Consider the following 70,894-nt stretch of genomic DNA (forward strand, 5'->3'; position numbering starts at 1 on the left):
ACAAAAAAGTATATTACATTTTTGAATGCTGCTGGACTCTTTAGTTTTAAACATTTAGGGAGGTGGAGGAGATGCTCTTTTGAATATATATATATATCTATGAAGTCACTAAAACTAAAAGTGGTATTTTTCCAATGCACAAAACCCTCCCAAAAACATTTTATTTTGAAGAAAATCAGAAAGACAAATGTTTTGCGTTTTTGGAGAAATCGAGACAGGAACACATGTTTAAACACGCAGAAATGGGGCACGCATTAGACAGGTAAAATGAGCATCTGAATGATGAATAAAGGTAAATAAAGCCACAGCTAAAGTAACATTAACAACTGTCTATTTTCTTTAAATTAACTATATTGTACTTTGGCACCTTTGTGTATACTATAGAACAAATAATTTTGTACAACACCTTTGCCATTCATTTTGAATCGATGTTGCTTAAACTTAAATCAGCAAAAAAAGGAAAGGTAAAATAAATCATTTTGTTGGATATAAAGGGTTTTTTTTGTTAAAAATCCTTCAAACTAAAATCAGCAGAAATTCCGATTTCATACAAAGGAAGCTGCTATAAACTGCATGCAAGAGGAAAAGATTTTAAAAATTGTATGGCCAGACAAGCTGTGGGTCTCTTCTTTAGCCCCCAGCTGGAGGGAGGGGGGAAGTGAAAGTATTTCTATATACATATCTATTATAAATATTTTTATGGCTCCATACAGCAGGCACATGATGCCAGCAGAAAGAAACGTTGCTGGCCGATATGGCTGAAAAATAACTATTATTCAGCATCACTCAGGGGGAAATGATTTGGTGAACTGACTATGAATATTTTCTCCTCCTTACAGTCTCTTTAAGGGAGAAAAAACAACCCAGAATCACTCTAGGATTGGAGAGAGAAAAACAAAAACAATTCCTGTGATGAATGTTTGTCTCCCTGAGTTCCAAGACACAGATGTGCCAGCAAGATGGCTTGCTAACCTATAGGAAGGGTAGACGTTCGTATTTAAAGGTCGCCGTTCTTATGCAGGAAATATTCATTTTCTAGATGACCGGATTAAGGCGGCCATAAAGATCTCAAATTGCACTGGAGGTCTGTGCCAGGAAGGGAGAAGGCAGCTTAAAATCTGAAAAAATTTTCAAACGAGTGTGTTTCTGTATTGGGCGAGTTATGGGAAACCCTGCCAGATCAGCGCGGAAGGGCCACAATTACGATTAACCCTGAATTTAGCTGTTCAGAAAGGAGACACTGTTTTTAAAGAGCCTGGTTAAAAACAGGATTTTGGATGCAGTGCATGCGCGCAGGTAATGAAGCAGGATCTTCTGGCAGCAAAAAAACCAAACTCACGTCTCCCCACAGATTTGGTGTCATGAAAAGCAAGGCAGGTAGGCTACCGAGAGGCTGCCGTGATTCAAAAGCAGCGTTTGGATGCTCTTTCACACCATCCTGAGGGTCTCAGAATTGTTCACACTTGGAAGAAGATCACCGCAGAAACGTGGAAGAGCTGGTGAGCAGCTCTTGGAATTTCCCTGCTGCCGAATGGGGAATTCTGGAACTTAACAGCCCTACACTAACAGGAAGTTACCAGGTGAGGAATCAATTATGTTGGGAATCAATCCAGCCTCTCTAGGAATGCCCCCCCCTCCTTCCCCCTCCCCAGAATCCAGCATGACTCAAATGAAGAGAGAGCAGAGGAATTACTCAGGCCGGTGTTTTTCAAACTCGGCAACTTTAAGATGTTGGACTCAACTTCCAGAATTCCAGAGTCAGCAAGGTCCACACACTTTAAAAGCTGCCAAGTTTGAGAAACGCTGCTTTCGGCTGCAACTCTCTCCCTATTTGTAGCTAGATGGGTTGTAGAGTGCTGCTTTATAAATACCTGTTCAATTCTTTAGTCTAATAATAAAACATGTGCAGTTTGGCAGAAGTATAAAACCTCTAATTTTGCAAAGGGGGGGGTTAGGAAGAAATAAAACATCCAAGGCAGCAATCACATTACACCCTGACGTTCATTAATTAAAGTTTCCTTCTCTGAAATAACCAGCCTCTAAAAATTTCCCCCCTCCGCAATTAACTCTGATACCATGAATTGTTTTATTTTTAAAAGTACTTACATTTGAGGATGAAGGGAGTAAGAGCAGTAGCAGCCTAGCACCCTTCAGCTTTTCACAGTAATATTTGCACCGCAAATCCAAGCCTTTGAGGCAGGCCTTTTTCTCAACCTTAGAAAAATCCAGAGGTGTGCTTTTCTTTCTAACACCTACAGAGCAATTTATTATGTTTAGGAATACGAGAGCGGCTTTTGATTCTGAAGACTGCCAATCCACACAGGCTTTGAGGTCCGATAAAACCCAATATTTTTCGTATAGTACTTGGAAAATTTGCATGCAGTTTAAGCCTCGTTTTTTTTTTTTTAAAAAGGTTGTAACTTGGGGCGTTTGGTTAATAAAATCGCTACGCATTTTAAGTTTTTTTCAAAATGGGAGGAGAGCGATGTGCTAAAGAGACTGTCCCTTTAGACCTGAAGGAACGGGTGGAATTACAGACCAGATACTTGCTTACAATCTTCTGCAGTTCATACCAAAAATCATGCAAAGAGTTCAACAGCATTCTTTGTAAAAATGTAAATACTACTCTTTAAACAGGCATGTAAAGCCACTGAAAAAAAAGACCACTCGACTATATTTCTTCCCCCTTGCCCGTCATCCCGTTAGGCTGCTTTCATTCAGTCACTGGTAGTAGAAAAAGGTTAATTTAATGGGATCAACAGGCTTGTTTATCCATCAGTAACCAAGAACATCAGTGTGCAGAAAAGGAAAAAAAAGGCTCATTGTGTGTTTATGCAATGTAGTTGTACTGATTGGGGTTCTCCTTGTCTCTTTCCATGTAGTCTCTGTCAATTAAAGATTCTATTCTCTTCTTAAGGTCAGCGGGCTGAAAAGCAATACGAGAAGTTAGAAACAATGTCTGCGTAAGGGGAAAAAAAACAGATTTAAAAGAACTGATGAAGCACGTTTAAAAAGACACATTTCACATCAGCATGCTGGTTTTATCTGGTGCGTCTGGATTGACAGGACTGAAATGTATTCGTACTTTTGAGGTCTACAGAATGCGGACGTGTATTTAGCTTTACCTAGCTAAAGGTGGCTCAGTGGGTTAGGACGCTGAGCTTGTCGATCAGAAGATCGGCAGTTTGGCGGGTCAAATCCTGAGTGCCGCGTAGCAGAGTGAGCGCCTGTTACTCGTCCCAGCTTCTGCCAACCTAGCAGTTCAAAAGCACGTAAAAATGCAAGCAGAAAAATAGGGACCACTGCAGTGGGAAGGTAACAGCGTTCCGTGCGCCTTTGGCGTCTAGTCATGCCGACTACATGACCACGGAGACGTCCTCGGACAAGCGCTGGCTCTTCGGCTTTGAAACGGAGATGAGCACCGGCCCCTAGAGTCGGAAACGACTAGCACGCATGTGCGGGGGAACCTTTACCTTTACCTAGGTAAAGAACTACTTTTGACTTTATTTGAAATGGAAAGTTATTATCTTGAGAAAAGCCCCTGCCACCCTAAAAGAAGGAAATCGTTTAGCTAACCTGGATGCCAAAGTAAATGGATGGTTTGATTTTCAAGGAAGCACTACCAGAAGCAAAGGACGGTTACATTTGCCCAGAATTCTGGCTTATTAGTGAGTTATTTTTGTTCCATCACTTATAAAGAGGAGCCAACGGACAGAGTAAAGCCAGTTTGGCCCAATGGTGAAGGCTACAAGGTGGAAGAGGTAAGTTCTAGTCCTGACTAAGGCATGAAAGCCGGCTGGCTGACTTTGTGCTGGTCCCACCTCACAGTCACAGGGTGTTGTTGTGAAGAAAATAGGAAGAGGAAGGAGTACTAGGTATCTTCACTGCCTTGAGATATTTATAAAAATAATCAAGGCTGGGTAAAAATAAATAAAACAAGGGGAACAGCATGCAACATGATGATGTTTATTTGCTGATAAGCCAAAATTAGGAAGAGCTGTGTCTCAAACATACCCTCTACTTAAGAATTAAGCCCAGACATATATTAAGAGATCTACCTTTACTGGGAATTTCAGCTGGTTGTACACTTCAGAGACAAGCAGGTTGTGGGTAAGTGTCTTGCGCATTTTCATGATTCTCACGATTGCGGCATCAATTTGGTACTGGCGATCCTGAAAAACTCTCTCCGTAGTGCTCGCTTGTTCTTCTACCTGTGGAAGTCAAGAAAAAAAACACAAAACAAAAGTTTGGCCTATGAAAAGCGAACAGGAGGTGAATGCAGCCTTTCCCAGCCTGGCACCAGGAGATACAATTCAAAAATCTCAGAAGGCGTCAGGTTGGAAAAGAGCAAATTAATTTAAATTATACTTCATTTATGTTTGGGATGTTTAATAGTATCAGGGTTTGGGTTTTTAGGGTATCTATTTCTATACAGAAAGGCCGAGCGCCAAAGAAATGAGGCCTTTGAACTACGGTGCTGGAGAAGACTCCTGTGAGTCCCTTGGACTGCAAGGTGATCAAACCGGTCAGTCCTAGAGGAGATCAACCCTGACTTGCTCTTTAGAAGGCCAGATCCTGAAGCTAAAACTCAAATACTTTGGCCACCTAATGAGAAGGAAGGACTCACTGGAGAAGAGCCTAATGCTGGGAAAGATTGAGGGCAAGAGAAGAAGGGGACGACAGAGAACGAGGTGGCTGGATGGAGTCACTGAAGCAGGAGGCGTGAGCTTAAATGGACTCCAGAAGATGGTAGAGGACAGGAAGGCCTGGAGGAACGTTGTCCATAGGGTCGCGATGGGTAGGACACGACTTCGCAGCTAACAACAACAATTTCTTTTAGACCAGTGCCCAAGGGATATTTCTGAAGGAAGTCTGAAAGGAAAACAAATTACCGTTTCCTTCATCTGGATCTGATTGATTTTTATCCGGAACAGCTTATGCCTGAAGTCATCGTTGCAAGTGAATTTGTCTCCATCTTCCACGTCTTTGCCTTTGGGACTTTTCGCCAGCACTCGGGCCTTGCCGCAGGCTAACGACTGGAGGGTCCGCCTTAGCTCTCCGTCCTCTGTAACACAGAGAGAAGACAAACACAGAGAGAGAGAGAGAGAGGGAGAGGCGTGCACACGTCAGCATCTGAGCTGCGCCTGCTCAGACGTCACAAGCAGCCACCGACACTGACCTATTCCAGTTGCTTGTTTTATTTCTTCTAAGCTGAATTCTTCGCCTTCGTTAAACATGAGTAGCACTAAAGTCTGGAACAAAGACACCTGGAGCTCTTTCTTGCCCTGCCGGAAAGAAAACAAGAATTGAACAAAGCCACGTCGAGTGCCTTTCGTGGTGTGAAATACTTGCTTCCAGATGATCTGTGCCAGAGTACTTGCAGAGATAACATCTGTAATTATCGCTGTCATTATCACAACACAAAAGGTCTTATAATCTATGTCGGCATTTCTCAACCTTGCTTGCGTGAATATGAATAGAATAGGAATAGAATAGAATAGAGATGGAAGGGACCTTGGAGGTCTTCTAGTCCAACCCCCTACTCAGGCAGGAAACCCTATACCATTTCAGACAAATGGCTGCCCGATCTCTTCCTAAAAGCTTCCAGTATTGGAGCCTTCATAACTTCTGGAGGCAAGGAGTTCCACTGGTTCTGTGTGGACTTCAATTCCCAGAATTCCCCAACCAGCCATGACAGTAATATTGGTACTGAAAAAGTGACTTACATCCGGTCTTCACACTTATAACCACAGCAACTGCCTTGCTTAGCAACATAAATTCTAGTCCCAAATATGGTCGAGGACTATCTGTGAAGCATTTCGAATTCAAGGCAGCTGAATAGTTTAGGGACCCAAGTAAGATTTGCTTTAAAAAAAAATTCTGGTACGTCTTTCAAAGCTGCAAAATGATTTCCACGTATGGGAAAAATTACCCCAAAGCAAACGTTACCTCTTTAAATTCAGCTTTCAGCACACAGTGTCCTAATGTTGATTGCCACTGAAGTTTCCTGCCGCTGTGTTTTCCCAGATAAAAAGTCTTAAATATTTCCTGCAGCTTCACCATCTAAACAGAATGGAAATACAGACTTTAAAGATAAAACAAACCTATTACTTTTTATTTATTTATTTTCTTTCTCTACTTCCTTGCTGTTTTGACTCAAGCTGAACCTATAATTGCACTTTTTAATCCGAGTGCCGCCTTCGCTAAATGATTTTCATACCGGCAGTTTATAAGAAAACCAATTAGATTTATGTGTTCACCTCCAGTTCTGAATTGTTAGTTTCACTGATTGAAAAAGGGGAATCATAACCACACTGATAAAGTTTAATTATTAACTATGGCATTCCTCTCATCTGATCCTTGAAGAATTAAGAGAATTCTTCCATTTCAAAACTACTGTACAATTGTCTTACCTCTGACGGTAGGTGGACCTCCATAGGCACGTACGTAGGCCAGTAGCCCATAGTCAAGATATTCACGGTGAGTTCAATGTTACCGGGTACATTCTGATTTTGCATATACTACGGCAGAATCCAAGACATAAAAAAGGACCGTTCAGAATTACAAGCACATTTGCATTATTTTCCCCAAACTACTTAGAAAGGACTTCTTTGGGGTTTGCCTCATTTGATTCTCGCAGCACTTTTAAGGGTCCTGGGAAACTGGCAAGGTCACCAGAGTTACATAATGAATCAGGGACCCAGTTCTTTTATCCAGGACTTCCCCACAGTAACTCCATAGTAAAATATGAAGGGTATTACAAAGAAGAAGAAGAAGAAGAAGAAGAAGAAGAAGAAGACTAGGAGAATAAAAAGAGAAGGTGCAGGGAGGAGATGTTAGCAAAAGGGAAACGTGGCAGACTCTGTGTCCTTACTTGCTTAAACTGTATCATAATATCTTTAGAGAGCTCCATGTCTTTAAACATTCCTTCAAGTTTGCTGGTGAAAGCTGCGCCACATTCTGTAAGAAAGGAGTTAAGTTAAAAGCATTATTAAAAAGCATTTTATCCTCATCACTTGACACCTGCTTAGTGACTTTCTTTCTTTCTTTCTTTCTTTCTTTCTTTCTTTCTTTCTTTCTTTCTTTCTTTTTTATTTATTTTTGGGACTTATATGCCGCCCTATCTCCCGAAGGACTCAGGGCGGCTAACAACAATAATACAAATGTTAAAAAAAAGATTAAACTAACAAGCCGCAGTGATAAAATATTAAAAACATTTAATATTTAAAGGTCTTCCTGCAACTGGATGCTTTTTTTTACAAGTATTCTGTTTTGGAACTGCTGAAGATTGTGGTAGCATTGTTAGCCCAATTGTGGCGGCAGATACACGATGCAGGCAGTCCTCGACTTACAGCAGTTCATTTAGTGACCATTCAAAGTTACAACAGCACTGGGAAAAAGTGATTTAGGACCATTCTTTTCAGACTTAACTACCATTGCAGAATCCCTGATCACAGGATCCAAATTAATAACACCTGGCAACTGGCTCGTATTTAGGGCGGTCGCAGTGTTCCTGGGCTCACGGGACCCCCTTTTTGCCCCCTTCTGACAAGCAAAATCAATGGGGAAGCCAAATTCACTTAACAACCGGGTTACAAACTTAACAACCGGAGTCATTCGCTGAACAACTGTGGCAAGAAAAGTTGTCAAGTGGGGCGAAACTCCCTCAACAAATCTCTCCGTTAGCAACATAAATTTGGGGGGTCTATTGTGATCGTAAGTTGAGGACTTCCTGTGGCAGACCAAACTGCAGAAGTATAGGATAGCACCTTATAAGCATCCTAAGACAGAGATGGGCAACTTGTCCACCTGTAGGGTCAGAAGGGCTGGGCATAATTTGACTTTATCGTAGCAAATTAGCTGCAAACTTTCCTCTAGTCTGAGGCAGAAGGCACAAAAACCTATAGTATAACCCAGGGGTAGGCAACCTCGGCTTTTATGACTCATGGACTTCAACTCCCAGAATTCCTGAGTCAGCATAGCTGACTCAGGAATTCTGGGAGTTGAAGTCCATGAGTCATAAAAGAGCCGAGGTTGCCTACCCCTGGTATAACCACTCAGTTGCCATTACGAACAATTCTCCCAAACTCCCAAGGGGGGGGGAGGGGGAACAAAATACCATCCTGGTTTTACTAGACTGACATTGCATTACTGCATTACAAGGTATGGCAGGCAACAGCTGTACTTAGTTTTATAAACAAAATGCAATATATTTGTAAGCATTTCACTCATTCTGCGCTTCGGTTACAGGCTAGGAAAACCAACTGCACAGGAGTCTTGATTTAAGGCTGTAAAACAGCTTCAGGAGATTCGATCTTAGATTTAAAATGCAGAATGTGACACAAATTAGCATGCCAGGATTAGACAGGAAACACCCAGAAAAGAAATAACATTTATGAATGCCTGTAACCATTTTTGCAAGCAGAAAAGCTTCATCAGTTCTGTTTTGTTTGCTTGTTTTTACGTAGGTTTAACTTTGTATCGGAAAAGACTCCTTATTAAAATGGGTAAATTGTCAGGTTACAAGTGATATGAGCAACATTTGTGTAAGGTGCATTAAAAAAAACGCTTACCATGTTTGAGTTTTGACAGCATGGATTTTTCAGCATCTACAGATGCACTTTTGCCTACCAAGAGTCGCTTGGCGAGATCTTTTTTGTAAAAGGCCTCAAAAACATCCTTTCCTGTAGAAACAGAAAGTTGGTTTAGACCAGGGTGGGGAACCTGGACCCTTTTATGACTTGTGGACTTCAACTCCCAGAATTCCTGAGCCAGCATGGCTAGCTCAGGAATTCTGAGAATTGAAGTCCACAAGTCATAAAAGTGCCATGGTTCTCCACCCTTGGTTTAGACCCATCATTAAAGCAGAGATATCCAACCTTGGCAACTTTTAAGACTTATGAACTTCAACTCCCAGAATTCCGGGAGTTGAAGTTCACAAGTCTTAAAGTAGCCAATGCTGGATACCCCTGGTCTAAAGCTGTCATGTAATAGACCTCTAGGCATCAGCAACTTGTTGGTTTGGGATTTTTCTTTTGTTCTGGGCATCACCAATTTGCACTTCCCCAACTCAATTTGTTTTGAGAAAAGGGGAAGGATGGGCTTACTAGCTAATTTTATTTTATTTTTAACTTGTCCAATGAAAATTACAAATTTGAATGAACAAACTTAAAAAAAACCCACCAAAATATGATGGGGTGATAGGCAAGTTAGTGCACTTATGCAGGTCCCCTTAGGAGCCTCTTAAAATATGGTCCACAGAAGTTCAGTTGGAATTAAAACGGTGAAAGTTAATACCTGAGAGAACTGAATCGGTTAGGATATTCCAGACTTTGACAACTCTTACAAAAATCAATACAATCAAGTTTAAAGCGGTTTACATGAAGTTTAAAGCGCTTGTTTGCAGACGTTATGTTATGATTAAAACAAAGAAAAAAACCCCATTTACAGGTAAGACATTAATAGGCACAATGTTGTATGCAACACCTAAATCTGTTCACAAGCAATGGCTGATCAATATTAAAAACAAAGCCCAGCTCTTACCATAAATGAATCTAAATATGATCATTATTTTATCCAGCATTTTTTCAAGCTCTTCATCAGTAGCTTCTTTGTTGCCCGCCCGAAGTTTTGAATCCACATATTTAGCTAGAGATGAAAAGGGGGGAGAGAGAAACACACCAGGGGTGCAGAATTGAATAATGGATCCAAATATTTATTCAAGATCATAGATAGGGAACAGTCCCTTTGTTCATCTAACCGACAATCATTTATCCTAAATTAACCCCGCTTCTTTTAGGCTTAGGCCAGGAGTGTCTGAAGCAGGGAGTGAAACCTGCAGCCTGAAATTTTTTATTTTTATTTTTTTAAAATCCCATTTATATCCCACCCTTCTCCGAAGACTCAGGGCGGCTTACAATCTAAAGCACAAATCAATGTGCTTAGCAATAGCCTTCATTCTATGTATATGCCTGCTTGTTAGGGCTTTCACACACGCCCCAAGCGGCATTATTACAAAGTCAGCTTATTGCCCCCAACAATCTGGGTCCTCATTTTACCTACCTCGGAAGGATGGAAGGCTGAGTTAACCTTGAGCCTGGTGGGACTCGAACCTGCACTAATTGCAGGCAGCTGGTGTTACCTAAGGAGGCATTAGCCCACTGCTCCACCAAGGCTCTATTTTGACTTATGACTTGTTTTTCGGGTACCACCGTTGCAGCCTCCCTGCGGTCACTTGATCAAAACTCCAAGACACTTGGCAAGGGATTCATATTTATGATGGTTGCCGCGTCCCGGGGTCATGTGATCTCCTTTTTGTGACCTTCTGACAAGCAAACTCAACGGGAGGAACCCGATTCACTTAACAGGCGTGTTGCTAACTTTTAACAAGCTTGCCTCCAGAAATCGTGGGTGCTCCATCATCACTGGAGGTTTTTAAGAGGAGGAAACTGGACAATCACCTGTCTGAGATGGTATAGGTTCTTCTACTTGAGCAGGGGACTGGACTAGAAGACCTCCAAGGTCCCTCTATTCTATTCTAGGACTACCTGAATTTTTTTTTTACATCTCTTTTTGAAGATACAGGCATCAAGAGGCTGAATCCCAAAACTGGGACATCCTCCAGCCCTGAACACAAACAACCTCGGGGATTTTGAGTTATAATCCCTTTTAACATCCTATCTGGCAACTCCTGGAGGAGGAACGATGCTGCTGTACCTATGAGTTCAGCGGGTTTATTGGGTCGCTTGTTGATGAACGTTTCAAAAGCTTCTTTCATGGCGTTGACAAACTTCTCGTTTTTCAAAAAACAGATGTCGATGATGTGATCCACTTTATCCTTGAAATCTAGCAGCTCCTGGACCATCGTTTTGTCCTTTTCGGGATTAATGACAATGGTGCTACCAAATGCCTAAAGAAACATGAAAAAGGGTGTTTGTTCTTAATATTGTTGTTGTTGTTAGTTGCGAAGTCGTGTCCGACCCATCGCGACCCTATGGACAATGTTCCTCCAGGCCTTCCTGTCCTCTACCAGTTCTTAATATAACTGATAGCAAGTTAATAAAAACAAAAACAAAAAACCCAAATCCCTGAAGATTCCAAGGAAATTAGCAACAAAACCAAGTTAGAATGCCTATTTATATGCTAGTCTTGCCACGCTGTTTTAGAGAGAACCATTTTGTACTTGGGTAGAAATGCTTCCCAAATACAAGAATTTCCTGAAAACATAAGCCATGAAAATGCTCCATTTGGGAGCAAAATCCCATTGATTCAACAAAGATAAAACCTTCCCACTGAAGTTGCAAATTCCTTGGAGGAATCAATACAGGTCAGATTATTTTAACAGACCACCCAACTTCAAAATGCCACGATTTATGCAAGTGAGGTGTCTATGTGGGAGAAAAAAATACACGTAATTTTCTTTGACCTCTACGTTCATTACCATGAAATTATTTTTGTTTATTTTAACAAATCTAAATTTATCCCTACAACTTAATTTAAGAAAATTAGCCAGGCACAGTTACCTTTATGTATTCAATCCACTGCTGTAAGAGAGCCTGTACTCCATTTTTGACCCTGCTAAACAACTGATAGAGTAGTGACAAATCTTGAATTCGATTTTCATCCAGGAGATGATTTAAACCTGCAAAAATTAAGGTAACACGATTCTAAGTTCATGCAGGCTGACTGAGACAAAACATTTCAAACTTAAATTTGAAATGGGAGAACAAGAAAATATATGCTTTTTTTCCCTTCCAAAGTCACTTTGGAATCCAAGCATTTGTCAACAAAAACACTGAATTACGCATTATAAAAACCCATACAGCCGAATATATATATATAGAATTTTCTTGGTGGAAGAATATTTAAAGCATAGTGTTTCAAAAAATATAACACCGTGGTTAGACAGAGCACATTCAAGATTTTTAATAGTCTGCAATGTTAGGAAGGATTAAAAAAAATAACCCACTTTACTTTCAGAAGCATTTCTGAATTTTCATAAGAGATCCCTTGACAGGATTTCCATCTGTAATAATAACCATAATTCCAGCAAAAGCTGGCTAGGGTTGTCTGATAAACCTCTATTAACAACTCTTTATGAGAGCCCCTCTTAAATTTTGGTCTGGGGTAAAGCAGTGGGCCAGGCGATGCTTTCCACATTTTCTCTGCCCTGGTAAGATAAATAACTAAGGCTTGGCCAACGTTGTGCTTTCAAACCCTAGAGCTGGCAGTTGAGTCTGATCCAGCCACCACTGTCCTTTTGAAATAGCTGCATCCGTATTTCCCTTGGCTATTCTTAGCAGAAGTCGGTGTTGCAAAGCACAACCAACGGCATTCTTTTGTTTCCTTTCTTCCCATAAGGGGAATGTGACCTGCAGGTCCCGCTGGAATACAGTGTGTGTGTGTGGGTTTGTCAGAATAAGCACCTGACTGGGTCATTTCCACCCATCTTAGGGAACCAAAAGCCCCGAAGAAGCAGTAAGCAAAGATTTCTATAAAGATAGATGGATTTACCTTTCTGTAGAATGGATGTTAAATGTTCACCTAGCAACTGTTTTTCTACAGTGGCAATTAGAGGTTTCCTACACGTAAAAAAAAGCATTTAGAATTACAAACCTATTATTAACCAATTAATCAGAATAGAGCTGGGAGGGACCTTGGAGGTCTTCTAGTCCAGCCCTCTGCTCAAGCAAGAGACCCTATAGCGTTCAAATTATCCATTTAATCCAAACACCAGGAATTGTCACAGTTTAAGCACCGACATTTTCCAACCACATTACCGTGGTCTATCCTATTTTATGTATTTTTTTTAAAAAAGCTATTTTGCATTTTCTTTTATCTTTCTTGCCTTCTTTAGAGGGGCAGAAAACGAGCAGAAACAAAAAGCCACTGAACAGGTACGCCAAGATTCACGCTCTTTGGGCTCTGCAAGTGGACATCTATAATTTCTTGTAACAGAATTGACAAGAAGAGGTCAATTTCAAACAAAGCAGCCCCTGATAATTAAGATTACTGATATTACAGGGTGCTGTAGGGTTGGGGAGAGAAGCAAAAATAAATAGGGTTTTGCCACCAGGAACCTAAGAGGCCCCATAAAGAAAGCCACAAACACTTACTGAGTGCTTTGATCCAGGTAAGTTATAATCCTGTCTGCCTCTTCTTCCAAGCGTTTATTGACATGATGGAGATATTCTGGGACCTGGAAGATTTGAGTAAGTTATGGAGAAAAATCGCAACAGACGGTAACGGGGATTTCTCTGGAAGGGTGGGGAAGAGGGAAAGACATTTGCTCGCAAGAGGAGGATTTAGAACGTGCTTTGGAGTTAATAATAATAAAAGTACCTCTCTTTCTTGCATGAGCCGCTGTCCTTCTGCGGCGTAGAGACGGTTGGTTTCTTCCAAGAATCTGTGCTCAAAAGAATCCTGATAAATCTGAAGGGAGCAGAAACAGATCGTTCCTTTCAGCATGCTCCCACAGCTCAAGTCTCAATACGTTTTTTAGGCAAATTTTACCACGACGGACGGCTCTTACTTGCAAATCTGAAAGCATGCTTAGCAGGCTGCGAAGCAGACTCCTGCCGATAGCCTCGCCGTTTCTTTCTCTCTCGATCAAGAGAAGAATGCCATCGATGGTTTTGTTCTGCACTTTCTGGTCGCTAATTATATGAGTCCTAAACAATTCGAGACCCATATCCCTGAAAGGGTGGAAGGAAAAAAGAAGAAAAAAAAAAGAACAAAAGAGTCGGCTGTTGTGTTTGCTGGTTTTACTAAGTCATGATTTAAGCCAATTACAGGTGGTTCTTGACTTACAACAGTTCATTTAGTGACCATTCAGAGTTACAACATCACTAGAAAAAGGGGCTTAGGACCATTTTTCACACTACTTATAAAACCACTGCAGCATCTCCAAAAAATATATATCACGTGATCAAAATTCAGGTTCTTTTGACAAATGGTGCAAATTTATGACGGGCGCAGTTGTCTCCCGGGGTCACGTGATCCCCTTTTGCGACCTTCTGACAAGCAAAGTCCATGGGGAAGCCAGATTCACTTAACAACCGTGGTTAACTGATTCACTTAACCACTGTGGCAAGAAAGGTCATGAAAATGGGGCAAAACCCACTTAACGACTGTCTTGTTTAGTGACAGAAATTTTGGGCTCACTTGTGGTCGTGAGGACGACCTGTAATGAAGAAGTTGTTGCTTTGGGAGAACGTGCTGATTTATACCCCGCAGCTTACAACCACAAAGGTGTGTAACTTGAGGAACCAGGTAAGCCACTTCAGACATTACAAGTGAGACCCAGGTAACATTCTAGTCATCATGTTGGCCTCACATTGATTATGACATCAAAGAGTTTGCTACTTATTTGAACCGGCTTTTGAATACAACCCAAACCCAGACATTTTAATGAAGGTCTTGGCAGGAGGGAATACACGAACGAAAGGGAGCACATTTTCTTGTTTTGTTAAGGTTCTCTACTCACTGTGGACGTGCCGTCACTCCACCCGGATAGAAAAACTACTAATCAATAGCTTGACAAAGTGTTCGGAAGTGGAAAGTCAATACTACTTTTTTTGCACTCACCAAATTGATGGCAGCATTGAATTTTGGAGAACGTAGGTTCGATCCAGGAACAAAAAGATACTTCTAATCATTATCTGTAAGAAAGAAAGAAAGAAAAAAACCCGTCACATGTTGACCAATTTTAAAGTCTATATTTATTGGATGAATAGAACATAAGATCATTTAACTGCCTTCGTCCAGATACATCAATTTGGAAGGGAGAGCCACTTAATTGAAGGGAATTTACTTCCAGATATCCATGCTTATTGACTGCCAGTGTGAAAAGTCAAATACTTCACAAAGAACTTATGGACAGCAGCACAGATCTTTTTAATGACCCTCACAGGTAAATATTTCAGGGTGTGTGTGTGAAAGGTATTCTCAACAGGTCTCCCATTTCCTGTTGAGAAAAAAAATATTTCTAGAAGTTTCTGCTATTCACTAACCTTCAACAGAAAGAGCTGATACAGTTGAGATAAACCCGAATCCAATTCTTAAATTCCCCTCAGTATGACTCCCCTCCAATCCTTTTTTTTTTGGACATAGTTAACAATACAAAAAGATTAGTTAAACTGTCCATGAATGCTCAATCCTCTTTTTCTGAGGAGCCATCTAATCCAGCCATGTCCAACCTCAGCTGCTTTGAGAGTTGTAGACTTCGGCTCCCAGAATTCCCGTGTCAGCCATTCTTAAAGTTGCCCCCTTCATCTAACCCTTCATGCAGTCTCAGATAGACCCAGTTCTTCCAGGGAAAGTTTTCAAATGCCATAGAACAGGGGTGTCAAACTCAATTTCATTGAGGGCTGCATCAGCATTGCGATTGCCCTCAGCGGGCCGGGTGGGTATGGTCTGGGTGGGCGTGGCCTACTGGGTGGGCGTGGCTAGAGTGCATATGGCCCACTGGGTGGGCGTGGCCAGCTCTACATCGTTCCCATCAAGGGTGCCTATGGGAGCCTGGTCAGGAGTGGGACAGATCTGAGGGTCTCTGGCAGAAGGAGGGTCTCTGGGCCAGGGCCAAGGCAGTGGGGGATGTTCCCTCACTTTTTCCAGGATGGCTTCGCGGGCCACATGAAACCACTTTGCGGGCCGGATCTGGCCCCCGGGCCTTGTGTTTGACATGTCTGCCATAGAAGATACCCATCTTTAGTTCCAAGCTTTTAGAAACTTTTAGCAAACAAAGAAGACTTACCATCTGTCTACAGTGGTCTTGCCAACATTTGTCTATTTTCTTAAGAAAAAGAACGCTGTCCAATGAATCCTTGAGGAAGCAGTTAAGAATATTTTTTAAAAAACAGTGGATGTGTCATTGACACCGCTTTAGTGGAAGCTTACTTATTAGCTTAATATTCTGCTCCCAAATGTTTAAATGTGAGTATCCATGTACACATGGCAAGTTCCAGGAAGAATGTGCCATATTCAGTTTAATAATTAAACTGATTAGTTGGCAGGTAACATAAATTTCTCTTCTGCTGGAATATTTTAAGGTACTTTGTAGTTGCCAAAAGTACCACATTTCTTAATCCATGAGGATTGCTAAAAATGGTTGACAAAGTTCCAGGATGCTTTCCATTTGTATGGAATATTTATTATAAAGGATATTCTCTGAACTGATGGATCTGTGCTTTGATATGGTCTTCACAAATCTGCCTTAATTGCTTGTACAAATTTGCAGAAATTTTGTAGGAGCAAAGATTTTCAACAGCCTAAAAAAAAAAAGGAAAAAGAAAGAAAATAGAAGAATTACATATCTCACTTTCCTCCTTATTTTGCCTAACATATCAGCAATGGAGAATGCATTTTCTGTTTACCAGCAGAGGAAGCAAGGTGTCAAGAAACAATAGGTGTGTCTCAATACTTTGACATGTGGAGAGAGAGAGAGAGAGAGAGAGAGAGAGAGGGAGGGAGAGAGAGAGAGAGAGAGAGAGAAAACCTTAAACCCTGACAGGACTTGGATAATGGTACTGAAAAAGCATAATTAGAAGTAGATCCATTTACCAGTTCTGCTGGTCTTAGGGAGAATGGTTTTATTTAGTCTTTAGTTACCAGCAACCATGTGGCTATTTTTAACTCAAGGTATTAAAAATAGACCCAGACAAATCATGTCGACAGAAAATGCAGCTGCTTTGCTTTCCAAAATATAGCTCTGAATATATACTAAATCAGAGGGTATGCTAAGGCCTTGATAGAATTCCACATATACATATATGTGTGTAATGGTGGACACTCACATGCACACACAGAACCTGAACAAAACAGTGTTAGAGCACATGTAGTTTCTCTCAATTCTTTCAAAGACATTAAGTCACCTTGGTTAGACAAAAAGCTAAAAGATTCTTTTAATAGTTAAGATGCTTTTCCTGATAAACTGAATGCCTCCCTTAATAGGACTAGTGGCTCAAGGACTATTCCAGCATTACATGGCTTGTCAAAGGTTGCACTTGCAAATCCGGTATGTAAACTGGCTTTCTCTAGAAAACTCAGGTATGAAAAAGATGCCTTACATATCTGCAAGGTCCACATTTTTAATCCATAACCCCACAAACCAGGTCCAATTTTGGTTCAACACACTCTGGGGACTGCTGTGAGGTTCACAAAATGGATGCTAGCAAGCTGTACTTTTCTGCATTTAGATCACGCGACAGTGAACACAAGATTCATACCATTTTAAAAGACAATGCCGATGGTCTTATAAAATTTCAATTACTTTTGTTTTTAATTCCAACCTATTCAACTTAAGAACCCTCCGATGTAATCCTTTTTTAATAGTCATGCTTCATATAGAAATCAGATTTTTCTGGCCTAAGGAAATAATGCATCTATTTGAAATAAACAGTAGTTTTCAAGATCTAAAATCCCACAGTTTCACAATGTTCCTGGTGGGTTGTGAGCGCACTACTAATGTCCTGCCAAATAACACCAAAAATCTGCACCTGATATCCTTGGAAGGTAAAACTAAAAGGGAAGATATAAACAGACTGCGATTGAGGGCGATTTATAGAAGCACGCATAATCATATTATGAAGTCTTAAGCAAAGTCTTAGTGGATTTTAACGTATGTTAAACCAACTGCAGAGAGATTCTTCAGGATATATCAATAAGGCTTGCCGTACTCCTACTAAATCCCACTGATTTACCAAGTCTTCATGTAAAAGCTAATTTAATTCTCAATTTAACCAGATGTAGCATTTTCTTCATAATACTAATCCAGAACTTTAAACCAATGATGATCAGTAAAATCAATACATGGAAAACAGAGCTGATATTTAAACTATGAAGAACAGAGAATGAACCTGTTAAAATATCCATGAAATGTATCTATAATTAAATACTTAAGCAAGTTTAAGTTTTTAAAATAGAGGATTGCGAAAAATTTCCAAGCAGTAGAACACTTATTACTGTGAACATTAAACCTTATGATAGTAAACTACATATCAACGTCTTAGTATTTTTAACTGTACAGAGTTTAAATATTTATATAATAAACCAGCACTTTTTATAACAAAATTTATTTATTTTTGTTCTAGTACTTAACAAAGCTAATAAGATACAAGATGTGCACTGAGGGCAGAGCTTGAAATATTTTAGCGTTGTTCTCTGATTTTCAAATCGGTAGTCAGAAAGGCTTAATTTTCATAGGAATATATCCCTTTGGAGACTCTGTTGGGCACTTTCTGGCTTTTTTTCAATGAAAGGAATGGACGTGTTTGATTTGTTGGGAAGTAGTTGATAATGGAACTTTTACTGGTGGATTTTATTTATTAAAATTTCACATCACCCAATTCCCTAGAACCCTGGGCACTTCACAGATTAAAAACACACAGAATAAAAGAATACCATGATAAAAACAAAGAACAAAAAAGGGCACAAGCTAGAAAATAACTAAATCAAACCAGCATTACCCAGAAGGGGGATTCAATCATTCCCAAAGGGGGAATTCTGCCCTGTATCTATCAAGGCAATGGTGGCTCAGGCCAGGATGGCATTCCCAAAAATGGCACACAGAAAGTCAAACGGGAACATTTCACAAAAAAACAACTTTATATTATAGAATTTCCACAGGGAGAAAGCACAAAGATCAGCTCATAATGAATTCTGAGGATGTTCTTGTTAATTTTCTCATTTGTCTAACTGAGGCTGCATCTCATCTAGAAAGTGAACACGGGACCTCAACCACATCCTAGAAAGTGGAGAAAATCCTTTGAATTTTTGCAAGGTCCACTCGTGAATTGAAAGCACATCCACGAATGCTTACCTGGTAAAGTTCTTCCAAGTTGTACTTAATCGAAGTACTGTTCTGAATTGCTTCTACAGCCTCTTTCAGTTTTTGCCAGGTTTCATCTGTATAATTTTCAGGCAATTTAGGTTTATCTGGAAGAAGACAGAATTCTTTACAGCAAACATATCATTTAAAATCATAGAAAACTGATTTGGTGTAGCACTTGTAAAGCCTATGGTAATGCTTCCAACAGTAACTTCAATAATTTCTTTTGGACAACCTCATAAACCAGAAAAAAATTTTATACGCAGAGGTAAAAAAAAAAGTGATGTAGAGTACCAATTTTTGCTTTGTGAGCGAGAGAGGTAATTTTGGTGATTTGGCCCCTGATAAAAGCTCAAATGCTTCAAACCAATGAACAAGTCAGTAAGGTTTCTTAGTGAGGATTTATCAGTATGTTAATAGAGAATACTGATTGTGATTCAGGTTTTTTTGTAACGCAAATTGAAGATGAATGTTATCTACTTGGATATTTCTTCCTTATGTCTTGTCACAATGTCTCAGATCAATTTCAGAATGCCTGAAATTGAGTACCTAATCTGTTCAGCTTCAAAATCACAAGTTTTTCTTGCTTGTTATTTTGTACCAGCTTAAAATAGAGAAAACCAACTAGGGACAGTTGATTATCTTGGCTTTCAATGACAGATCGTACATGATGTATAATTTTTTTTTTAATCCCATTTATATCCCGTCCTTCTCCGAAGACTCAGGGCGGCTTACAATTTAAGCACAAACCAATGTGCTTAGCAATAGCCTTCATTCTATGTATATGCCTGCTTATTAGGGATTTCGCCCCCCCCCCCGCCAAGCAGCATTATTACAAAGACAGCTTAGATTTAGATTACATAAGTCAAAAAAGAAACAAGCAAACTGTCAGCAGAATATTGATCTATTGTATGTAATGAATTATAAATTAAAATTATCATTATCAACTGAAAACAAGGAAATGTACAAATTGTCTATAAAGGCAGAAATTGCTCTATATAGCTCAATGTTTTAAAAAATTCATTGTATTTCTTCTACAAAATGAAGGCATGTCTGAGTAATTTGTTAATATACAAGTTATTTAACAGAGACAGCCAATACAATATAAGATGCATTTATTGCCTGAAACAAAATTACAAAACATAACTTTAATTCTTCTTAGAACCAAAAACTATACAGGCAGGAAGTAATACAATGTATGAGAAACATATTTAAAATGTCAATTTATTCCACATAATGTACAATATAGTATCTTTTGTTTAAGAAAACCATGTTTAATGTATGATTTTCTCCTAGATTATGCATATCGTTAAGTACTCTAACACTTTTCAACTTCACAGCCACAGAAAATTACCAAAGAATCTAAAGGTATTTGTCTCAACCTTAGAGGATCAGAATATCCACTTGTTACTTTATCCATTTCAAAATTATGCCAGGATAATCTAGTTTCAACTTGAGTTAAAATGAACATCAAATCCTCTCCACTCTTGATCAATTCTGGAAGATTTTCCAGATCAGTTGGGGGCAAATTGTTGAAAAACATTTAAAGAATTCCCTGCTTTCTTTCTCCACCGGTTTGGATGACTGCTTAGGGGCAGAGCCAGCCCTGGCCTAGTCACTGGCAAACCAATTTTGAAAAACCTTACCAAGAAAATTGCAGAAACTGGAACTGGTCCAGTTTCCAAGAATCAAAATGTGACTCAAAAGCACGTAATAATATAGAAGACAAGAAAATACAAAGATCTGCAAATGAAAACAGATGACTGTGGCAAAAGAAAGCAAAGATAGTATCAAAATTGACAGGCCCCTTGGATGTCATCCCAAAACAACTGGAGCACCACTTGAACATCAGCATTGACAAAAATCACCACCAGTCAATTGCAAAAGGCAGTTTTATTCAGAACACAGCTTACATCCTGTGATGATATCTTTAATATTATTAAACAACCCCCCCATCTGCTTATCCCAGTTTCTTAGGTAGATTAAAATGGCAAAATCAGTCTGATCATCTGCCTGTGTGATGAATCATAGTAATAAAAAATAATTACTGTAACAGACCCATGGGAAAGCAAACTGATTGTAGAAAGGGAAAACACAGCATCTCATTTTGTACTATTCTGCTCTAATACAAACTAAAACTCTACTGCATAGATTCACATATCTGAATTTGACAAAGCATGCAAGACAATATCCATTTGCCTATATAAACATTTATGTCCACCTAAGTAAGCAGTTTCTTCAAGTTGCCATTAATATCTATTTATATTCAAAAATACTTATATCCATCTGTCTCTTTTAATAACTCGAGATTTTGCCGTACTCTCCAACTGCATCCTATACAGGATGTACAAATGAAGGGAGACTAGTTCCTTCCTCAGTGGTTCCCATTGACTACTGTTCAACAAAAGGACTATAATACAGGTAAGAAAGCACCTTTCCCCAAACCTCTGAAGATGTCTTCCTTTCTTATAAGCTAGTTGGTTTTTGCATGTAGGCAGAAAACCTGCTACACTTGGGAATCAAGCTGTAGAGGAACAAATCCTGTGCCAGGGGCTACAGTGATAAACGTGCCTTACGCTGCCGTTTCCCCTTCAGATACAGACGTTAAGAGATTACGAATGACAGCAGCTGGTTACCTTTAAAGTTCTTGATCACTAACTTCTTGGCTGACCCAGGTTTACTGTTCGCAAAACTGGAGACAGTGGAGGAGGCAGCTTTGGTCAGGCCATTGGCGTGGTGTCCCACAGCTACTGAGGAGATTAAGAGGCTTTTGTTTTTGAGCTGCTGGTGCTGCTGCGAAGAGGCAGCCGGCGACGAGGAGGACGAAGAGGAAGACTCCTCCGCCATCTTCACATCCAGTCCGATAAAATCCAAGGAGTCCTCGAAACGCAGCTTCTTCTGCAGGTGATGGTTGGAAGAAGCAACCACTGAGGAGGAGGAGGAGGAGGAAGAACAGGAGGCCGTGGAGGCCGTGATAATGAGAGCGGGCAAGGACGAGCTGCTGTTTCTCGAAAGAAGGGACGAACAGGAGGAGATGGAGTCAACGTCTTCTCTCTCACTACTGCTGCTATTACTATTTAGCTTTCTCTTCTTGGTAGTGGTGGTGGAGGAGGAGGAGCTGCTGCTACCATCCGTGGCAGGTCTGACCTCCTGAGCCGCCGCCGCCGCCGCTGCTGCTGCTGCTGGGGGGTTGGGGGAAGAGAAACCTGTGGGAAACATGAACACCACAGAGGTGAGCAGGCTGAAGGGCATCAAATCCTCCTGGTGTGACGGACACGCAGTGAGGGGCGGGCGCAGCGCTGGTCACGGAAGGTCGCGGCCTGGTGGTCGGGGGGGGGGCCAAAGGGACGGGCGAGGCCTCCTTCCCCGCTTTTCCTTCTGGGGGGTGTGTGGTGGAAGCGCCTGGAAGCGTCTCCCCTTCGCCTCTCGGGGCACTTTCCCTCTCGCGGCGGTGCCAAACGGGCCGGGCCCCGCTTCCCTACCCCGCCCCCGACTCCGCGAGGCCTGGCTCGGCCACTCTGCCCCTTCCTCAACGGACAGAAGTGGGGGGGGAGAGGGTCCTCTCGGTCTCTCCCGCCCGGGGGCCGCCCCCTCCTCTCCCTCTCTCTCTGTCGCCCGGCCTCGGGGAGCGGGGAGGGGAAGCGAGCTCCCTTCCTCCGCCCGCTTCTTTCGCGGCCCGCAGAGGGGAAGGAGGGCCGCCGGGCGAGGATCGCCGCTTGTTATTGTCAATACTGGAACGGAGAAAGCTGGGGGCCTAAAGATGGCGGCACATCCGGCCGCTCGGCATGCCGGGAGGCCGCCCGTCCGGAAGCGCCGCCGGCAGGCTGGCCAAAGAGGCCGCCGCGCCTCTCGCGACGCGCTCGGGCTGGGGAGGGAACCGGCGGGGGGACCCGGGGAACCGGGGTCCGGCTGGCCGCTCCTTCCCCTTTTCCCGCCCTCCGGCCCGGCCCCGGCTTCCCTCCCCCGCCTCACCCCGCTCCCTGGCGCCCACTTCCCCTCTGCCCTCTGCCCTACCGGAAGTGATTGTGTCGCCGGGCGGCTGCTGGAGCGGCGGGTGCCTGGAGCGCCCGGCCATGGCGCGCCGCGCTGGCGGGCCGACGGGCTGGCTCGGCCGGCCGCCTGGAGCGCTCCTAACGCCGAGGGGGAGCCGGGCGGCCGCGTTCTCGCTCGGCGGGGCGACCCCGAGGCTTCGCCGGCTCCCGTAGCGGCGCCTCCTCGGCTTCCTTTCCCTCGCCGTAGTCCAGATGCCGGGGAGGGGGGGGGCTAACCCCTCGGGATTGAGCCTCGTCGGCTTCCTTAGTTGGGGGGCCCTCCCACGTGACGAAAAGCGGAAGCGGAGTGGGAGAACGGCCGGCGGAGCCACCCTTTCCTTCCCCAACCAGGAAGAAACGGGCAGGGGGAAAGCTTTGGTCCCCGCCTCCCGGCTCTCGTGGGTTTGCCCGTCGGGGTCGCGCGCGCCTGTCTTCTTCCTCCCTCCCTCCGCCCAGGGCCGGCTCCTGGCTCTGCCTTTCGGAAGCGAGGAGGAAGGGGCGGGCGGTGAAGTCGGCGGCCGGGCCGAGAGGCTGCCGCAACTGGATGCTTTAACCTCCCCATTTCCAGCTAGTGGAAACTCACCGGCTTGAGCAAACTCCCATTGGGAGGAACAGGAAACCATAATAATAATAATAATAATAATAATAATAAATAAATAAATAAATAATAATAATAATAATAATAATAATAATAATAATAATAATAATAATAATAATAATAATAATAATAATAGATGGGTTCTTGAAGCCAGGATTTGTGTTCGACTCCTGATTTGTGCCTTGTGCGAGGTTTAAAATAAAACACCTAAAATGCACCTCTGGATACTTCCTGGTATTCTTTTTATTTTTTTTAAAGGGCAGTTTAATATCAATGAGCTAATTTTGAGGGTTTTTGAAGAATGGTCTCTTTGATCTCATGTTTGTAAAAATAGGATGGCTTCAATTTTTTTTTAATCCCATTTATATCCCGCCCTTCACCGAAGACTCAGGGTGGCTTACAATCTAAGCACAAATCAAATTTTCACAAACTCCCATCAGTTTGAAGCTACTTTTAAGACACTTTTTGTTCTTTAATTTGTTTTTAATAAGGTGAATGATTAACTTGCCTTTTCTTGGTGTTCTGTCTGCTCACTAGAGCAGAAATGGGTATAAATTTTAAAAAGTCCACTTTTCAGGTTATTCTGTATACTGAAGTTCTCTGTGTGTAGTTCATGTTCTTTATATCATAAAAGGATAAGTATTTTGATTTCAGTTTTTCTTATTTTTTCTAAATTTATACTTTTTTAATATACTAGCTAGCATATTTTCATCTGTGTTGGTTTTGAAGTTTCTGAACCTGTATCCAAAGCGTTACTTTAAAAATAAAAATTGCAGATTCAGCTTTGAATATTTTTTTATTCATAAATGTTACTGACATCCATCAAAGTAAGAAAGGTGAGATATAGATAAAATCACATTCTAAGGTTAACCAGCTTTGCCTCCTCTACTAATCTAGTGGGATGGGAAATAAAGATCTTTATGGCTGACTCCAGGGCTAAAGCCGTTGCCTCCTGCCCCTAGGTAACCAGGTCCTATTTAGACATGAAAACTTGGGAGATTGGAAGCAAATAGCAATTAGTACCATAGATACCAACTAAAATAGCGGTGCATTAAGCCATGGTTTAACCAAAGATCCCAGAATAAACATGCTGGCTGGGGAATTCTGGGAGCTGAAGTCCACATATCTTGGGAGTTGCTAAGGTCATTGACAGAATAAATACATTTCAAGGAATTGCTAAGATTGAGAAAAACTGATAATAAAAGCTGCAGGTGGGCTTATATTCCAGCTGACGTATTGGATACACTTTACATTGGATGCCCCTAAAAAGGAACATTCGGATCAAGCCAAAAAGCAGAACCGACCTATAAGTCACAGGAACGTGCTGGGAATATTATAAAGTCTGATATTCAGATAGTCCTTGGTTACGATCACAACAGAGCCCAAATTTCTGTTGCTAAGCGAGACATTTGTTAAATGTGTTTTGCCCCATTTTACGACCTTTCTTGCCACAGTTGTGAAGTGAATCACTGCAGTTGTGAAGTTAGTAACATGGTTGTTAAATGAATCTGGCTTCCCCAATGACTTGGCTTGTCAGAAGGTCGAAAAAAGGATCACATGACTCCGGGACACTGAAACCGTCATAAATACGAGTCAGTTGCCAAGCGTCTGAACTTTGATCGCTTGACCATGGGGATGCTGCGATGGCTGTACGAAAAACGGTCATAAAGTCATGTTTTCCAGCGCCGTTGTCACTTTGAATGGTCACTAAACGAGCTGTCGTAAATCAAGGACGACCTGTATTTTATTTCTCCAGGTTTTTGTTTTTTTTAAAAAAAATCGTAGCTGTCCCTTTAAGCAGAGCCAGGCAGCCTAGGGGGCCTAACTCGATGCGTCTCCATGGTAACGGCCGTTCCGGCTCCAAAGCGGCCGCTCAGCCGTTTCCGTGGCGCGCTGCCTGCCGGGAGCGGTAGTTTTTCCGAGGCCACCCGGGCTCACCCTTCGGGAGCTGGGGCGCTGCCTTCCTTCGCTCCTCGACGCCCGCGGTTTGCGACGGCCGTCAAGCGCGCGCGCGCGCGTTCCCTTTCCGGCCAGGGCAGACGAGAAGGAAGGGCCGGAGAGGCCTTGCCTGAGCGCGCCAGGAGGGACGACGCGGGAGCCCGGGGTGCCCGTCCCCACCCGCCCCAGCCCTCGCTCCGCCCGGCCTCGCGGGGAGCAGCGCCCCGTCAGCCCAGGATGTTCAAGAAGTGAGTGGGGAGGGGGCGCGGGGCAGCCCCGCCGCGGGGAATCAGGGCCGGGGACGCGGCGTGGGGGTGTTTGTGGGGGCTTGGAAGGGTCGCTCAGCCGGGGGCGGCGGGACTACAACTCCCATCGTCGAGGCCTACCTGCCTGGCTGGGGGGAGAGGGGTAGGCCCGACCCCCTTCGGGCTCTCCTCGTTCGATGCTGCGATGACTGCGGCTAATGGGTGGCCGCAGGAACGGGGGCAGATCGGTGGGCAGGCAGGACAAAAGCCGGGCGGAAGCCTTCGCCCGATTGCGCGGGGCCAAGCGTGGCCGCAGGGCCGGGGTGGGGGTGGGGGACCCCGGAGGTCTTCTAGTCCAGCCCCGCCCCAAACGACCCCGCCACCCACGGCCGCTAAAATTCATCCTCGGATTCGTCCTGAGGTAACGATATCTGTGCCGTCGAAGTAGAGCTAGAATCGTTAAGGTGGGAAAGGGGCCTTGGAGGTCATCTAGGCCAACCCCCCTTGCCCAATATTTTAAACCCCCCACCCCCACTCTCGCTAAATGTCACCCTAACACGGATTCATCCTGAGATACAATATTAATGCAGTCAGACTAGAAGTAGGATGACAGGGCTGGAAGGGCCCTTAGAGGTCTTCTAGTCCAGCCCCCCTGCCCAAAGGACCCCCGCACTCTCATCAAATTTCAGCCGAACTCAGATTCGTGCTGAGATACGGTATTTATTTATTTATTTATTTGATTTATATACCGCCCTTCTCCTGAAAGGACTCAGGTATCAGCACAATCAAAATAGAAGTAGTATCATAAGGCTGGAAGGGACCTGGGAGGTCTTCTAGTCCAACCCCCTTGCCCAAGGCAGGAGGAGTCTTTATACCATCCTGGACAAATGGTTGTCCGATCTCTTCTTAAAAACCTCCAGTGTTGGAGCACTTACAATTTCAGGATGCCAACTATTCCACTGATTTAATTCTTCTCACTGCCCGGAAATTCTTCCTTAGTTTCTGATTGGGTCTCCCTTTGACAAGTTTTCCCCCCATTGCTTCTTGTTTTTGAGAACAAAGTAAACCCTCTTTTCTCTGACAGCCCTTCAAGTATTGATATATTAATATATTATTTTTTTTTTACATCATCTGACTTCTTGGCTGGTGCAGGTTCCTAGAAGCTGGTTGAAGGGCAGGGAGGGGAGCCCACATTCATACAGGAAATAAACTCTTTATCCCTTTCGTTGACGGTGCTTCTGACTTGTTTTCCACCTTTCTAGGGAGTTCACTGTAATACAGGCTACCCTCTTCAGTTGGTCTCCCCAGATAGGTTGGGTGTGTGTACAGAACTATGTTGGGGATGCTGGAGACTATACTGTTACTAATCTTGGTGAGATCCAGCAAACCTTATTTTAATGTGTTTATTTATTTGTAAAAGTTATACACTGCCCATCTTTGCCTAAAGGTGACTCTAGGCAATTACAATCAGTTAAAAACAAGATAAAATATTTAAAACAATGCAAATTGACTGTGATTATAAATATTAATAATGCCCTGAGTCTTCGGAGAAGGGCGGGATATAAATGAGATTAAAATAAAAAATAAAATAAATAAAAAATAAAAATATGGCCTTTGAGATGGGACCCTGAACATATTGTCTGAAGTAAAAATGTGAGAAAAATAGAACTTCTGTGTAATGTTTCTTGGTTTTATTTTTTAATGCTTTCAAATAAATCCGCGTTGCTTCCTGATCTGGACTAGTCACTGCAGTTTTGTTGGCAAAGAAATACATGCATAACCGCATTGTAAGTGGATGAAGAAGGAAGGTTGTTTCTAACATTATATAATTCGTTTGTCAGATTTGATGAAAAAGAGAATGTATCAAACTGCATCCAGTTGAAAACATCGGTTATTAAAGGCATTAAGAACCAACTGATAGATCAATTCCCGGGTATTGAACCATGGCTAAACCAAATTATGCCAAAGAAAGACCCCGTTAAGATAGTACGATGGTAAGTTCTTTCTTTCCTTTGGCTTCCTCTTTGTATTATTAATTTTTAGGTGTGAGAAATAGGTTGCTAGATTGAAATTGTACTGGTCAAAGTGAAAACATGCTGGAATGTTTACAAGATTATTTTCTGAATTGGAGGCTAGCAGGATATTTATGTTTGATGGAAACATTAACCTTGCAAAGTTATTTTGTTCCTTATTTTATTAAATTTTTATGCTGCCATTTTCCCTCTGTAAGGTGACTCTGGGTGGCTTACAGATTATTTAGTGCGCAATTTGAAAAATGTAAACTTTTCTCTTTCATGGTTGTTCTAAATGGTATTAGAAATGCTTCTCTTTATTTAAAAAAATCACCCGTGTTAATTTTGTATGTTTCAGTCATGAACATATAGAAATTCTCACAGTAAATGGTGAACTGCTGTTCTTCAGACAAAGGGAAGGGCCCTTTTATCCCACACTGAGGTTACTACATAAATGTAAGTGTTTTTTGGGGGGAATGGTTACGGGTTTGAATGAAATCAAAGGATTGACAACTTTCAGATCAAGCGTATTTGTTTTAAATTGGTATACGGAAAAGAAATTCACAGGCGTTTAGTCGGAAAGCAGAACTGGACAGCCTGTGTAGTATAGAAAGGGCATAGTATGTTTGCATGTTCTTTGCAGGGTTTTCTTTTGTTCTCTCTATGCAGTTTACCTCTTTCCATTGTGCAATCTGACATTTTTCCCTATTTCAACCTGAATTGCCTGATTTTTTTACGCTCTTCTGCCTATGACCTTTTCTTCGTTATTTTCTGTTCATTCCATTCTGAATTTGCGTGCTTGTATCTTTTATCTTTATCTTTCCCTCCCTCTGAATTTTATTAACCCCTTTTCCAGTTTTTTCCTCTCAAATGTAGTGGCGTATGTGTGTATGCATGTGAAAACTTTCTGATTTAGAAGAGCAGGATTCAGACTTTGTGTGTGTGTGTGTGTGCTGCTGGTCTATTCCTGTTTCTTTCGGTTCTTTTATTCTGTTGTAAGTAGCTCATTCCTTTGCATTTGATCTACACACAGGACCGGCAAATTATCTGTCTTTCTGCTGTAATGCGTATGTTTAAAAATCAAGACATTCACAATTGGCAACTCCCATTAGACCAAGGCATTCTGAATCTCTCTTTAGTTCTATTCCAAATTCTGAATCACCTGGCGAGACCCTTGTTTATGATGTTAAGAGGGCGGCTTTTTTAGCACGAATTTCTCTGGGGTAACATTCAGCTAGATGCTAGAAATTCTTTTCCTGGAATTATTCTCCTTTGTTTCAGAATGGGCTGTTCTTTTTGAGTTGGATGGATTGAGGAGGGGAGGACCAAGGCCTGCTTTTGAGCAGCTGGATTTATTAAGCCAGTTATTCCCCTAGCTCTTTGGAGAGAAAAAGGGATCAAATTGAAAAGCTGATAGCTAGATTTGGATTTATTAATCAGGATGTGCTGGTATTTTTTTTTAAGTGGATTAAACTTCTCCCTAACAGAGCACCATTTGGAAGGAAGCTTTGTAATAACTGTTTTGAAAGCCTGTGAGAAAGATTAGAGAAGTGTGTGAGGGATATACTTTTTCCCCCCACGTCGTATCTCTGGGAAGGAGTTTCCTGCTTGCGTCGGCTAAAGGAACAGTGTTTTAGATGTTCTGATTCAACCCAGTTGCTGTTTTATCTCGTTAACCTTTTTCCCCACTCCGTAGATCCATTCATTCTACCACATCAACAAGTTGATAAAGGAGCCATTAAATTTGTACTTAGTGGAGCAAATATAATGTGTCCTGGCCTGACGTCTCCAGGAGCCAAGCTTTACCCTGCTGCTGCTGATACGATTGTGGTATCCTTGGATAGGCATCGTCTGTGGGTTGCAATTGTTTTCTCAGAACACAACAGAACTTAAAAGTAGCTCGGATCATTAATCTGACGGATTATCAACCTGGAAATAAGGAATCAAAAACTATCAGTCTTCTTAACTATTCCTAAAGTGTGCAGTTGTGTTTTAACGTAATCTTAAGTGCTTTGCCTTCAAGGAAACGTTCAGAAACTTCGATTTTGTGGTTGCTGGATCTCTCTAAATTCACTGAGAATTATGAGTGTCAACTGGTTTATCGTAACATAGGCATGCTGGTCACAAGGGTTTATGATTTTTTTTTGTAGCAGTCTGCTTTAACAATTCCTTAGCTTCACTGAAGAGTTAAGAGTGTATTGTTAAGTTGGGTGATAGCTTTTTCAGAATGGGTAATTGCTCATTAGTTGACAACGGTGGATTAATACTGTAATGCCCAAACTTAAGTAGTTGTGGGGGAGAGCAGTTATAGCTCTCATTGATCAGCTAACCTAAAGACCAATAAACACATGTTACATATGAGAGAAGTCTATTAATTCACTGACTCATTCAGATATTTCATTAAGCAAAAAAAAACCTCTCAAACATCTTACGTGTTAAGCACTAATATGGCACACTTGGAATTTTTTTGTTTAATGAAAAGACCTGAATGAGATCCACTGAATAAAATGTGATTTCCTTAGCCTGCTATGCTTTAATTTTTAAGGCTGTTTCTTCTCATTAGACCTTTACTTACTGCTGTTGTCATGCTTTTAAATTACCACATAACAAGATACTTTCCTTAGCAGACCGTTACAGGCAATAATGGCAGAAGGAAAGCAACATGCACTATGTGTCGGAGTCATGAAGATGGCAGCAGATGACATGTGAGTCTTCCTTTTAAAAAGAAAATCCTATTCTTCTTCAACTTTGTTCTCCTAGCTCCAATTAGCAGTTAATATTGCAAGACCTCTTCTAAACCGAGTCTGCCACTTTTTGCAGACGGCATGTTTTCCAAACAGTTCAAATGGGTTAACAAGTAAAGGTCTATTAAGTCCAGGTTGGCCTACCGTCCAGAAAAAAATAATAATATTATAAGGATTGGCCCTAGTAGACGTGTTTTTATTCCAACTTCCTTCTTAAGAACATATTTAATTCTCCTGATAATTTCTTGAACTTGGGACCCAGTGACCTTTAGAGATGTGTAGACTTGATGCTTGTTGATCCTTTCTCCTGCCTTTGTGAACGCTTAATAAAGCACAAGAGATGAGGTGGAGGGGTCTTCAAACTTGGCCCTTTTATGACTTGTGGACTTCAACTCCCAGAATTCCTCAGCCAGCGTGCTACGCTGGCTAAGGAATTCTGGGAGTTGAAGTCCACAAGTCATAAAAGGGCCAAGTTTGAAGACCCCCCCCCCCCCGAGATAAGTCATGGCTAGAGGCCATTATTAAACCTTTTTTCCTTGCATGTATATTTTTTAAAAGGCTGAAAATAAGTCTAGGACATTTCTAACTTCCCAGACCAGTAGGCTTTCAGCTGCTTGGTTATAAATACATCCGATTTGGGAAGTAGCTTCTGCCCATTGACATTTTAAAAACCTTTTATCCAGAGCGGGAAACCTGATCTTTGTCTTCTCCATCTCTCCAGAGAGAAAGTCAACAAAGGGATCGGCATTGAAAATATTCACTATTTAAATGACGGCCTCTGGCATATGAAGACCTACAAGTGAAATCAGCGGGAAGTATGCAGTATGCTTCTTGCCAGCGTGGACTACTCTGTAATTCTGTTTTTAAATGTGTACCTGAATGTACAAATTTATTTTGTTCTGTGGCTATGCTAAATAAATCAAGTGAACGCTGAAGTCCTGTTAGCTTTCTTAAAATAAGTAAATATTCCAGCTGAGTTTGAGAAGAAAGCAAAAAGCGACATGGGTTTCGCGCTTGTAAAGCTGAGAAGGGAAGCAGAGATTTAGGATAAAATGTTGTCTCTTCCCTTTCTCTGGTGTGCAGCGCTGTGCTAAAGAAGACGCAGGACGCCCCCCAGTTGGAAAAATAGATTTAATTTATAGTAGATTCATCTTGATTTTTAAATATTTACATAACCCGCTATGCAATGGTCAAGGAAAGAAATCTTTGAAGTGGTTTTCCCCCCCTCCCCCCCTTCCTCCAGGTAACATTCACAGGTGTATAAAAGGGCTTGTCGGTTTTAAAAAGAGGACCCCCCCTCCCCCCTTGCAAAGATTACAAAACCAGATTGTGCCAAAGAGAGAGAGAGAGAGGAGAGAGAGAGAGAGATAACACAGATACTAATAAAATGCAAATTTGGAAGTGTCCTGAATACATGCTGCTTGCCAAAGGAACAGGACATGTGCGTGGTGGGTTTCCGCTTTTCCGCTGCCCTCTTCAGTCATTATCGGAGTCTGGGGGAGGGAGGAAGGTTAAGACGTCGTTGAAACTGTGGCCGTATGCTCTGAGCCTGTAGACACCGTACATCATGACGTGCATGTGGTTTGGTGACAGGCCACTGAACGTGATGGCCATATCCGAACAGCAGCCTTCCACCACCTCCTGGGGGCGGTTAGCCATGGCCTCTTTTATGAGGGTGCCCACCGACTTGGTGTTGAAGATGTCCTTTTTCTCCGAGTCTTCTGCGTTCTCGGCCTGCACCCCGCCGTACTTTAAGCACAAGGCTAGCTGTTTATCTTCGGAAAGCTTCCAAATCACGCCCCCGTGTTCGGGACACTTCTCCGGATCCTGAAAAATCCGGTAGAGCCGCCGCAAGGACTCCACGCTCAGAACAATCCCGCCCGCGCCGTTCACGTACTGCAGATCCCCCGAGGATTGAGTCTGGCCTGTGTAGAACGGCTGGGCGGCGTCTTGCTTCAACAAGAAGTACTTGAGGTTTTCGATAACGGCAAAGGTGCTGGGGTAGGCGAGGAAAAACCAGTTGTAGCCCTCTCTGTAATTCTCGTAGGCATAGGCGTAGGCCTTGCGCATCATCGTCCACATGTCCTCGGTGTTCAGCACGATGGAGTCGAAGACCTTGACGTTCTCAGAGCTGTAGAAGTCGGCCCGGTCGCAATGTTTACTCCAGGTTTCTTTCACCGCGGCCCAATGTCCCAGGTCCTTGGGTTTGACCAGGATGATGCAGTAGACGCGGAGACTCTGGGTCAGTTCCAGGCGCTTCTCTTCCGAGAGGCCGAGGACGTCCTCTTTCCTGGGGGCTTGGAGGTGTCGGTGCTCGTGAGATTTCGTAGTGTGGCCCGTTTTAATGTGTCCCAGAAGGGTCACCAAGGCGCAGCAAATCCCTCCGAGCACCATGCCTTTCAGGAAGGAGCTGCTTTCGGAAATCATGATCCCTGGAATATTTTACGGAGCAGGAAAAAAATGGCAGGTGGTTAAATGGAGATTTCGACAAATTGCTCGCCTGAGTGCATAAACAAGTCACTCGACTCACGAGGGAACTCAACATTTTTGTTGTCAGGCGAGACAGTTGACTTTGCCACTCCCATTTTATGACCTTTTTAGCCACAGTTAAGTGAATCACTGCGGTATAGTTAATATTGCAGTAGGTCAGCGGCCTTCAAACTTGGCCCTTTTATGACTCGTGGACTTCAACTCCCAGAACTCCTCAGCCAGGCACGGTGGCTGAGGAATTCTGGAAGTTGGTCCACAAGTCATAAAAGGGCCAAGTTTGAAGACACCTGCAGTAGGTTGTAGGTTGGGTTCCTTTTCTGCATTCTTAGCAGGGAAAGAGGCCAGAAAAGCTTTTGTATGTAAAATCAGTCTGATTAAAGGCCTGGGAAGTTTTGAAAAGTGGTTTTGAATCTGCACTCCCATCGCCTCCCTAATTTGGAAATATAGGTAGTCCTCGATTTATGATCACAACTGAGTCCCACATTTCTGTGGAGTGAATTTTGCCCCGTTTTAGGACCTCTCTTGCCGCAGCTGTTACTGCAGTTATTCACTGCAGTTGATAAGTTAGTAAGTCGGTTGTTCAGTGAATGCGGCTCCCCCAGTGAGGTTGCTTGTCTGAAGGTTGATCACCAAGAACCCTGGGACACTGCAATGGTCATAAGTGTGAATCAGTTGCCAAGCATCTTAAAGATTCAATCACGGGATCATGGGGGCGCTACAAAGGGTGAAAAATGGTTGGCGCACTTTGAACGCCGTTGTAACTTTGAGCAGAGCTGTCGTAAGTAGAGGGTGATCTGTGACAAGTATTCCAGTCAGGGGCGCCAAAGAAAATAAACTACTTCTGGCTTCCTAGCTGGAAAGGGGGATACAGCCTTGGAGGGTGGTCCCAGAATATTCCTTTAGAGCAGCGTTTCCCAACCTTAGGAACTTGAAGATGCGTGGACTTCAACTCCCAGAATTCCCCAGCCAGCATAGCTGGCTGGGGAATTCTGGGAGTTGAAGTCCACGCATCTTCAAGTTCCTAAGGTTGGGAAACGCTGCTTTAGGGCAGCATTTCCCAACCTTAGCCATTTTAAGATGTGTGGACTTCAACTCCCAGAATACTCCAGCCAGCCATGCTGGCTGGGGTATTCTGGGAATTGAAGTCCACATATCTTAAAATGGCTAAGGTTGGGAAACGCTGCTTTAGGGTATCCAGACCTAGCTTTTCCTCCCGGATACGGACAACCACAGTAAGGAATCAATAACGTCTCCAAAGGCTGTTGACCTGCCCTGCGGACGGGAACCGAAGTAGAGCCTCCATGTGCCAAGGCAGTCTCTCTGAACCCCAGAGGTGGCGAGGGAGAAGTCGGCGGAGACGGGGGCTGCACGAACCGGCAGGGCTGGGGAAGTTGTGGAGGCAAAGAGGTGCGGCAGCCCCCTCCCAACCTCCCCAAATCCGGAGTCGAGCCAGAAACGCCGCCACTCACCTCCCCGCCAGCAAGAGGAATCCGGATCTACTTCCGCTCTCTATGGCGGAACCTGCCTGTCCTCTGGCCACGCCTCCTCCCGCAAGGCGGGGCGGGGAGAGAGAGAGAGAGAGAGAAGCGTGGCGTCCCTCTGGCCACGCCTCCTCCGGGAAGGCGGGGCGGGGGAGACCGACAAGAAGCGTGGCGTCACGCTCTGGCCCCGCCTCCTGCTGGCGGGCGGGGCAGAGGAGGAAGGAAGGAAGGAAGGCGGCGTTCCCCCCTGGCCACGCCTCCTCCCCCCGAGGGCGGGGCAGCGGAGGAGGAGGAGGAGGGAGGCGGGGCTGAGCTCCTCCCTTCTTGCCTTGCTAGCGAAGCGTTGCGGTCCTTGCGCTGGGTGGGGATGATGGGAGTTGTAGTCTGGCACAGCTGGAGATGTGGAGAAGGTTGTGCGGAGCCTTTTTTTTTTTAACAGACGAGAAAGAATGAATGAATGAAAGGAAAGGAGAAATGGCAGGTTGCCATCTTGTGGCCGAAAAAGAAAGAAGTGGAAGATTACTGCTTGCTTGCTTATTTATTTTATTTTATTTTATTTTATTTTATTTTATTTTATTTTATTTTATTTTATTTTATTTTATTATTATTTTATTTTATTTTATTTTATTTTATTTTATTTTATTTTATTTTATTTTATTTTATTTTATTTTTATTTTATTTATTTATTTATTTTATTTTATTATTTTATTTATTTTATTTTATTTCATTTCATTATTTTATTTTATTTTATTATTTTATTTTATTATTTTGAATCTGCTCTTCCAAAGAATGGTGGTTCCTCCTCCTCCTCCTTCCTTCCTTCCTTCCTCCTCCTCCCTCCTTCCTCCTCCTTCCTTCCTTTCCTCCCTCCCTCCCTTTCTCTTCCTCCTCCCTCCTCCCCCCTCCTGCCTCCTCCTTCCTCCTCCTCCTCCTGACCATCAAACCAAAGGGCATCATATGGTCATTGCAACAAATGTAATAAACCTTCCATATAGGTTTGCAGTCTAAAATGGGCTGGACGGTAAACAGGAATAATAATAATAAAAAAGCCAGAAGGTAAACAAGCAAAATGCAATGAAACCAGCTGTACCTCCCCTAGTTCCCCCCCCCCCAAGAAGCCTGCCTTTTTGCATTTGGACTGTACGAGGAGGGTGGTGGGTGGGAGAGAAAGACCCTGCAGGATTTTCCCCAATGCAAAGAGCTTTAGGAACAGTGGTGTGTGATGTGGTGTGTCTGAATTCACTTTTGCTTCAGGCAGCAAAACACTGTTGCTTAGCTCCCTCCTCACTTGTAAAGGGCACCCCTGGGCACATTTCTGTTCACGCTCCTGCTTCTTTGCACACTAGGGGGTTGGCTATTTTGCAATGCACTCGAGCTGGGGGGGGGAGCGGGCATTGTGTGGCACACCATTCCCCCACGAGATACCGCCAAGGGCTGCCAGTATCAGGCGGTGATCTGATCCTGCTGGCACCAGGTCAGCTCCGAAAGGGTGCATTATCCATTTTCTCCCTGCATCACCAAGCCCATATTTCAAGTTCCACTTCAGCAGCTGTTGAGTATGGAACAGGATGCTGGGAACGGGTTTCCGATGAATTGCAACTTACTGCTTCAGCAAATTGTTTTCCTGCCTGTGCTCACACCAGCCTTTGTGTCCTTGACAGAATGATAAATTCAGCGACAGATTCCCCGTGTCAGTCCAATAGATTTTCTCTCCCCAGCTCTCTCTCTCTCTCTCTCTCTTTCTCTCAACTGGGGTGAAAAAGAACTTTGCAAACCCTACCCTGGCTAATTCAGAACTGATTCTTGTTCCTTTCTGCATCGGTAACCTCTTGTGGCAGCCCCCCCCCAAAATAATAATAATAATAATAATAATAATAATAATAATAATAATAATAATAATAATAAAAATCTTTTATCTGAAAAAAACCATTTCAAGTTTCTCTAACTTTGAGTAGCTTAAAGTTGGCATCTGGACACCCACCCCACTCCAATTCTTTTACAAACCTGAACGGCTCCCGCCCTCTGGTGTTTTGGGGGTCTTTAAAGAGCTGCCTGTTCACTCAGGCCTTTGGAGAGGCTGACTGATTTATTTAATTTATATTCCCACCTTTATTATTTTTATTAACCGCTCAAGGCAGTGAACATAGTTAATACTTCTTCCTATTTTTCCCCATAACAACGGCCCAGTGAGGTGGGTTGGTCACCCAGTTGGCTTTCACGACTAAGGCGGGACTAGAACTCACTGTCTCCTGGTGAGCAGCCCAAAGGGTTAAGTCGGGACTAGAACTCACAGTCTTGAGGCTTTCTAGCTTGGCATCTTAGATCACTAGATCAAAGGGGCTCTCTCTGTATCTAATTTAGCCGCCTGTGCTCTTTATACCATAGCGGAAACTATATTTTACCATACACCTGTTTTGCAAGAGGGAGACTACACATTTCTAGTGGGCCACCGTAAAAAACAAAGAGTCGAGTAGGAAAAAGATTTCCAGATAAGGTGGTCATAATTATACTCACCGACTCCTGGCGATTGGCCCAAAGATACCCAGTTGGCTTTCATGCCTAAATCAGGACTAGAACTCGCTGCCCCCTGCTGATTGCACAACGTTAATCAGCTGGCTTTCAGGTTAAACCGGGACTTGAACTCCCGGTCTCCTGGTTTCTAGCCTTAACTGCTGGGGAAAACTGCCCCTTTCTGTTCTTCTTCTGCTTTTGTTTTCTTTGCCATTGTTGTGCTTTTGTCTTGGGGCTTTTTTTTCTAGTTTTCTCCCCCCCCCCGTTCTTTGTTTTTAAACGTTTTAACAATTGCAAACGGCCCACAGTGGCTGGGAATTGGCAGCCTATCCATTTTAATAACTATGATTATCTTTGATCAAGGGTTACGGGAGCTGCACTCCTTTGCTAGAACCTTCTCTGCAATTCCCACAGTGGGTGAGAATGCTCTGCCCCCCCCTCCCCAAACTTCCCATCTTCCGTGGGGAGCCTGTTCATCTGCAGCTAAGCACGGTATCGTGGTGCCCACGTACCAGAGAAGGAATAAGTGGGCAAGGTTACAGCGCTGCCATTCACATCTCTCGAGAGTGTTGTAGCCTCTTCCATTAGCTGGTTTATGACAGAGATTTGACTACTTAACATCTTTTATTCATGCCGGGGAGAAAAAAAAATAAAGCAAACAAATGCATCCTCTTTTGGAAAATAGCTTTTCTGAGACAGCAGGAAGATGATGATGATGATGATGATGATGATGATGATGATAATAATAATAATAATAATAATAATAATAATAATAATAATAATAATAATAATAATGATGATGATGATGTTGGAAGGGACCTTTGAGGTCATCTAGTCCAACCCCCTGCTCATGCAGGAAACCCTATACTATTTCAGGCAAATGGCTGTCCAGTCTCTTCTTAAAAACTTCCAGTGTTAGAGCATTCACTGCTTCTGGAGGCAGGTTGTTCCACTGGTTAATTGTTCTCACTGTCAGGAAGTTTCTCCTTAGTTCTAGGTTGCTTCTCTCCTTGATGAGTTTCCATCTGTTGCTTCTCGTCCTGCCTTCTGGTGCTTTGGAGAATAGCTTGACTGCCTCTTCTTTGGGGCAGCCCCTGAGATATTGGAAGGCTGCTATCAAGTCACCCCCCTCGTCCTTCTCTTCATTAAACTAGACATACCCAATTCCAGCAGCCGTTCCCTATATGTTTTAGCCTCCAGACCTCTAATCATCTTTGTTGCTCTTCTCTGTACTCTTTCTAGAGTCTCAACATCTTTTTTTACATTGTGGTAACCAAAACTGGATGCAGTATTCCAAGTGTGGCCTTACCAAGGCATTGTAAAGTGGAGAGTTCTGCTTAATCTAGTTGGTTGAGGCCATACTGTATTTCTCCAGATGTTGACCACACAGTTCAGGTGAAGGGAGGGTTACCAGATGTCTAAACAGGCAAAGAAGGACCTGGAGACTTGGAAAGGAGGACACACTGACTGACAGAATAACAGAGTTGGAAGGGATCTTGGAGGTCCTCTAGTCTAACCTACTCAAGCAGGAGACCCGATTTCAGACAAATGGCTGTCCAATCTCTTCTTAAAAATCTCCACTGATGGAGCACCCATAACAACTTCTTCTTCTTCTTCTTCTTCTTCTTCTTCTTCTTCTTCTTCTTCTTCTTCTTCTTCTTCTTCTTCTTCTTCTTCTTCTTCTTCTTCTCCTCCTCCTCCTCCTCCTCCTCCTCCTCCTCCTCCTCCTCCTCCTCCTCCTCCTCCTCCTCCATTGAACAAGTTCTTATTCCAAACACGGCCAGTGTTTGAGATGAATGAATAGATCAATATTTCCAATCAGGGCCAAAAAAACACTAACAAATGAGTTCAAATAATTGTAGGAGTTATTTCACCCTTTGGGTTTTCCCTGCTCGCTTCTCGAGGCTGTCAATGACTTTGGCAGATCAAACAAAGAAATCAGAATGGAAGACGTTGACAAAGGGCATTCGAATAAACAGTGGCCTCCCTCTCGGAGTTTGGCTGGAAAAATTATGGTTCAGTGAACGGAAAATAATAAAGCGAGTGAGCAAGATGAATGTAAGACATGGAGCCCCCTGAACCAAGAGTGAAAAATTGTTCAGTCACGGTCGTCCGATGAATTGATTGGGTTGTGCCATTATAGCAGTTTTGATTGACAAGGAAGACGTGGCACTGGTAGACCAGACGAGGAAATGAAAAACAGGCGGGCTAATATAGGTAGTCCTTGACTTACGAGCACAGTTGGGCCTTTCTGTTACTCACTGAGACATTTGTTAAGTGAATTTTGCTCCATTTTACGACTGTTCTGGCCACAGCTGTTAAGTCAGGGGTGTCAAACTCAATTTCATTGAGGGCCGCATCAGCGTTGCGGTTGCCCTCAGGGGGCCGGGTGGGTGTGGCCTACTAGGTGGGCGTGGCCTACTGGGTGGGCGTGGCTAGTGCGTATGGCCTACTGGGTGGGCGTGGCCAGCTCTACATCATTCGCATCAAGGGTGCCTATAGGGGCCTGGGCAGGAGTGGGACAGATCTGAGGGTCTCTGGCAGAAGGAGGGTCTCTGGGCCAGGGCCAAGGCAGTGGGGGCCGTTCCCTCACTCTTTCCAGGATGGCTTCGCAGGCCGCATGAAACCACTTTGTGGGCCGGTTTTGGCCCCCGGGCCTTGGGTTTGACATGTCTGTGTTAAGTGAATCACTGCAGTTATTAAGTATGTAACAGGTTTGTTAAGTGAATCTGCTAGTAGCTTTGCAGACTAACAGATTTTATGAACAGGCAGATTTCTTGGACTTCAGCTCCCTTCTCAAATTTCCTTCCTTCCTTCCTTCCTTCCTTCCTTCCTTCCTTCCTTCCTTCCTTCCTTCCTTCCTCCCTCCCTCCCTCACTCCCTCCCTCCCTCCCTCCCTCCCCCCAGATTCATCCTGAGCAGTTATTTTTCAGAATCATTGTAAACCGATATATGTTATAAACAAGCAAACAAAACAATTTATAAACATTATTCAAAAATAATATGCGCCAATAGTTTCTTCTTAAAGTCAAATTTTGCCCTCCTTATGTATTAATGCAATATTAGCCTCTTTCTAACGTCTTTCCCCATTATAAACTAGAATCATTACATTTTGCAAAGATGGTACAAAATGGCCTTCTTTGCATCTTTTTTTGTTTTTCTCCTACTTGGTTTCTTTCTGCACCTTTAGCTTTTCCTTCTCTCTCTCTCTCTCCTTCTTCTGTTTCATTCCACTTCACTTTGTATTAGTTCTTATCGCTGTTGTTCAAACTTTCAATTACATATAAAGGATCAACACTACCTCGCCAGTTAATTTTCATCTATCAATTCATTAACACACAAGGGTTGCCGTGCCCACAATCACCTTCTGGGTGGTTGAAAAATAAAAAAGGTCTGTATTTCTCACTAACCAACTTCTTTTGTTGTTAGTGCACAAAGTCTCGTGGGGATTTGTGCAAATTGAAGTGGGGGCAAAGGACAGCCAGGGTTGTATTTTTTGAGCTTCATCCCTGACAGAATTGGTTAAAATGGAGAATCGTTGCAGCGTGAAGATCAGAGTTAAAGACTTTGGCAAAGTGCACGAGGTTTGCATCAGCCTTGATTAATCCATCATCATTGATTTAAAACCAGACTGCCCCGTTGTCAAAGTCACCCTGGAGAAGGCACAGAATCAGAACTTCAGCACCAGCTTGGGCATAGCTAGCTGCAATGGTCAAATTAAAACACTAGAAGGTTCTGAGGCAGATCGCATTTCCATGCTGGTTTGTTTTTTTAAAAAAAATTAATGCATTCATGTGACCACTTTGGCAAGGTTTGACGTTTTTGGAGATGAGGGAGGGAAAAAAAAAGTCAGGTAAACCTTGGTTCGCCATGCTGGCTGGGGAATTCTGGGAGTTGAAGTCCTGATGATATTATATGGTGTGAAACCAAAAAGCTGAAATGTAGCAGGCTTTCAGCTGGTCCTACCATTAGGCAGAGGGAATAGATGTCTCAGGTTGCGTGCTATACCTCTTGACACAGATGGCCGTGAAGACATGGTTCTGTCAAGGCTAAAGAATTGGATATGTCTAGTCTAGTGGCTCAGTGGGTTAGGACACTGAGCTTGTCGATCCGAAGGTCGGCAGTTTGGCGGGTCGAATCCCAAGTGCCGCGTAACAGAGTGAGCGCCTGTTACTCGTCCCAGCTTCTGCCAACCTAGCAGTTCGAAAGCACGTGAAAATGCAAGTAGAAAAATAGGGACCACTCCGGTGGGAAGGTAACAGCGTTCCGTGCGCCTTTGGCATCTAGTCATGCCGGCCACATGACCACGGAGAAACAGAGATGAGCACCGGCCCCTAGAGTCAGAAACAACTAGCACGCATGTGTGGGGGAACCTTTACCTTTAGTCTAGTGAAAAGAAGGACTAGGGGTAACCTAATAGCAGTGTTCCAATATTTGAGGGGCTGCCACGAAGAAGAGAGGGTCAACTTATTTCCCAAAGTGCCAGAAGGTAAAACAAGAAGCAGTGGACGGAAACTAACCAAGGAGAGAAGCAACCTAGAACTGAGGAGAAATTTCCAGACAGTGAGAACAATCAACCAGTGGAATGGCTTGCCTTCTGGGGTTGTGGGTGCTCCATCACTGGAGGTTTTTAAGAGGAGACTAGACAGTCACTTATCTGAAATGATATAGGTTCTTCTGCTTGAGCAAGTGGTTGGGGTAGAAGGCCTCCAAGGTCCCTTCTGTTGTTCTATGTTCTAAGAAGAAAGGTTCCATTCGGACACCATGAGATGATGATGCTGGAAGAACCTCAGGGCTAGCCTTGTAGGACACCAACCAAGATGCTTGTATATAGAACATAGAATAATAAGGTTTGAAGGAACCGTGGAGGTCTCCCAATCCAACCCCTATCCATGGCTGCCTATGGCTTCCATATCTGCAAGGCCATGAGGACTCTCGTCCAAAACCCTTTTAGCTCATTTTATCCCTATCTGCTCCCCCTGGTTCTGCTTCCTGCTCTCTTATCCTCCCAAAGCAAATCAGGAAAAAAAAAGATTTATTCATCTTGTCCATCTCTTTCTGGCTTAAATTGAAGCTGCAGCTATCGCTTCTTGCTTGGAGGGTGTTATTGAACGCTTGAAAGAATTCAAGACCCACCCTTGCCAGCCACACCGACGACCTGGGCAGCCATTCATCACTGCCAAAAAGCTGCAGAGTGGAAAAAAAAAGAGAGAGAGAGAGAGAGAGAGAGAGAGAGAGAGAGAGAGAGAGAGAGAGAGAGAGAGAGAGAGAGAGAGAGAGAGAATAAGATTGAAAATGAACCCATCCATCTCCAAATATGCTTTTAAGCTCCCGCCCAATTCAGGAAATATCCAGCAGTTTTAGCAAAAGACGGTAGCCATTTGTGCATTCATAGGTTTCCTTCTAGGGAAGGATTTTTTTTTACATTAACCCACCAAACCTGGGCAAGTTTGTACAGGTAGTCCTCGACTTACAATGGTGCATTTAGTAACCATCCAAAGTTACAACGGGACTGAAGAAAGCGACTTAACGACCATTTTTCACACTTAAGGGCTGTTGCAGCATCCCCAGGGTCACGTGATTGCAATTCAGACTCTTGGGAACGGGTTCCTATTTATGACGGTTTGCAGCGTCCTCTGTGTGTGTGTGTGTGTGTGTCGTGTGATCCCCTTTCGTGACCTTCCGACAAGCAAAGTCAACAGGGAAAGCCGTGTTACCAACTTAACAACCGCAGCAATCCACTTCACAGCTGTGGCCAGAAAGGTCATAAAATAGGACAAGGCCCACTGAACAACCGTCTCGGTTAGCAACAGATATTTTGGCTTCAGTTGTGGCCGTAGGCCGAGGATTACCTGTAGTTTTCCTTTTTCAAGAGGGGGTTTATGTTTTAAAAAATAAAATAAAGTAAAATAAAATCAAGCCTATAGCCAAAAAAAAAAAAAGGTTATGGGTTTCATTTTGCCAACGGCTGTGGTGGGGAGTTAGGTAAGGTTATTTCTAAGTCTTAAAAGGTTGTCAGAGGTGATTCGATAGCCGGATGAAATACAACTTGCCTCGCTGGAAGAGGATTTTGTTTTTTTTTGTTTTTTTTTTTAAAAAAAACCCAAATGCTTTTTAGAAAGTGCTTCCTTTGTAAGCAGCACACACACACACACACACACACACACACACACACACACACAGAGACTGGTGGGTGTTATATTTCCCCCCCCCTCTTCTCACCACGGAAGGAATTTAATTTATTTTATGTCAGAAGGTTGACGTGTCAAAGCCGAAACAGGTGCATCAGGGGAAAACCAGGGGAAGGCAAGGTTATTTATCATGTCTTCTAATTTGTATTCCCTTTTTGTGAGGTGTGGCGGGGGAGAAAACGTCACCCGTTAAAGGGATTTTAGGGGTCTTCTGGGTCTGGATTTGCAGCCTGGTCTTGGGATGCTTTGTGTGTGTGTGTGTGTGTGTTTGTGTGTGAATGAGAAACTTGGCAGTAGTAGCTTCCTCCCCTTCTCTTCGTTATTAGACAGGTCATATTTATTTATTTAATTTGTTTGTTTATTGATTTGATTTTACAACCTTACTTTTGTTTTTTAAAAAAAGCACGGTTGTTAAGCAAATTGGCAGTTGTAGGCCAATCATATGGTTGTCACAAATGGTGATCAGATAATCTAGAAGGCTGCACCTGGTGTAAGTACTTGCTGGTTGCCGAACGCCCAAAGTTTGGTCACATAACTGTATAGTCGTAAGTGTGAGTCGTTTTTTTTTAGTTCTGTTGTAATTTCGAATGGTTGCTAAATGACGGTTGTAGAATATAGATTAACAGAGTTGGAAGGGACCTTAGAGGTCTTCTAGCCCAACCCCCTGCTCAGGCAGGAAACCCTATACCATTTCAGACAAACGGCTGTCCAGTGTCTTCTGGAAGACTTCCAGTGTTGGAGCATTCACAGATTCTGGAGGCAGGTTGTTCCACTGGTTAGTTGTTCTCACTGTCAGGAAGTTTCTCCTTAGTTCTAGGTTGCTTCTCTCCTTGATTAGTTTCCCTCCATTGCTTCTTGTCCTGCCTTCAGGTGCTTTGGAGAATAGGGTGTCCCCCTCTTCTTTGTGGAAGCCCCTGAGATTTTGGAACACTGCTATCGTGTCACCCGAAGCCCTCCTTTTCATTAAACAGAATAACAGAGTTAAAAGGCACCTTGGAGGTCTTCTAGTCCAACCCCCTACTCAAGCAGGAGAGAATCTATACCACTTCAGACAAATGGCTGGCCCGTCTCTGTCTCCAGTGATGGAGCACCCACAACTACTGGAGGCAATTTCTGTTCCACTGGTTAATTGTTCCAACTGTCAGGAAATTTCTCCTTATTTCCAGGTTGCTTCTCTCCTTGATTAGTTTCCATCCGTTGCTTCTTGTCCTGCCTTCAGGTGTTTTGGAGAACAGCTTGACTCCCTCTTCTTTGGGTCAGCCCCTGAGAGATTGGAAGACTGCTATCATGTCTCCCCCTCGTCCTTCTCTTCATTAAACTAGACATGCCCAATTCCAGCAACTGTTCTCTATATGTTTTAGTCTCCAATCCTGTGATCATCTTTGTTGCTCTTCTTTGCACTCTTTCTGGAGTCTCAACATCTTTTTTACATCGTGGCAACTAAAACTGGATGCAATATTCCGAGCACGGCCTTAACAAGGACCACCTCTAAGGCTATATAACTCGAGGACTGCCTATAATGCTTTTGTAATGTCGTCTACCAGATTGACTTCTCCCCCTCCAATGAAGTTGTAAAATGGGGATGAATTTCCCTGGACTGAACAAATCTGGACAAGGAAGTCTTGAGCACTCTGCTTCAATTGGATGTGGTCGGCCAGGATTATTTTTTGACATTTGTTCTTTCCGTGAGCTGTTTTGATTACTGTATCAAAATCTCATCTTTCTTTTCTCTTCCTATCCTTTGTCTTTGAAATACACATTTAGGTAAAAAAAAATAAATTATGTTTTTAAAACCCAGCTCCCTACCTTTTTCCTATGCCACTTGAAAAGGCATCTGATGAGACGTGTTCCAAATTTGATCTTCTATTCCCATTAGCAAGTCCCACCATTAATAAATACAATTAAAATAACAGTGGGAGATTGACAGCGCTGTCACATTTTAATAAATGTATTATCTCCCGCCCATGGCAAGTTGGAGTAGCGGTTTTACCCATTCATGACTGTTAGCTCTGCCAGTGTAACTGTTAAAAACAATTAGACTTTAAAAAAAATTATCCAGGCAAAGAAATAAAGGTCTTCCTAACTATTATATCAGAAATACTACTGAAGAAACAAAAGCTCTGAATGTCACAGCGATGTGAGCTGAAAAGCATTTATGCAGATTGAGTAAAGTCTTAAAAAACAACCCACAGAAACCAAAGCCATGTTAATTTTGTTCTGAATACGGTCCAGCTACTTCTAAGCACATAGACAGGGAACTGCATGGTTAAAATTGAGATTCTTAATACTAACAGCCCATAATCCTCGGATTGTTTAGGAGAAACTGGTTGTTTAGCCAGTAAAAAAAAAAGAGACCAGTTTAAATTATATTGCAAATATACAATAAAAATGATTAGAATTCAGAATGAATATGGAATGGCTAACAGAGATGAGAACACATTTCCTGCAAAGCTCGCTATAAAACAATTGCAAGGTTTGCAGTGTATCAGGAAAAAAGGCGTTGTGAGATCCAGAAGAAGTAAGAATGAGATGGCAGTTTTGAAAATGAAAAAGAAAAGAGGGGAAGGGGAAATGAAGAAAGAGTCACCAGTCTATTGATGAAAAAACCAGGACAATAATCCTGTAAATGTAGTTAACTTCCAACGAGATAAACAGAACAACTTTAGAATAATGATCATCCAGCAGTTGCCAATAGCTAAACCCCCTCAAAATAGTCTCATGTTCTGCCTGGTCCCAGCTCGATAATCAGATAATAATCTCCCTTGATGATACCCAGGCTGTCTGTCTCCCCGACTTAAAAAAGGTTTTCTCATTAGAAAAAAAGGGAAACAAATAAGAAACCAGGATGCCATATAACAAGGCACCTTCCTGATGCATCCTATCTATTTATAGGAATTTATTTATTTTATTTATATCCCTCCTTTCTGGTTTTTACAAATAAAAGTCAAGGCGGTGAACATATCCAACAGATCTTCCTCCTCCCCCCCCCAACAACAACTTTGTGAGGTAGGTTGGGTTGAGAGAGAGGGACTGGCTGAAAGTCACCCAGCTTTGGCGCCTTAGGCGGAACTAGAACTCTCCGTCATCTGATGGTTGGCCCATAGTCATCCAGTGGGCATTCATGCCTAAGGTGGGACTTGAACTCAGGGTCTCCCAAAGTTTGTGCTCGGCCCAAAGTTATCCAGCTTTTATGCCTATGGTGGAACTAGAATTCACCATCGCCTGGTGATTGGCCCAATGTCACCCAGCCGGTTTTCATGCCTAAGGTGGGACTAGAACTCACTGTCTTCAGTGATTGGCTGGCCCAAAGTCACTCAGCTGTCTTTTGTGCCTAAGGCAGAACTAGAACTCCTTGCCTCCTGGTGATTGGCTTGAAGCCACCCAGCTGGTTTTCATGACTATGGCGGGACTAGAACTCATAGTCTCTTGCTTTTTAGCCTGGTGCTTTAACCACTGGCTCTCAAGCTGGAATGCTCTGGAATCACACAAGAGGCCTACTTGGATGGGGAAAATATCCTACTTTCTGGCACCTGGTGGCAGTTTTCAGAATGCCCAACCGTTGATCTGTTTGGTGTCCTGAAAATTCCTTCCCCTAAATTTCTGGTGGGGGAAGAAGGGTCTTTGTTTTTTGGCATTGACTCACCAGGATTTTACTCATGTGGTATCAGGGATGAAAGCTGGGTTTGGAGATGTGAACATCAAGGGGTTGATTCTTCAGCACTTCATGACCTACCAACCTCAAGAGGGCAATGGGGGTAGATAGAAAACATTTTTCTCTGAATTCTCTCCATGTCTATGGCTGTTCTTTGCCTAACCCTTGGCAGGTTGAAGATGGGTGGACTTCAGCTCCCAGAATTCCACTTGCAGAATTCCTCCCTGAGTTGAAGTCCACCCATCTTCAACCTGTCAAGGTTGAGAAACACTGTTCTAAGAGACTGCTAGTCTGAGGCCACTCCTCCCTCCCTCCCTCCTTTCTTCCTCCCTCTCTCCCTCCCTCCCTCCCTTCCTCCCTTCCTTCCTTCTTCCCTTCCTCCCTCCTTCCCTCCCTCCCTCCCTCCTTTCCTTCCTTCCTTCTTCCCTTCCTCCCTCCTTCCCTCCCTCCCTCCCTCCTTCCCTTCCTTCCTTCCTTCTTCCCTTCCTCCCTCCTTCCCTCCCTCCCTCTTTCCATTTCTTCCTTCCTTCCTTCCTCCCTCATTTCCTCCCTCCCTCCCTCTCTCCCTCCCTCCCTCCCTCCATTCCTTCCATGTTTCCTTCTTCCATTCCTCCCTCCTTCCCTCTCTCCCTTCCTTCCTCTCTCCCTCCCTCCCTCCCTCCCTCCCTCCCTTCCTTCCTCCCTTCCTTCCTTCCTTCCTTCCTTCCTTCCTTCCTTCCTTCCTTCCTTCCTTCCTCCTTCCTTCCCTCCCTGCCTCCCTCCCTTCCTTTCCAGGCACAGGTGAATAAATCTTTCTTTTACAACAATCAAGCCAAGTTCACTTATCATAGTTTCCATCGGAGTCCTGCTCCCATGTACTCACAAACATCCCCACGTTTGTGAGACCCACGTGGGACATTCTGCATTCAGAGTAGGTCCTTATGTCTTGTTGGCAGTGTAGGCTTCCTTACCTTGTGAGTTATTAAATTTAAACTTTTCCGCCCTAAATGCAATTACCGGCCTAATTAACAATATGATGAAAAGTTGCAGCCTCTGCTGGAATTGGAATAATTAGTGAGGACTTTCTATCTGGCGCTTTTCCTTTTTTCCTTCTTCTTTTAATTAGCACAAGAGAGGAACCGGATAAAGATAGTTGAAGGGGACGATCAGTTTGGTATTTGAAGAATGGCAGTCAAAGGGATGACTAGCAATTAGGAAAGATAGAAACATCAAGGTCTGGAGGAAAAATTTATTAAAAGTTTATTTTTAATGTTAGGTTTGGTTGGGGTTTTTTTTGGCTGCCATTTGTATGTTCCTTGGCTTTGTACAAAAACATAGGCATAAACACCAACATCGCACCCATCCTACATCACAATAATGAAAATGTAATACAAAAATATTAAAGCGCTAATGGTAAATCTAAGCGGAGCAGTATAAAATATTCCTATCACACTCTCATGCACAAAAAATGCAGTCCACTGCAGCAGTGGGAGAGCTCTTCTGTTAATTATAGCTATGGTTTTGCCTTTAAAAAAATTATTTTGGTGAGTAGGGAATTTTGCCTCTCCCCTTCATTATGGATAAAGCAGGAAAAAGCATCACAAAAGCATTGGAAATAGCAACTGGTGAATATGGAGCTTCCATCACTTCTGCCTTCAAGGGGGCTTGATGATCCCCATAAATCTCAAGCTGATGTTAGACTGGATTCCATGTTTTTTTTTCCCATGGAGCAGCAACGTAGGTACCTGTGAGATGTACCAATGTCCTTCCTTTTGAAGCATCTGCACTGCAGAAAAATCCCTGCCCTGCAACGCAGCTGTAGGTGTCACTGTTTAGCTAGCAGAACCTTCCTGCCGTGGCTTTGTGGTCCTTTTCCTCCGTGCTTGCTTTCCCTCTGCACTGGAGACAAACAATTCCCTGTGGAAAATGGAATCCCACAACTGACTGACAGGGGCATCGACCTGAAAGACAGCAGCAGACGACCCCAGCTCTTTCCCCAATGCTTCCGTGGTCATGTGGCCGGCATGACTAGATGCCAAAGGCGCACGGAACGCTGTTACCTTCCCACCGGAGTGGTCCCTATTTTTCTACTTGCATTTTTACGTGCTTTCGAACTGCTAGGTTGGCAGACGCTGGGACGAGTAACAGGTGCTCACCCGCCAAACTGCCGACCTTCTGATCGACAAGCTCAGCGTCCTAACCCACTGAGCCACCATGTCCCTTGTATATATATATATATATATATATGTTTGTGTGTGTGTATGTATGTATGTGTATGTGTATACAGTATGTGTATGTATGCATGTATATATGTATGTATATATGTATGCATATATATGTGTGTGTGTGTGTGTATGTATATATATGTGTGTGTGTGTGTTTGTGTGTGTGTGTGTGTGTGTATCTTTCCTTATCGCTTGATCCCTCCGTGTTGCTTCAGCTCTGCTGAAGTTCTTGGGAACAGACTGTCTTCAAATAAAATCAAATAAAGTTAAAAAAAAAAACTACTACCGTGCAGTCTGCTGGATGTGAAAATATTTTCCTTCTTTCAAGATGGAAATTCACGTTCTGAAGAAGCTGAGCTGAATCTGGGGGTGCAGTCTGGAATCTGGGTTTGGTGGTGTTATGAGGGGATGGCTAAAATAAACGCCGTGGTTCATGGGTTAAAGACGCTGAGCTTGTCAGCTGGGAAGCTGACAGCCTGAATTCGAGACCCAAGCGCTGACTGATAGGGGGAGCTCCCGCTTCCCGCTCCAGCCCCTGCCAAGCTAGTAGTTCGAAAGCGGAGAAATGCGACTAGATAAATAGGCACCACTTTGGTGGGAAGGTAACAGCGTTCCGTGCACCTCGGCATATAGTCACGCCGGCCACATGACCAGGGAAGTGTCTCCTGACAATGCTGGCTTTCTCAGCTAGGAAACAGAGATGAGTACTGCCCCCCCAAAAAAGTTGGACATGATTGGATAGGGGAATTCTTTACCTTTACCTCCTTTTAGCTGACGACACAATATTGATCTGACTTCAAAACATGGAAAGCCATCTCTCTTGGAGCGGAAGATTATTTTACCAAACATGAAATCAGGCGTCGGTCCAGAGATCAAGGCAGATACATTGCAGGGGAGGTTTGCAAGCAAATGGACAGATTTGGGGGGTGACCTTCAGAACTCCTGGGGGTTGTTCAGGAGGGTCAAGTAGGCCTGAGAAACCTCCAGATGTCCAGCACCACTGCTCCCATCATCTCCAGCTGGCAGAGGCAAAGTTGACGGGTGAGGAGAGCTGTAGTTTGAAGGCATCTCCAAGGCTGGAGATGCCCCATCATTGCGTCTTCCTTTTCTGGCTCTGCTGCCCTTTCTCCTACGGTCAGTTGAGTATGCAAACATATGTCCGGTGTGCTTTCGGTCGGTTGACCTTGGCAATGGCTCTGAGGCAAATGAGGTCCGAACAGATTTTGGAATTGAGCAACTACTCGGCTCAGAATCTTCAGGAACCCTTCTCACATATGCATAGTTTAAACAGCTGTGGGCTTTTGATCCAGGGAGGATGTAGGTTTACGTTTTAAGCTGTCAAAGCTTGAGAGGTGAATATTGGATTGGGTTTAGGTCAAAGCTGCTTTGATGATAGGTAAGCAACGCTGATCACACGTTGGAAGTTACAAAAGGTAGAGCCAGTAAGTGACACCTCTGAAGAGCTTGCCAGTGTCCTGGTCTCCTCTGTCTGTCTTTTGTTTTCTAAGCGTTTCCTGAGATACAATTTGCTTTCCTGGCAGTCTGACATGAGTTTGGTGTCTTTCTTTCGCTCGACATTCAAGGAGTGTCTGTGATGACAGATGGGATCAGAAAGCTCAAGACATTTGAAGCAAATATCTGATCGATCAGAAGAGGATTCACAATAAGGATGTTTTCCCCACATCTTGCCGGTCTTCTTATTCACAGCAAGACTGTAAATGAAGATGTTCATCGTCATAGGTCAATTTATAAGGGGAAGAAATGTAGAAACCACAAGATTTTAACTCAAAATAAAATACCTTTCACTAGAGTGAGGAGAACGGGTGCCAAATGATAGGCTAGCTAGACTTTAGATACTTCATAAAGAGAATATTTGTAGCTGAGGACTGAATGGTGGGGTCTCTGCAGGACCTTGATATTCTCCTACTACAAGCAGACCCATACATTTAAATGAGGGGTCCTTGGTGCTCTCTGAACTTGGTTGTTTCTTTTTGCAGATGTTTCATTACCCAACTGATGATGTTGTCTAGCTGGGTAATAAAACTTTTTCAAGAAAACAATCAGGGAACTCTGGCTATTTCAACTGGGCGTTGAAATCCACACAATTAAATTTGCCAAGCTTGAGAAAGACGGCCCTATAGCCTTCTCCACGGAGGATATTTCTCTATTTCAGACCAATAGCAAACGGCGGAAGATATTCCAAAAGGTTAGTGGGGCAAAACAATACTTAGTTTTGAATCATTTTACCTTACATCTCAATTTAAGGTCCTCTTTACTCGTTAGACAAGTTTCATCTGACTTGACTGCTACCAGGAACTAGTGACTAGCAATCTAAAATGATTTGTTGAATGAATGAATGAATGAATGAATGAATGAATTAGTCTTACTTATTTTCTGGTCTTTTAGGTTCTTTGGTGTACGCCAGTGGCTGCCTATACCCACAGATTCCTGCTTCAACTCAGCAGCTATTTTCTTTGGGTAGATCCCCTCGTTGTCCTAGTCCATGTTACCATATCTATTCATGAACTGAATGTGGAATATTAGACGAAATCTTATTGTACTGGTAGTACACAGGTGTGTCCTGGTCAAGCATCAGAGGAAAGCAGATTTTCTGACTTCAAGAGAAAATGTATATCCAGAAGCTTCAACCTTTTGCTCTCTTCTCCTTGCCGGCTGAAACTAATTGCTCCCCTTCAAAGAGTAATTATTTTCTTTTAAACTCCAGCCATGCAACAATTATGGAACGGAGAGTCCATACCCAAGTGACAAATGCTATTTGCCAAATGGAAAATGCCCGGGGGTTGATAAATTATAGAAGCTACAGCAAACGGCAAGGTGAAAGGTGTTTTTTTTTTTTAAAAAAAAAATCCCTCGTAGCTGTCACATGTGTAAATCCACAATTTACCCTCATCTGCACCCTCCTTTATTTTCATTTCTTGCTGCTGAAGCCTGAGAGAGATGCAGCCTGCAGGAAAAAAAAAGATCAGCTAAGCTTGGTGATCCAGACTTGTTTAGGAGAAAATTTCTTCATGTGTTAATCGCTGATGCTAAAATTGATGGGTTAAGATAATGCCTCTCGCTTGGGGGAGTGCAAGTAAAAATCTTCAGATTTCCTCTTTGACTGCTCTAGGACCAACAGTCCTGGGCTAGAAGAAGCCACAGTTTGTAAGGAACACTGATTCCTTAGGAAGCCTGTTTAAAATTTTAGCAGTACCACCAAAGAATGGAAAAATGAACGGTGGACAGCCAGATTAACAGAGAGTTGCAGAACTGCCTAAAACCAGACACAGCACTAGAAGCAAAAATCAAAAGACTATGTCTGATTTACTTTGGCCATGTCATGCGTGCAAATTCATTGGAGAAGTCAATGATGCTGTGTAGGATTATCCCAAAGGTGCTTTTCCAAAAGGCAACTGGACTTTGTTTTTCCTTGAAGACATTTCCCTTCTCATCCAAGAAGCTTCTTCAGTGCCGACTGAATGGTGGAGGATGGAAGGATTTATATTCCTTGCAACCATCTGGTTGTAGAATATAAATCCTTCCATCCTCCACCATTCAGTCGGAACTGAAGAATAGAATAGAATAGAATAGAATAGAATAGAATAGAATAGAATAGAATAGAATAGAATAGAATAGGAGTAGAGCAGAGCAGAGCAGAGCAGAATGGAATAGAATAGAATGCAGAATGGAATGGAATTTAGAATAGAATAGAATAGGATAGGATAGGATAGGATAGGATAAGATAGAGAAATAAGAATAGAATAGAATAGAATTACAGAGCAGAATAGAATAGAATAGAATAGAATAGAATAGAATAGAATAGAATAGAATAGAATAGAATAGAATAGAATAGAATAAAGGAATAGAAGAGGAAATGGAATGAAATAGAAGAATAGAATAGAATAGAATAGAATAGAATAGAATAGAATAGAATAGAATAGAATAGAATAGAATAGAGAAATGGAATAGAATAGAATAGAATAGAATAGAATAGAATAGAATAGAATAGAATAGAAGCTGGAAGGGACCTTGGAGGTCTTCTAGTCCAGCCCCCTGCTCCAGCAGGAGATCCTATACCATTTCAGACAAGTGACTGTCTAGTCTCTTCTTAAAAATCTCCAGTGGTGGAGCAGCCATGATTTCTGAAGGCAAGCTGTTCCAAGAAGCTTCTTGGATGAGAAGGGAAACCTGTTTAAGGAAATACAAAGAAAGTCCAGTTGCCTCGTGAAAAAAGCACCTTTGGGACAACCATGACCTGGATGACTGAGAATCTCCATAGACACGGTGCTAGAATGGGTTGGTGGAACAAGAGGCAAGCAAAGAACACGTTGGCTTGATACCCTCAAAGCTGACGCAAGGATGAACATCCAACAGCTGAAAGAAGCTGCTCACTGGCAGGGTAGCAGGGAGAGCAGTTGCCTATAAAGTCACCAAGAGTTGAACATGACCGAATGATTAAAACAACAGCAACGTTCTTGTTGTGTCCCTTTCGTTAATTTCAGTACAATAATCATCCATACATGTTGCGTCTCTACAAACACACGTGTTGTCTCTTTTCTGGGCCTTTTGCTGCTTCTCAACTTTTAAAAATCCTTTACATCTTTAATTCTTGGCCAGAATTTGTGAGTTATTAGACCTTCGCTGGGTCTCCATGGAGATAAGAAAGAGATTTCTGGAAACTGGTATTTATTTCATGACTAACCGGAGGCAGACATTTCAACTTGAACTTCTGATTTTCAAAACTCAGATGTCATTTAAAAGACAGGAGTCTTGAACATTATTTCATTTACCTTTAACCCTTTGGAAGGCCTTTTCTTTTCCTTCATTTGGTCAGAGAGAGAATTTGAAGCTTGCTCCTTTGAGTTATTAGTTCAGCTTGTGTTCTTTGCTAAAAGAACATCACAACTTAGATTGTGGCTGGAAAGGTTTAGTAAACATAATGCATAGAGAACAGAGGTTCCACACTGTTTGGAGGAGTTAGCACATCTGGAATTTAGTAAAAGACATCTTGTACCATCACAAAACAGCTGCCATTCACGTGCGGCCTTTGACATGATGCTTCATCGTTTAATCAGAATCTTATGATCCAAAAGGTGTTTTTCCAAAAGGCAACTGGATTTACTGGCTTTTTCCCTTGAAAACATTTCGCTTCTCATCCAGGAAGCTTCTTCAGTTCAATTTTCAAGGAAACAGTCAAGAAAGCCCAGTTGCCTTTTGGAAAAGCACCTTTGGGACAACCATCTCGGAGAATCTCCATAGATAGAGGCTTGTTATTTTCGCCAAGGATTATGGTCTCAATCAAGAAGCCATAACTAACTTGTGAATCCAGAACTGGATGAAGTTGGAATGGAAAGCTGGGGAAATCACACTCCACTTCAGCAAAAAATTTAAAACTGGGTTTCTTTTGCTGAAATGGAAGTCAGAGCAAATAACACGTATGTAGTTAATTGGATTATTTTCCACGCACTTCATAAATTTCTCCCTCGGCCCATTCAATGTTTTAATCAAACTTTTGCAGGACTTTGCTCCATCCATCTGATGAAATCAACAGAGCCCACAAAAGCTCATGGCAGAATAAAATAATGCGTTCCTCTTTAAGGCGTCCCAAGACTCCCAATTAAAGAGCAAGAATTTAATGATAAAAAGTTGCACCCAAAGCTTCTGAGGACCAGCTTGGAGACCTCACATCATGGTCCTCTAGCGCTGATTCTTCTTCTCACCAAAACTGGGTGGAATTTGGAGAAGATGTTTTTCTTCCCAACGAAGCAAACTATCTTAATGTGTGTCATAACTTGAGTGGGGACTTGAACCCAGCCCACTACGGAGTCTGTCTTCACACATACACCTCCTTCTTCTCTTTGGGGGAAGCATCTCAGCCAAGAGATAAATTCCTGCTGCTGGAGGAATCCTTTCGTGATCTCCAAATACTGCTGATCTTTGATCTGCTGTGTTCCAGTTCTCTTTATCTGATACGGGCCTGCTACTGACTCTGCTGGAACTTGACTTGTTAAGAGAAAGATCTGGATCGGTGAGAATAAGCCTCGACTCCCAGTTCACACAACACTGGAAATAGCTTGTTACGGCTCAATGTTAGTTCCAGTTTGTAAAATGGGATTAGATTGCTCAGCCGTGCTCAAGGTGCAGATTTAGCCCATTTTTGTCTCACTTAATGCAGCTGGCACTCTCTTCTGCAGGAGATTCTTCCCCTGGAACAATAAAAAGGAAATCCAGAGCCTTCTGCTGGAGTCTTTCTTTAGTACTGAGTTGTTTTATTGGTTTATAGGTAGTCCTCGACTCATGACCACAGTCGAGCCTAAAATTTCTGTTGCTAGGTGAGTCACTTGTTAAGTGGGTTTTGCCCCATCTTATGATCTTTCTTGCCTCAGTTAAGCAAATCACGGAGTTAGTAAGTTGATAACGAGGTCGTTAAATGGAACCTGGCTTCTCCATTGACTAATAATGGCTACAACAACAACAACAACAACAAGAAGTTTACAGCTGTTTAATGGGCTCCACACTTCCCTGGCATCCCCAGGTCTGATAGTAGTTAAAATATTTTTTTTTAAAAAAATGGTTAAAAATGCTCATCACCCATCCTGGAGCTGAGAGATAGGAAGCCGGTGTGACATTTTCTCCGTTTCCTCTTGCTGATCCTATCTGCTCTCTGTTGTCCATCTCTGACAGTTCCCTAACTTTCCTACGAGATCATGGGTGGCAAAGCATGACATGATTTATGTATCTCAAGGCTGCTTTTGGACACCATCCAAATAAGAGAGGAAAATGTTACCTTAACACCATTAGCCTGGCTTGTACTACTGTCCACACAACTTTTCCCACCCAGCCTGAGAGAAGCTGCATCTGCAGACAGAATTTTAAAAAGACCAGCAGCGATTGAATCCAGAAAGCCTATTTTTCAAGAAAAGCTTTCTGATCCTTCAGGAAAAGTTGGTCTGAGGACAGGGGGGTGGGGAGAGCTTCATTTTAAGGACCCCTATCATGTTTTAATGATGAATAAGTCACAAATGGTGGCTTTGAAGAATGGATGACGTTCAATCAGGAAATGATTAGCTCTTTGTGGCTTTCGATATTTAGGATGAGAACTAGGCTGAAGGATGTGCAATAAGGTCAAAGAAAGAATTGGAAGTAAATGGGTGGCTGGATCACATACGAAAACAAGGATGCTAGGAAATTAATTGGAAGATGAGCTCCTTCATATGTGGGGAACAGGCCAGAGCAGCGGGCTCTACAACCCAGACAAGGCTACAGATGGCTTTAGAGTAGGGATGTCCAACTTTGGCAACTTTTAAGACTTGTGGACTTCAAGCAAGCTGGTGAATTCTGGGAGTTGAAGTCCAGAAGTCTTAAAGTTGCCAAGGTTGGACACCTCCGCTTTAGAGTGTTGCGAAGAGAACATTCTTCTTTTGTCCTTCCAGCTGGTTGGACCCATTTGGTGCTCTCCAAGATCCTGTTTTCTCCACCTTCCTGCCTTGGCTTTCCTCCATGTCTCAGCTAGAAAATGGTGGCTTCGCTTCCACCTCTGTAAGGATCTGGTGGAAGTCTTTCTCTATTTTAAATTTCCCACAATGCACTCTGTCCTATGCCTGAAGGATAGGCTAGCACTTTATCCTATGCTCATTGTTTCCTTAAAAAAAACGAAAAAAGTCCCCCTGCAATACGGAATAGAGAAGTGATAGTTTTATTTTGAGCTTTATTTTCTCCTGGGAGTGCATTAATCATTTTCATATCCATGGCTACCTTATATAAAACGAATAAACCTTCAACCTCCAGTCTCAAATCTGATATCTTTCCATGCCAACTTAAAATAGAAGCAGTGGGTTTCAAATATTCTCAGCTTTTCAAATTCTTCTTTTGCCGAACGTGGGCAGGGTGTATAGATTTCCCAAACCACCAATCCTGACAGTATCCTAACTCCATCTCATTAAAAGGAAAGAAAAATCAGGTTCCAGATAATCCTCAGAGAAAAATGCAGCTATCTGGGTGGCTTTTCCAGGAGCAGACCAAAAATTAAGTTTCCTGCTTTATAACATTGTTTATGGTGCAATGATTTAACAAAGGGGTTTTGAGGGATGATACAGTCAGAGCAAGAGCTTGTATTTATATTTCAGTCTGAGTCATATTCTGGTTTGCTCTTAACTATACTTGGAGGCATCGCTGGTAGGAAAGCAAGATTCATTTTGTGCCTGCCAATTGCTTAGTTATGAGGCATCTTCCCCATTTAACAGCAAAAGCTGCTGAGGTTTTAGTTTTGGGTAGGTAGATTCAGTTGTAGTCCGACAAAACCACCAGTGAGTTTGCCATGATTGGCTTCTCCTTTGCCCTCCCCACAATTGGTGTCACAATTTGTAAGTTGTGCACTTGTGGGCAAGCCCTTTCTTCTTTATTATTCTGTAAGCTGCTGGGAGAATTGCTCAGGTGAAAGATTAGACGTAAATTGTTTACATAAAGAATAAATAAAAAGGAATAGAAGAGAAAGCTTGTACGGATGAGATTAAAGGCAGTGAAACCTCTATATCAGGGGTGTCAAACTCAATTTCATTGAGGGCCGCATCAGCATTGCGGTTGCCCTCAGGGGGCCGGGTGGGTATGGCCAGGGTGGGCGTGGCCTACTGGGTGGGCGTGGCTAGAGTGCGTATGGCCTACTGGGTGGGCGTGGCCAGCTCTACATCGTTCGCATCAAGGGTGCCTGTGGGGGCCTGGGCAGGAGTGGGACACATCTGAGGGTCTCTGGCAGGAGGAGGGTCTCTGGGCCAGGGCCAAGGCAGTGGGGGCCCTTCCCTCACTGTTTCCAGGATGGCTTCGCGGGCCACATGAAACCACTTCGTGGGCCGGATCTGGCCCCCGGGCCTTGTGTTTGACATGTCTGCTCTATATCATAGATACACAGTCTATGGCCCCTTTCAAGGTCTACTTGTGGCTCCAAGATACCGAATCAGCAACCATGGATTTCATTTTTTCTGAAAGTGTAGACATTCGTACCTTAATAGGACAGAAATAAAATATAAAAAGAGTGAATGTTAACATTAAAATGAGGGAATGAGAGGTTGTATTTCACCACCAAACATCCATGAGATGGAAGACAATAAACCTAACAATCAAATGGTAAACCACAGCCTAAACAAGGAGCCATCAAGATAACTCCCACCAACACTGTCAGGGCAAGCCACTAGTACATAAACAGAGCAAGCCCCAACCCCTTCTAGGACTGATGATGTTACCTAGTTGGGTAATGAAACGTCCGCAAGAAAACCACCAAGCTCAGAGAGCACCAAGGACCCCACAGATAATAAATGTTCAGCCTTATAAGATGGGCCAGGTCAGGAAACAGACATTACAAGAGTTGTTGACCCCTCTGTTTTTCAAGGGTGTAATAACAGAATCTTGCCAGCCTGACAGGGTTTGCCGCTGCCGTCTTTATATCGAAGAACGTGAAGGCAGATCAGCCCTGAGTTTCTTTCTCACTTTCTCTTCATTTCCAGAGTTAAACTGGCATGGATGGAACATCTGTTGAATTTCTTCTTCGAGTCCATCTCTCTACTACACAAATGGTTACACAAAGCTTAGTAAGGTTATATGAGTTACACTGACCACTAAGAGGTAGGCATCACATAACTGTTTTCCTCCGGATTGGGGATTTATCAGATATGGGGGACCAGATGTTACTGTATGGTGTTCAAACCTTCTACCAGGAATTGAACTCATGGAGTTTCATATTGAAGATGGCTATGTACATCCCTCTTTCCCTCCCTCTCCTCCCTCTCTCATCTCTCTCTTCTGTCTCTATCTCTCTCTCTTGGTCATCTCTCTCATCTCTCTCTCTCATCTCTCTCATCTCTCAACTCTCTCATCTGTCATGCTTGAGCAGGGTCTGCAAGATTGTCTGGGACGCCACACATCCTCTTCACGCCCTGTTTTCCTTGTTACCTTCTGGGAGGAGGGGGCTCCGTGGTATCCGAAACTGAACATGCAGATTCACAGTTTTGTTCCATACAGTATCAACCTTGTGAAATCTTAAAGCTTCCGCCTTCCGTTATGTATTCAAGATGGACATATTTATATGTTACGTATATGTAAGGGTGTAGGTCTATACGTATGTTGTATATAGTATTTTTAAATGTGTGCTATGTATGTGTACACTTTGAGAGCAAGCAACTAAATTTCATTTTTAATGTGTGCGGTTGTGCCCACAGTAAAAAACGACTATAAAGGTTGTCTGTCTGTCTGTCTGTCTGTCTGTCTGTCTGTCTGTCTGTCTGTCTATCTATCTATCTATCTATCTATCTATCTATCTATCTATCTATCTATCATCTATCTATCTATCTATCTATCTATCTATCTATCTATCTATCTATCTATCTCACTCCTTACAACAAGCCTGCAAGGTGGAAGTCTAGCATTATTCCTCTGCATTGCAGATGCAAAACAGTGGTGGACTTACAGCTTATGAATGCACGCTTGCAACATTACGGGCAGAGACAAGATGTCAAGGAGGGCTTTCTTATTTCAGAACTGGTTTTCTGCGTCTTCCTAGAGCAACCCAACTGGAAAGATGTCTTTGAAATAGCCGTTTATCTTTCCCTCTGAAATGGATGGGTCTTTAAAACGTCTGGCCTTGTTTTGTTATCTGAAATCCTCCTGTTCTGACAATGCTGCCAGGTTTGGGAAGAATAAACATCCACTTTTGCAAATACAATCGAGTTCGGAGAGTTTGCTGGAGAAATGTCCTTTCCCCCCCACCTCCTTTTTCAGTGTTACAAAAAACAAACAAACCCCGAGCCATTAAGACTGCATTTGCGAGTGACCCTTGGTTGTTGCCTCGGCGAAAGTCTCGGATATTAAAAGGAATTGGTTTGAAGCCCAAATGGGTTTTCATGACAAGAATGGGAGTTTAAAGGCTTTCGTTCTGATCTTTGTGATAGACGGCGGCATCTTAACCTATCTGCTTGCAAATCTGATCTAATCAAAGGCCATCTTAACACAATTCTACGTGGAATAAAAGCCTGGTGTTACGATGCCAGCTCATCTCTGCTACGTTTCCCCCATTCTAAATACGTAAAATAAAAGTCAAGAGGACTGTTTGCTGTAGATAGGGCGGAGACCTCAACAATTTCATTCTGGAAATAACACCAAGCCATACAGAACACACTGTGGCATGATTGTGTCACTGGAGCTCCGGGTTGTAAGGCTGTAATGTGAAAATCAGACCTGGTATCCAAGTCTTTTACATCATACGCTGCTGCGCCGGCAGTTGTAATTAAAGGGTGAGACCCATCCGTAAGGTCACAAGGCCCTCCTGTACATTAAAATACTTAGGCAACATCTGTTGAGGGGGTGTAGCCAGACAAGGAAGATTTTTCTGTTCTGTTTTTTTTTTCCTTCTCTTCTTTACATTTGTTTTGTTTCCAAAGCCATAAACCAGTGTGGCAATCTTTTCCATGGTGAGGGGCTGCAGGGATGGATTGGTTGGATGGAATCCATTAGTAGATTCTTATAGTTAGATATTTGATGGTCCTTCCTGGAAAGTCCAAAATCCATTTTTACTTCTCTCTCTCACTTCTGCAAACCACACACACATACAAAAATCACATCACGGTTATCCCTGAGTTTAGCAGTTTTTATAGGATTAGGGATAAGGTGGGGTTGGGGTTAGGGTTTTTCCAAATAACATGCTCCATATTTAGCAAACAGCATAATGTCTGGGTTCATGTATTTTTTTTTAAAAAAACCCCAATGAGTAATACTTAATTATCATAAACAATATGTTAATTAATCGCTCGATGGTCTTCTTCTTGCTAATATCTATTCAAAGTTACATATTACATTCCTTTCTCTCTAATTCATCTTTGGAGGTTTTAAAGACAAGGTGGAGATTCATTTCTTAGGGATAGCATCACTGGTTTTCCTCCACATTGCAGAGGGTTGAATTAATTTTAATTTTTAATTTTTAATTTTAATTCCATTTATATCCCGCCCTTCTCCGAAGACTCAGGGCGGCTTACAAGCTTAGCAGTAGCCTTCATTCTATGTATATGCCTGCTTATTAGGGCTTTCACACACACCCCCAAGCGGCATTATTACAAAGTCAGCTTAATTGCCCCCAACAATCTGGGTCCTCATTTTACCTACCTCGGAAGGATGGAAGGCTGAGTCAACCTTGAGCCTGGTGGGACGCGAACCTGCACTAATTGCAGGCAGCTGGTGTTACTTAAGGAGGCATTAGCCCACTGCGCCACCAAGGCTCTTGGTAGGGTCTGTGATACTATGGAATCCATTGGCTCTGGAAGGAGGATCAAGAGGGACCTGGGTTCAATCTTCTGCCTTTTGTCATTGGATCCCGTCATTCTCAATGTTATGGAGACCTTCAAAAACAAGACGGGAGGCCACAGCAACTTAAGGATAGCAGTACGTGCTAGAATTTAAAGGGCCAGACTGGAGAGGACACTATGCATAGTGGAACAGCCTTTAAAAAGGGAAGGACCTGGTTTAATTTAAGACCTGGTGAAATGGGGAAGATGGAGCCCTTGGCCACCTGGCTGAAGAACTTACTTGGATGAGTAGCGAAACACCTCAGTTTAATGAACTTTGGTCCAGTGGCCATGATTTAGCCATTTCCCGATGATCTTGGCCATCAAGACTGCATTTGTTGTTGTTGCAGCTATTCTGTACATTTCATATAGCGACTAGATCAGGGGTCGGCAACCTCGGCTCTTTTATGACTCGTGGACTTCAACTCCCAGAATTCCTGAGCCAGCTATGCTGGCTCAGGAATTCTGGGAGTTGAAGTCCACGAGTCATAAAAGAGCCGAGGTTGCCGACCCCTGGACTAGATGGTGGAATGTAATTAGAGCTGGCCAGTCCAATTTTTTTTTTTACTTTTCTAAACATCCCCTCCAATGCTAATGGTGCGAATGGCGTCTCATCCTCTGTGGCTGCTTTGTGAATGGATCTGCTGCGTAGATGATGTGCTGTTTCCTATAGTTCCAGCGTACCTCAGTGATTTGTTTCTGGAAAGATTAAAAGAGCTTTTAATAACCATAATCAAATGCTTTCCTGAGAAATGCCCCAGCCATGTATAAATCTTCACCGGCAAAAAACACCATGCAGGTGACTTTTGTCACCCTGTAATTAGTCCCAACAATGACCCCCCCCTCATTTTAGAGTAAACAGCCTTGGTGTTAAATGACCTAGTTGTTGGGGAAACATTGATTTGTCCAGTAAGGAGGGAAGAAAAAAAACTACAAAGCCACCTGGGCAGAAAGTTCAATAGCCAGACGGATTCAGAAAAGCGCTTGCTTTATATATCATGCAACAAAGAGTGTGGCTGGAACCGTGATTTGTAGATCATCCAAGATCAGTTAGGCAGTTTTTATAGTCTGGGCATGCTAGCCTTATAGAAGCAGAGATTTTCATTTGGATGGCTGGGTGAAGGGCTTCTGAGTGAGCCTCCCTTCATTGTGAAAAAGAAATGGGTGCATTTAACGCGGGAACGGAAGCAATACCAGGATCCATCCTGCGTACTGAAATAAGGCTCAAGTGCCAATGAGTTTGGTCCTCCCTTAGTAACCTGTCCTGTAGTGTTTATGTTTGTTGTCAAAAAGTTCATTATTCTCTAGTTTTCCTGTTCAAATTTTACTAGCCCTCAATTCATTCAGCTGCACTTCCATTTAATGGAGGACCTACCCTCCCGCCTCCTTTTTACTTTCTCCTTATATACTACTCCTGGTTCTGCCTTTAAATTTCCTTTGTGTCTGCCCAGGACAGATAAATTGTGAACTCTGACCATAACTCATCAGGGCCGATCATTAACTCTAAACATATAATTTTAAATCACTTAACTATGTGGCTTAGGCACCGCTTCATGAAATTACTGCGGGGCATAGCTGCACAAAATAGATTTCCTGAGGAAAAGCATTTTGTTTGGGGGAAGGAAAAAGAGCTGAACATCTCCTTTCCAGCTGAAATGTTCAGTGTTAGTGCAGACTGTTTTTTTGCCTTGTTTTGTTTCTTTGAAAAAGAGATCTGTTGGCCACTGATTTGGCTGGTGGGGGGATATATGGCTTTAACTTGTGTGGCTTTTGCGGTGGTGGATTTATGTCAGACTGTGTAAATTCTTTTAAGGCTGTGGTTTATCCTAAATGACAGGGTAGGGTAGGGGTTAGGTTAACTTTACTTAAGATCAGGATGATTATAAAGTTAAAAGTAATCCAACAAACATTCAGGGGTCATGTGAGTAAAGGCTTGTTAAAAAACTCCTTAAAGCAGCTTCATCTTCCCAGGATCATATGTTCTACAGGCTGTGTTTTTTTTTAAAGTGATCTGTTAACCATTGTTTTTGCTGGGGGGGATATATGGCTTTAACTTGTGGCTTTTTTGATGGTGAATTTATGTCTGAGTGTGTAAATTCTTTTAACACTCTGGTTTATCCTTAAGGACTGAGTAGGGTAGGAGTTTGGCTAGAGCAGGGGTGTCAAAAGGCCAGCCTGCAGGCCAGATGTGTCATCTGGAAGCCACGCCCACCCCATTGCCAGCAATGGCAAAACAGTCCCGATACATCTCGCAATATCACGTGAAGTCACGAGTTTGACATGCCTGGGCTAGAGTGTATAAGATGAGGATGATTAGAGTTGTAAAAGTAAGCCAACTAACATTCTGCCTCTATTTATGAGGTTGTGTGAGTAAAGGATGGTTCCAAAAAAAGAAGGATTATACGGCAGTATCAGCAGGGTTCTTGCTTGTAACTCTTTAAAGCAGCTGCATTGTTCCAGGATCACAGGGCAACTGCCAAAAGCCATTGCACAACCTTTGGAAAAGGCACCGCTGCTTTAAAGAGTGGCGGATGGGATAATTTCTCAATTTTGTATGCTCTGAATCACCCTTTTGGAACTATATCTGAAGAGCAGAACAATCCAAATTTGTTTTACTTCTTTTACTTCAGAATGAAACTACTAAATTCAATGAATGTGGGAGTTTTTTATGTTTGACTGAGGACTTCTCTTGAGCTCTGGCCCAAAGTCTGTTTTGCAAGCACCTAGAGCAGATATGTCAAACTCGCGACATCATGGGACGTTGCACGACGTATCGGAACTTTTTCCCCATTGCCAGCAATGGTATTAAAAGTTTTGTCACAGGATGTAAGTTGTTGCAAGTCAAGCTGCCTTTTGCAATTGACTGATTTTTTTGTCAATGCCAGTGGTACTCAAGTAGTGGTCCGGATGTTTTTGGGATTGCACACGAGGTACCTATCTTTGCTTTCTTTTGCCACAGACTTCTATTTGCAGGTCTTTGCATTTTGTGATTTTTATTATTATTGCTATTGTTACTACATTTACCCAGTAATTTATCTGCAGCTGACACATTATTTCTCTCTGTGTGAATGTGTGGGATTATTTTGCTAAATAAGGGACGGATAAAATTTATCTGTCCTATGAATTATGGTAGGGAAAATTCATTACTCTTTCTCTCTCTTCCCCCCCCCCAAACTTTGATGTAGCTAAGGAATTATAAAAAATATAAAAGGCCTTCTGCATTTCCATATGATTTGTTCCTGTTCCTGTTCTTCCTGGAGGCAAAACACAACATGAGTTATACTGTGACATCTATTCTCTGGAGGCTTATAAAAGTTTCTCTAATGTTTTAACTACGGTAACTTCATATTCTTACTGCACTAACTTTGGGTTTCATCAAAATGACTAGATAAAAATCTCAGCACAAAATATGGAAATGGGTGCTTAAATGAAGAATAGTCAGAATAAATGCAACTTTCTCCTTCCCTTTGTAATTTGCAGATAGTGTTATTCAGAAACATAAGGTATGCTTCAGAATTCAGGGGTGAATAACATGTATTTATAGCCCCCAAAGATTTACTTAGAAATAAAAGACTTTTGCATGAAGAATGTGAGTATTTCAAAATGAAAAAATAAATAAATCCTATTTGTCTTTCAAATTTGTCCTTAGGGACAGGTAGTCCTCAACCTATGACTGCAATTAAGCCTGGAATTAGAGTTGTAAGCCATATAAGTTATTAGTGAGTCACCATGTGACTGTGCCTGATTTTACAATTTTTTTTACAATAACCAAGGTTAAATCACCATCTTTCCTCCCCCTCCTCCTCCTCCTCCTCCTCCTCCTCCTCCTCCTCCTCCTCCTCCTCCTCCTCCTCCTCCTCCTCCTGCTGTGGTTATTGCTTAACTATCGAATCCGAAAAAGAACCTCAATGATTGCAGATGGAGCTTGAGAAGGTCATTAAACTTCTGGATGTTCAGAAATAGCTATTTTCCTTTGCCAGTTGGGCATGGGCTGGTGGGAGTTGAATTTAAAATATTGGCCCAGATACGGTTTTCTCTTGGAGAGACATCTTTATGTTAAAGATTAGTTGTTGCAGTGCTAATGAAGACAGTGTATTTATAAGAGTTGGCCGTAGGGGGCAGACCATGGTTAAAGATGAGAAATGGTTAGTTTGCTTCTCTCTACCTCCCTTTCTCTCTGATTAGATCCTATTTCTAAACCCCTGACCATTTTAGGAATACTGAGTTAAATGGAAGATAGATAGATAGATAGATAGATAGATAGATAGATAGATAGATAGATAGATAGATAGATAGATAGATAATCTTTTCCAGATTGCAGATCAGATGTATTTTTTAATATCTGTTTATGAACAATCATTTTTAATGTCTGTACAATTCCAGTTCTTTAACTGGAATTATTCATTATGGCATACGTTTAATTTTCTTGGCAAGCTATAATTTTGACTAGTTCACTTTGACGTCAAGGCAGACATTTTTGTTTACATTAACATGATAGGAAGTAGATGGAAAGGGAATCAAAGTCTTGTCCAAGATTCACTGTGAACGATACCAGTATTTGTAAAAAGGTGCAGAGTTTCAGGAAGCATCACATTGCCATAGTTCTGGTGGAGGTCAAGTTATACTGGTAGCCCCACCAAGAGTTAGATTTATGTACCAAGAACTCTACGTCAAGCTTTCCCAGAAATTATTTTGGTGCCTAATTGTCCTTAGAGAGAATCTTTCATAATGAAATCTCTTAATGTCCACTTGTCAGGCTCAAGCAACTGGATGTGTGTTATGTATGTGCATGGGTAGATATATACTTTCTTTTGAGAGCAGGCAACACAATTTCATTTTTAATGTGTGCCAGTGTCCGAACAGTAAAAAATGACAATAAAGTTTCCCCTCTCCTCTCTTCTCTCTTGTCTTATCCATTTGTGAAAGATCCAAGCCAACAACTTTATTGTGTTCTATCTGTATTACAGGACTCTCCCCAGACTGCTTGCTTTTCCCTGGGAACAACCAGATAAGATTTCACGGAACTTAGGTGGGGTCAGGCTTATGCCTTTTGTGATCATGCAAAGATTCAAGGCTAGTTCCCCACTTGATCCTCCCTTCCCACTTAGCTGGGAATTTCCCAACATCATCGGAACATACTCGATCCACTTGTCAAACCAGATTTTGCATGTTGACTACTTAGAAACCAACAAACAGAGCCGGGATCATTCTAATCTTCAAAGGGAGGGTGTCCCAGAGAGCAGAGACTCCTGTGGAAAAAATGGATCTTCTGGTCCCCACCAGTCGACACTCTTTGGCTGATGGGACCTGCAGCATGTCCATTTGTCTGAACTGCCATGTCACGCCTGCGCACTGCTAATGCTGAATGCCAGCTTGCCATAAACTCAAGGGGAAGGGAGTTGTTTGGGAGGAGGTAGACAAGCTATTTCCTGTGCTTTCTGGAGACACAACCGCGAGGTCAAACACCTGGGAACGGCATGCAGATACACGCCAGCCAGGCTGGTGGAAGAGACCATTATCCAAAACATTTCATTTGAATAGGATCAGACAATGGGAAACCTGTAGCGGGAAGTGACCCAGGGGAGGGAAGCTAAATCTAGGGATTTTGGTGTGTGAATTTCAATTCTGGCTTTGCTTTACTGCACTTAACTTCCAGTCAAACTGTACCTTTTGCAACAAATGGAGCCAAGGGTCGTTTCTACTCAGGAGCCCAAGCTGAGGCAGGTCCGACACCCATTCTGCTGGATCTAATTGGACGGGTAGAGACTCTTTGAAAAAGGAAGAAAATCTTTTTAAAAATTATGCTAAGTGGGGGTCACCGGATGCCATCCCCGAACATGGATTCCTATTTCCCCCAGCTCAGAATGGTGAAGGTCTTGCAAAAATAGGTGCCCTGAAAGATACCCTCCTTAGCAAATGTTCAGCCTTATAATCTCAGTGGTAGACCAGGCCTGTAAAAAAGCCCCAAAGACCTTTGAATAATTTTCAGCTTCTCTTCCCTCCGCAATTATCATTTTCGAGACATAAGGCGAAGAATGTTTTTTTAAAAACAAAACAAAACACAAGCCCGTATTCCTCCAATCAGATATTGTGGCAATAATTGCGAACCTCTTGATCTTCAAGAGGTGTGGAATGGAAGTTGGAGGATGAATGAAATGGTGATAATTGTTTAATGGCTTAAATTGCCCCCATTCTCCTCTCCTCTCCTCTGCCTTTTATCTTAATTGTCTGCTGGAGGGCTCCGGCTACTTGTTTTCCCTCTACTTAGCTCAGGTTTCTTCAATTAACTTCAGAAACCAGCCTTCTCTTGTCGAGGTCCCTGACCTCCAAATCTCCATAAGTTAATGCACGGTTGTCCTTGGAATATAGTTTTGAGAAGGATAGGATAGGGACTTAAAGAACCACTGAGCCTACATTGCCGTTGGCTGAGCAAATGGACGGTCATCTTCATGACTCCCCACCATTCATAGCCCCAGCATTTGAGGGACTGGCACACGGAATAATAAAGGTAAAGTTTCCCCTGCACATGTGTGCTAGTCGTTTCCGACTCTAGGGGCCGGTGCTCATCTCCGTTTCAAAGCCGAAGAGCCAGCGCTTGTCCGAGGACGTCTCCGTGGTCATGTGGCCGGCATGACTAGACGCCAAAGGCGCACGGAACGCTGTTCCCTTCCCACCGTAGCGGTCCCTATTTTTCTACTTGCATTTTTACGTGCTTTCGAACTGCTAGGTTGGCAGAAGCTGGGACGAGGAACAGGCGCTCACTCTGTTACGCGGCACTCGGGATTCGACCCGCCAAACCGCCGACCTTCTGATCGACAAGCTCAGCGTCCTAACCCACTCAGCCACCGCGTCCCTTTTAAGAATACTATACTTCATCCATAAACATTCGCTCTCATCTCCCCTCTTCTTCCTTGAGGAAAGAATTCCTAAGGCAGTTCCTTTTCTGATGCAAGAAGAAGGAGAAGAAACGGCCTTCATCTTGCATGGCGCATACATTGCCCTTTCATAATGGGATGTGGGAATGACTTTCGGTGTCAGGAAGGAGAGAAGGCTATCTCCTACCTCCTTCTGTGGGCTGAGATGCCTTTTACACACCAGTTGTGCAGTCTGCGGCTCTCCTTCCTGTCTCCAGAGACCGTTCCCACATACCATTACATCTTCCTATATTTGAACAGATTTATTTGAGAGATTGAACACAGAAGAATACAAGGGAAATTCCAAGCTTTACCTTATGGGGTGGTTTGTATGCCATGTAGGTCACCATGGAAATCCAATGTTTGAAGAAAACTACGGGAATAACCAGAAAGGATAAAATCAAAAATGAAATCCTCAGAGAAAGAATTTGAGTAAAACCAATCTTAAACTACACGCAAAAACAGCAAGTGAAGTGGTTTGCTCACCTGGAGAGAAAGTCTTGGGATTCTACACCGTACACAAAAAGGGGAAGCCAAAGCACACATGAGGGAGACCTGGAAGAAGATGGAGAGACAACACCCACGTCTCACTACAACCGCACCCAAAAACAATGATCCAGGTGGCCAGAACGTTTTCTTGAAGGAGAAGAAGAAGAAGGAGGAGGAAGGAAGACGAATCCTTGAATCTTTGAAATCAACGTATGAGTGCAACATGCGACTATTCTACATATTATCAAGTACCATATTACTTTGAGAAGATACTTTCTACACATGTGATTTTTCCCCCCTGTTTTTTTTTTATTTTTATCACTACCGGCAAGGCTAACGCTCAAAATGAGCTCAAAATGAGTCTTCTGCTGGGCCCGTGTATGCGAATGAGGTGAATACATCACCATGTCTCTCCCTGTCAGCTTGTTTTTTTTTAAATGGATGATCATTTCAACCACTCTCATCTTTTGTGGAAGGCACCTGTCAGGGAACGGCTTCTGTGTGAGGCTTTGATTTATGATGGAATGTATATATAAAAAACAACTTAATGTAGCTTTAATGGCAAGGAAGCAAACACATTAGAACTGGAGGTATTAATTGCACAAAAATATTTTAATTCCAGCTCTGGCACTTGCACAACCTGGCTAACGATTTGTATTGAGGGGTGTCATAATATTGGCGGCTATTGTCGTTGTGATTAATTGCTGCCCCGGTGCAGGATTCAAGAACTCCGTGGAAGTGTGCATGCTCAATTTGAGATAACAAGACCAACTTTAGGTGAATAGGTTCTAATATTCAATCTGCCAAAAGCAACAATGAACCATTTTATTCCTTCTGAACTTGCTAGCAAAGACGATTTTGGTCAGGCTGAGCAACAGTATTAGCTGAAGTTGGGTTGGTTGCTGGGGTTAAGGACTGTCGGTGCTAACCATTTCTTGACTGAGAATTTCTTGAGTGGCCATTTGATGTAGGTATGTAATTAAGTAGGTAAAGGTAAAGGTAAAGGTTCCCCCGCACATGCGTGTTAGTCATTTCCAACTCTAGGGGCCGGTGCTCATCTCCGTTTCAAAGCCGAAGAGCTAGCGCTTGTCCGAGGACGTCTCCGTGGTCATGTGGCCGGCATGACTAGATGCCAAAGGCGCACGGAACACTGTTACCTTCCCACCGTGGTGGTCCCTATTTTTCTACTTGCATTTTTACGTGCTTTCGAACTGCTAGTTTGGCAGAAGCTGGGACGAGTAACAGGCGCTCACTCTGCTACGCGGCACTCGGGATTTGACCCACCAAATTGCCGATCTTCTGATCGACAAGCTCAGCGTCCTAACCCACTGAGCCACACCGCGTCCCTTAATTAAGTAGGTAAGAAGGAGAAATGAAGGGTGATGGAAGGAAGAAGAACAGGAGGATGGGGAAGGAAGGAAGGAAGGAAGGAAGGGGGAAGGGACAGGGAAGAAGGAAGAAAAGAAGGGGAAGGGGAAGGAAAGGAGGGAGGGAGGAAGATGGAAGAAGGAATGAAGGAAGGGAAGGAGGAAGAAAGGAAGGGGGAAAGGGAGAAAAGAAAGAAGAGCAAGGAAAGAGATGAAAGCAAGAAGGAAGGGATGAGAGAAGGGAGGGTGGGAGAGAGAAAGAAGGGAAGGGGGAAAAAGAAGGGAGGGAAGATGGGAGGAAGGAAGGAGAGGGAAGGAAGAGAGGGAGGAAGGACTGCTAAGAAAATTGATATTTATTGGTCAGAAATGATAACCCTTCCCCAAGTGTTGGCCACCTGCCTTTCATTTCCAGTTAAGCTCCATTCTTTTCATCTGTGTTTCCAACCGGCATGATAGATATCATGGCTCTTACTCAGGGTGTGTGTGTGGGGGGGGGGGAGAAGAGGGATTGTGCAGTGTTCAAGAAAACAATAAAACAATTAGGATGCTAGTATTGTCCTCATGTTATTACGTGGCAGCTAGAGGTTCCTACCCCTGTCAGTACTGCATATTCTAAAATATAGGACTTCGGTAAAATCGATTCTCCTATTTCAAGGAGCTTTTCAGAAATCTGCTCCCAAAGTTGTTGGTAATAGAAAAATAAATGCAGAGTAAATAGAATTTCACAGCAAGGAGACTCATTGGGAAATCATCTTTAATACATTAGGAGCAGCTTCTTTCAGAAGTGGCAAGCTGTAAAAGAGAGGAGGAGGAGAAAAAAAAAGGCAACTTCAGGGCTCCGATTTCCTTCCTTGCACCTCGGTCCTCTTCCTTCGTTT

General features: G+C 43.0%; 3 protein-coding genes across 3 annotated transcripts; 1 reads left to right on the top strand and 2 right to left on the bottom strand.

Moving 5' to 3' along the window:
• Nucleotides 1-2,731: 2,731 nt before the first annotated feature.
• On the bottom strand, nt 2,732-23,836 carry CUL4B (cullin 4B). Its single transcript, XM_083372226.1, has 21 exons — nt 22,841-23,836; nt 21,463-22,032; nt 18,818-18,933; nt 16,165-16,268; nt 15,755-15,824; nt 14,587-14,660; nt 13,532-13,694; nt 13,342-13,431; nt 13,116-13,198; nt 12,514-12,581; nt 11,523-11,641; nt 10,717-10,909; nt 9,544-9,648; nt 8,574-8,684; nt 6,875-6,960; nt 6,414-6,521; nt 5,950-6,063; nt 5,180-5,285; nt 4,893-5,065; nt 4,059-4,211; nt 2,732-2,926 (listed from the first exon to the last, which is right to left on the bottom strand). The coding sequence occupies exons 1-21, from the start codon at nt 23,478-23,480 to the stop codon at nt 2,831-2,833; spliced, it is 3,342 nt and encodes a 1,113-aa protein (XP_083228352.1). The 5' UTR covers nt 23,481-23,836; the 3' UTR covers nt 2,732-2,830.
• Nucleotides 23,837-25,279: 1,443 nt separating this feature from the next.
• Nucleotides 25,280-31,329, top strand: MCTS1 (MCTS1 re-initiation and release factor). The gene is made up of 6 exons (XM_083372010.1): nt 25,280-25,641; nt 27,480-27,632; nt 28,009-28,106; nt 29,347-29,480; nt 30,288-30,355; nt 31,116-31,329. The coding sequence occupies exons 1-6, from the start codon at nt 25,295-25,297 to the stop codon at nt 31,195-31,197; spliced, it is 882 nt and encodes a 293-aa protein (XP_083228136.1). The 5' UTR covers nt 25,280-25,294; the 3' UTR covers nt 31,198-31,329.
• Nucleotides 31,330-31,656: 327 nt separating this feature from the next.
• Nucleotides 31,657-34,462, bottom strand: C1GALT1C1 (C1GALT1 specific chaperone 1). Its single transcript, XM_083372207.1, has 2 exons — nt 34,354-34,462; nt 31,657-32,826 (listed from the first exon to the last, which is right to left on the bottom strand). The coding sequence occupies exon 2, from the start codon at nt 32,819-32,821 to the stop codon at nt 31,871-31,873; it is 951 nt and encodes a 316-aa protein (XP_083228333.1). The 5' UTR covers nt 32,822-32,826; nt 34,354-34,462; the 3' UTR covers nt 31,657-31,870.
• Between the last annotated feature and the right edge of the window lie 36,432 nt (nt 34,463-70,894).

Source organism: Vipera ursinii, assembly GCF_947247035.1.
Source record: "Vipera ursinii genome assembly, chromosome: 12".
NCBI lineage: Eukaryota > Metazoa > Chordata > Lepidosauria > Squamata > Viperidae > Vipera > Vipera ursinii.

Coding starts and splice junctions, on each gene's coding strand:
- MCTS1 (XM_083372010.1), top strand. CDS start 25,295: ATGGTAACGGCCGTTCCGGCTCCAAAGCGGCCGCTCAGCCGTTTCCGT. Junction 27,633..28,008: donor CCCGTTAAGATAGTACGATG/GTAAGTTCTTTC, acceptor TGTATGTTTCAG/TCATGAACATATAGAAATTC. Junction 28,107..29,346: donor ACTGAGGTTACTACATAAAT/GTAAGTGTTTTT, acceptor CCCACTCCGTAG/ATCCATTCATTCTACCACAT.
- C1GALT1C1 (XM_083372207.1), bottom strand. CDS start 32,821: ATGATTTCCGAAAGCAGCTCCTTCCTGAAAGGCATGGTGCTCGGAGGG.
- CUL4B (XM_083372226.1), bottom strand. CDS start 23,480: ATGGTTTCCTGTTCCTCCCAATGGGAGTTTGCTCAAGCCGGTGAGTTT. Junction 22,033..22,840: donor CGGCGACACAATCACTTCCG/GTAGGGCAGAGG, acceptor TGTTTCCCACAG/GTTTCTCTTCCCCCAACCCC. Junction 12,582..13,115: donor TACCTGGATCAAAGCACTCA/GTAAGTGTTTGT, acceptor TTTTACGTGTAG/GAAACCTCTAATTGCCACTG.